At 44.7% G+C, this 72,089-nt stretch overlaps 1 protein-coding gene and 1 pseudogene across 1 annotated transcript; both read left to right on the top strand.

The window, feature by feature from the left end:
* Positions 1–35,151: 35,151 nt before the first annotated feature.
* LOC146854124 (interferon-induced protein with tetratricopeptide repeats 5-like) lies at positions 35,152–66,556 on the top strand. Its single transcript, XM_085650515.1, has 2 exons — positions 35,152–35,182; positions 64,195–66,556. The coding sequence occupies exon 2, from the start codon at positions 64,199–64,201 to the stop codon at positions 65,495–65,497; it is 1,299 nt and encodes a 432-aa protein (XP_085506641.1). The 5' UTR covers positions 35,152–35,182; positions 64,195–64,198; the 3' UTR covers positions 65,498–66,556.
* Positions 66,557–70,149: 3,593 nt separating this feature from the next.
* LOC146854123 (antiviral innate immune response effector IFIT1-like) lies at positions 70,150–71,057 on the top strand (annotated as a pseudogene).
* The last annotated feature ends 1,032 nt before the right edge of the window (positions 71,058–72,089 follow it).

Genomic DNA, 72,089 nt, shown 5'->3' with positions numbered 1-72,089 from the left:
TAACATACTAATGAAAGTGTTATTGCGCAGCGCAAGTCTATAAGACAATTCATGCGGAGGTAAGTCACTAAAAGAATGCTCAGCAGTAACATTATAAACGTGTCTAGAAATAGGGTAATATATGTGCAACAACATACTTGTAATAATTATTAAAAGACTCAATAAAAACAGAATTAATAATGTCACTATACAGTGGCTACGCAGTGATTTACAATACGCCTGTCGTTTCAACATTTTCCGGGTATTTTCTCTACTCAGGTCCAAGGGATACATGTCAGAGACAATTCGACCGCTTCACCTTGGAGAGGACTTAAACAATCAAATTGCTCGACTTGTTGGGCCTAAGCTTTAGTTTGTAGTTTTCAGAGTCATTTGGTTCAACAAAAGGAAGTTTTGAATCAGTCTGTGAGGGAGTGCAGGGCACAATGTCTATATCCGAGGATAGTCCATGAAATTTCTTGATATGACTTGAATGGATCCAGCCCTTGCGGCCCTCGATCTTCACGGCTGTCCTTGTGGTCAGCAGGACCAACTTGGGTGATTTCCACCTGGGCTCCAGCTGAGTCTTTCGGTCGAAATTCCTCACAAAGACAAGATCACCCGGAACAACGTCATGGGGTTTCACTTCAGTGTTGTCGGGAAAGGCTGCAGCTACCTGTGAACGACAAGATTGTAGTGCAGACATCAAGGAAGCCAAGTAATCTGTCAGCATATTACAGTCAATATCAGTTATTTTGCGTGGTATAGGCGTCCCCCACATATTCGGTGGTCTGCCGAAGATCACCTCATACGGGGATAGCCCTGTTCGAGAGTGTGCTACCATTCTCATGTAAAAGAGTGCAACGGGTAACGCTACTACCCAGTCGACACCTTTCTCTCTGCATATTTTGGACATTCTGATTTTCAGTATCTGGTTATGTCTTTCTACGAGACCTGCTGCCTCGGGGTGTCGGACACAGTGGAATTTCCACTGATATCCTAACAGAAGTGAAACGTGTTTCATTAATTCGGATGAGAACGGCTGGCCGTTATCTGAGTGAACAGCACGTGGTAAACCGTATCGTGGGAAGAATTCTCGAACCAACTGTTTGGCAGTAGTCGGGGCAGTGTAATCTGAAACCGGGTATGTCTCTGTCCAACGGGACAGAGCGCAGACAACTACGAGAACATATTTGAATCCTCGACATCGTTCCATCTGGATATAATCCATCTGGAGTACTTCAAAAGGATGATTAGGAGGATAAAATCCACCCTGTTCTACGGGAACGCTTTTTCCTGGGTTGAACTGACAACAGATCATACAGGTACGGACCTTTTGTTTGGCTGCTGCTCGTAAATGTTTATTGAACCAAATGTGTTGAATGCTGCCTAGCATAGCTTTTTCTCCTAGATGTGCTGGACTATGTATAGTGTTAATTATAACTTGGACCATTGAATCAGGAAGGAACCATACAGACTTTTCCTTCATCATCCATCCTTGGTCCGTTTGGATCCCTCCTAATTCAGTCCATTTCTTTATTTCGTCTGGTGTAGCATGTGTCTGTATGTCAATTACGTCAAGAGTAGGATCTTTAACTGTCATACAATGTGTCGGTGTCGGGACTATTGTCTTTGTCATGTCGGGGGTTTGAGTTTGAGCAGTCTGTTTAGCTGTTCTGTCGGCTAGATCATTGCCTTGGGAAATGATATCAGTAACCTTCGTATGAGCCTTACATTTCATAATTGATATTGCAGTGGGTAGATGTATTGCATCTAATAAGGCATGAATGAGGGGTCCGTGCTGAATGTGGGCACCGTGGGAAGTTAAATAACCTCTCTCTCGCCACAGCACGCCGAAGTCGTGTACAACTCCGAATGCATAACGTGAGTCAGTGTATATGTTGACTTTTTTATTCGTGGCTTGAATACAGGCTTGTGTCAGAGCGATAAGCTCTGCGGCTTGAGCTGACAAAGTATTTATACGATTAGTTTCAATGACTTCAGTATCTGTGGTGACTGCGTAAGCAGCCACTAACTCTCCTGTACTTGTTCTCATACATGAACCATCTACATACAATGTCAGGTCTGGATCTGACAATGGGACATCGGTTAAGTCTTGTCTGGGTTTTGTCGTTATTGTAATAACTTCAATACAGTCATGAGCTAGTGGGTCTGTTCCGATTACAGGTAAAAGTGTGGCAGGATTCAATGTGTTACAGCGTCTGATTTCTATATGTGGCTGAAACAATGTAAGTTCGTATCCTGTAAGTCGCGCTATAGTCAAGTGTTGTGTTTGCGTTCTATTCACAAGAACCTCTACTGCATGTGGTACTTGAACTGTCAATGGATGTCCTAACACTATGGCATCGCTTTGTCTGATTGCTAAAGCTGTCGCTGCTACTGATTTCAGGCACGCAGGCAAAGCCTGAGCTACGGGATCTAATGTACTAGAAAAATAAGCGCATGGTTTGTGTGCTCCTGCTTGTTCCTGTGTGAGTACTGACAAGGCAGTACCTTTGCGTTCTGTAACAAAAAGTGTAAACTGTTTTCTGTAACATGGCGTTGCTAAAACGGGTGCTTGACATAAAGCTTTCTTTAGGCTTTCAAAAGCTTGTGTGTGTTCCTGAGTCCAAGGGAGAACAGTCGATGTGGCTGCCTCCTGTGTGGTTAACTGAATGAGTGGTTTTGCTAGAAATGCGTATTGAGGGATCCACTGCCTGCAATATGACGTGAGGCTAGAAATTGTAAAACTGTCAGTGATGCTTTTTCACATTCCGGTTCGCTTCTCGCGGTGATCAGCAGATCATCGACGTATTGAAGCAAGGCAGTGTTAACTGGCATGTGGATACTGTCAAGTTCTCGTTTCAGTGCTTGGCTATAGATGCTGGGGCTTTCTGTAAATCCTTGAGGTGCGCGTGAGAATTTAAAGCTGCGCCCATTTAAACTAAATCCGAACAAATATTGGCTTTCCGGATCTATTGGGACGCTGAAAAAGGCATTCTTGAGATCAATTACAGTAAAGAATGTTGCTTCGGAATCAATAGCTGTCAATAATGACGAGATATCTGGGACCACAGGAAATTGTGGCACAATGCATTTGTTTAACTCGCGCAGATCAATAACCAATCGATATACTGGCGGGGCTGTAGGATCTGTTCGTTTAAGAACCGGAATTATCGGTGAATTACATACATTGGAGTCTGTTTCTACAACTACTCCTTGGGCAATTAGCTCGTCAATGATTTGTAGTATAGCCACTACAGCATCTGGTGGTAACTTGTATTGTCGCATTCGTGGTAGCACCACTCCTGCCTTTAATGTGACTCGATATGGTGTAATATTCATGCAACCAACATCAGTAGGGCCTTGTGCCCATAGATGTGTAGGTAAAGTCTGCAGTCGGGGATCCATGTCTCTAGATACATAGTGACCTTTAAAATCATGTAAAAACAACCTTACTCCTTCCGGAGAACAACATATTATGGCTCCTAGGGCTTTCAACGTTTTTATTCCTAACAAGTTTTCTGGACATGATTTAGTAAGCAATAAATCTGTAGTTCGGGTCAGAGGTCCTATCGTAAGTGGAAGAGGCTGTGATACTTCATTAACAATAGGTTTTCCCGAAAAACCAAGGGAAATATTCTGAGAGCCTGAGAGGGGTGCCCCTGGAACTTCACTACGTTTTATAGTTGTTCGACTTGCCCCTGTATCGAGTAAAAATTTTCTATCTTGACCTAATAATTCACTATGTACATAAGGTCCTTCTTGGTCTACAGGAATCTCGATAAGGGGTAAGTCAACTTCCCTCTCTAGGCTAGTTCATGCGTAACGCTGATACTCAGGATATTCATACTGTGCGGTCTGATACATTTGTCGTGTTGTTGTCTGTGTGGCAGCAACAGGCAACGGTGGTGCAGCTGGCACAAACTGTATTGGCTGTTGTGCGGCTGGCATGGCCTGGGCATGCTGCATAGCTCCTTGTTCATTCTGATCTTGTCTTAGTGGCCGTGATCTTTCTTGTGTTTTACCTATGGCGATATTATGTTTTAAAACTAGACAATCGTGTACGTAATGACCTGGCTTTTTACAATAATTGCATGTCCCTTTTACAGGCCCTGCTGAATCGGAATGTGTCATACCCTTTTTATGTCCTTCAGCTGGAACTGTCTGGGAAACTAGCATTTTCATTTTTGTGTCTTTCATGCGTCTGTGTTCATGTTCTTGTTCCTCTCTAATTCTATTGTGATGGTACTGTAACATTTGTAACATTTGTGATGGAGTGTTACCTTGCCAGGTACTCTCGAATTTTAATACTCTATTCTTTACTGGGGGCAGGGCATTTTCTACTAATTTTGTTACAAACAGATGCGGGTATGATTCGCTACTTGCTTTTATGCCACTATTTATACCAAAACATTTCTCGAATCGGGCATAGTAATCACTAGTGTCTTCATCTTGCTTCTGTTTACAGGCTGAAATTGTACCCCAATCTTCCTTTTTCGTAGTTAATAAACGTGGCAGTACCTGTACTAGTAGACCTGGTAGTGCTTTAGTTTTGTCCCCAAGCCCCGAACCTGGACCTCGGGCCCTTTCTTCTGCTTCTAATGCTGACCATTCTATCCTTTGGTCTCCTACCTCCCACTCTTTTTCCTTGAGTTTCTCATAAATGCCAGCAGGCATCAACACCTTTAATATTGTCATAATGTCGGGATAGGTATACTCTCCCATGAGTAACATGTCTTTAATTTCTCGGTGAAAACCCGCTGGATCTTTGTCATGACTGGGTACCACTTTCTTCATTTGTAACAGTTCTATTTTTGATATGGGCGTATATACAAAAACGCGCCTAAACTCGTTGTCCTCGCCTTTTATTGGGTGCACTTCTCGTAAGGGATTCTGTCTATCTATGTGATACGTGGTTCTTTCCTTGCCGGGCAATGAGACATGCTCTGAGCATACAAAAAGAATATACTGCTTTCTTGATACTAGAATTTCTTTAATTAATTCAGTACCTGGACCTCTCCATTTATTCATAAGCAATTCAGTCAATATGTCAGGTAAGGGACCAGGGTCCGAATGCTGACTCCGATATAGTATAATGAGTTGTTGAATCATATAAATCCCAGCTAACCTCTGTTCATCTGGGGTAAGATTAAAAAATGTGCGTACTACTGTATCATCACTGTATTTTCCGGGACTATCCACCCAATGGACAGCTGCCCTGGCTAAATCTTGTTCATCCATAGAATCGAGAAAATGATAACCCCTTCGTTCTCGGAGTAGTTTGTCGGCGGTTTGGAACGAATGCTCGTTAGACCTTATATTAATTATAGGTATTTGGAAATTCCTGTCGTTATCTGGACAGATCGGACGTATTGAGTCAGTATGACATCTAGTCTGATTCCTATTACAAGATCTTCCTCTACCTACATAGGCTATGGTGTCCGACTGTCCTGCGGGCAATCCTGACCCTTCTTCCTCGCTTTGTTCGAACTCGTCTGTCTCTAATCTCTCTTCGTGTAGACGTTCTATTTCTTTACGGATCTTTCGGCACATGGCTATTATACAATTTTGCTTATCGTGTCTCCCTTCTGATATATTCTGGCTCCACCTTGTAAGAATTTGCATTGCATCCGGATCTACCCCCGGTCGGTCTTGATTTCTGATCACACAGTTTATGAGGAAACGTAACAGTTCCCCCTGTATCTCTACTTTCTGGTATTCCATAGCTCTTTAAATACATTCTGGATCTCGCCCTGTTTGGACAAAATGGTATATATTATCTAGATGCGCAGTCATTCCTGGTAACTTCGCTAAATACACTGCGGCTCGTCTGATACGCAATGATGCCAGGATCATTTCGTCCTCTTTACCGAGCACCGGGTCATATCTACAATCTATAAGAAGTTCCTTAAGCGTACGATCACTTACGAATTTGGGTGTACGTGAATGCGCTGACTCTTGAAAAATAAGTTTATTTATTCTAGGTGGCGTAGAAAAAATATTGGTAGCACCTCCCGTGGCCCCATCTGGGGCGTCGGGTGTGAAAGGATTCGTCGAACGTGACACAGCAACTATAGGTGTGGACACAGCTATAGAAGTAGCTGTAGGAACGGATGCAGAAACAGATGTGCTTGCCGGAACTTGTGACTCGATTTGTTGCTGTAGGGATACGGGTGCTGGATCTTGGCGTTGGACCTCCCTGGTATGCGGTCTATGTGGGGCGGAATTAGCATACTCGGGAGCTGCGTCATCTAAATATGAGGAAAGAAAAACATCTTCTGCGGTTCTAGGATGCCCCTTAGGATGTACCTTAATTGGGAATAATGGGGGTGGCAAGTCTTTCGGTATCTCTGGGGTAGCCTTAGGTAATCCTTCGGCTAGAAGGGGATACATACCATTCATGAGGGCATTTCTTTGTCTATCTACTTGTTCTGATTTCACTCGGATACCTTCCTCAATTAATAGATTGTCTCGAACTTTATTTCAACTCTCTTTACTCTTCTCTTCCTGTCTACGTGCTTTTTCTGTACGTCTATGAGATTCTTTACGCCATAACTCAACGGCGTCTTTCTGTGACTGTCTGACTTTCCTTTTCCATAACTCTTCCTCGACTTTCATGATGCACTCTGCATCCCAGGTCCCCGCTGCGGGCCACCTCTGACTTTCTGGTAATCCCTTGGTGTAGTCTACCCATAAATCAAGAAATAATATAGCGTCTAAGCCATGTTTGTGATACATGAAGTGCCCTGGAGTATCCCTAGGAGGAATAGGGACGGCTTCTTCAAGTACCCCTTTTCTAGTAGTGATCTGTCTTAATTTCGAAAAGAGCGGCATATTGACAACTGATCCGATACTTAATCTTGAACACACTTAATACAAAAGCACACTAATGAACAACCATTCATACCACAATATGCAGAACGTTTAACACATTAAACATTGAACATTAAGCATTTTTTAACCTTTAAAATAAACAACAATGATGATCGTCTGCATAACTGATCACCAAGCATAATTCTTGACAATAACTAGATACTTCGGAATACTTGATATACTGCTAAACAGTACAGATACACTGCTAAAACAGTGCAGACCGGATTTGTGTACCCAAACCCGTCTTGACCGGCACAACCTATGTGCACGTCAGAAATGCCTCCCCAGTAATGGTACTCACCGGGTAGCTTCGGAAACGGAAGGCCTCGGTAACTTGAACTTGAACCGGACTGGACTCGACTCGACTCGTCGGAAACTGGGCTTGACTTCGAACTGGTGGGTCTCTGTATACCTCGGATCTTGCTCTCTCAGCTAGGCTCTGGTCGGGATACTTCGCACTTCTCACCGCCTCGTCTGGGTGTTGATCGCAGTCTCAGTCGCCCCCGCTTGACCGGAGGGAGATACAGGAAATCCTGCTGGTACGCGTAATTGTCCGTCCAGCTGTGGCAGGAGACCGGGCCTGCAACTCACCGCCGGCGCGTGAGATGAGAAAGTGTCCCTATTCGGGCGCCATCATGTGGTAAATAAAATTCCTTTACCGGGACTGAATTTGATACGGAATCATAATAAAATAGCTCAGTAAAATGAGAGGCAGAATCCGTGATATTAGAGTTTCGGAATGGGCTTTATTCCAATGATCGATTATAATCGGATGCTCCAAGTTCCATCACCACGGGGGTTCAGGAAGTGAAGTACATACTTTATTGACAAGAAGTAACTTTTATAATACATACATTACAATGAAGCGAATGCAGTAGGCGTACCAATTGATAAGGAAATTGACGTTTTTCCTGCGTAACCGAAAATGGGTGTAATAAGGAATAAAAAGGAACATGATTGGTTATGATGTCATACATAGGTGGATCTATAAGATAATACTTGGCATAAATGCGCGCGCAGCAGCATGACGTGTAATTGACGTGTAACTAGGGGGTGAAGGGGGCTTGACATTAGCTCTACATGTGGAGACGAAAAGTCTGAGGGGTCAAGTCAACCTAATCCCAAATCATATCTAACATCCTATGTTTAAAGAACTATGTTATCCACAAAAGGAAGACTCTCGGACAGAATCTATTCTATACTGACTGTGCGTGCGTGTACAAGCGTCTAAGTGTCTACACTGAATGCGAGGGGGTAGGAATATTCCATGGTAACAGGGCTATGAATTACTTGCATGAGGACAGAGAAGCCGGGCCTTTTGCTTGGTATCTGGAAGAATGTTTACTTAAACTACTAGGCAGGAATGCATCGGCTGAGGGGGAAGCAGATAATTCGAAGGTGAAATACAGTTCTTGGCAGAGAATAGGCTGATGTCAGGCTTCGTGAGCCGCGCAGAGAATGAGACAAAGTTCATGGTCACAGATGCAGGCTCAGACTGGAGCTTTCAGAGACAGAAGGCAAGAGGAGTTTTGATGACAGAATCAGGGCCTACTTGCCTGGACTGTAAAATGGCATAAGTGAACCATATAAAGGCGGTGGCCTTTCATATTTAGGAATGGAATATCCGGCCTATTCATGGCGGATCTGACAGAGGACATGTTGACGGTGGACGCACATGTATTTGCGTCTTCATAACTGGAACTGGAGGGAACATACATGTACTTGTAACATGCACATAGAACCGTTGGGGTCCAAGATAGGGGACATAACTGACCAGGAAAATCCACATTTCCACAATATAACAATGAAGAAAAACATTCCGTCAATAAGGAAGAAGGAAATCAAGAGCCAGTGTCCATGCCATGTGCGGAAAAATTTTGAAGAAAAAGTTTGAGCTTTTCCGGATCCTCGATGGAGCGTGTGCGACCTTCATGTGTAATTTTGCACAGGCAGGGATGAAGAATTCCGTATTGAATGTTGAGCTGACGCAACTGAGGTCGAAGAGCAAGAAATTCTTTACGTCTGGCATTGGTAGCGTTGGAAATGTCTTGAGATATAAAAATATTATGGCCAGACCAGGTGAGACAGCGCTTGAGTCTGACAGCTTTCAAGACTTGCATAAGATCGGTGAACTCCAGGAAGAGCATTATAATTCCACGCGGTCTGTTAGCAGAAGGTAGAAGTCGACCCAATCGGTGTGCTCTTTGTATGTTAAGAGGATTTGATGGGGATGGAAGGCCTAGAAGCTCTGGAAGGAATTTCTTTAGGAATGATACTAGGTCAGCCCCTTCAACATTTTCCGGCAAACCAAAAAGGCGAAGGTTGTTTCTGCGATTGCGATTTTCAAGATCCTCCTTGTGAAGCTTTAGTTTAAGGACTTCCTGTTCAAGAAAAGGGATCTTTGTGGAGATATCCTGCAAATCACTGACCCGCTGTTCGAGATCTAGTACCTTACTCTCCACAATGATCCATCTTTCCTCAATTTGTTTAAGTTTGTCATTGGTAGCGGACATGAATGGCTGGAGGCCACGAACCTCATCGAGATGGAGTCCAGGACAGGGTTCTGTGAAGATAAAATCGGTGAAGGTGGGTCGTTTTTGTGCCTTTCCGGTTTTGTACCTGAGCTCGAAGCTCTGGGACATGAGGCTCGTTTGACATCCTGGAGCATTAGAGAGTCCGGGATACAGTAATCCACAAGTAGCAAAAGCTTAGCGCCACTTAAACGCGGGATAGTAGTAAATTCAGCAGAAGCAGGAACACGTCTTAAAAGACTGTTATGCAATAAATAATCCTGCAGCAGCTAGTCCATTTGGACACTAGAGCACAGTTCAACAAGACCCCACCATGACTGGATTTGGCACAGCGATGTCAAAAGGAAAAATGCCTCACAAAATCAGCAAGTAATTGAGGATACCGCAGCTGAGGGGAGAAAATCACGTTATAGAAAACGTAAGCAGGAAAAGCTCATTGACTGGGAATCCATGAATAACAAACGCAGTAGCAGGAGGTGAAAAGCGGCAACAGAAAATATAGCCAAATAATACCCTTGAGGAGCTTCAAACCTTGTGTAGGAACATTGTAGACAAAAGAGTCACATTTCCATAGTCATTTGGGTGAGAGCATAGTTAGAAGATGAAAAAAGAACCCAGCACCGCAAAAGAGTCATACAAAATGGCGGTCGCTCGCATCTCAGAGGTAAATAATAGCATCAATTGTGAAGAACCACATTAAACTGGTGAAATGGCGGTAAAAATAACTCATTGTACTGTCCTCATCATAAAAATGCAGAAAGAGCAAACTTAAAGTCATTAAGCACCAGGCAACGAATATTAGAAGATGAAGAAGTCAGAAAAATCGGAACGCGAGCGCCGCGATTCAAAATGGCGGACGCTCGCGTTTTTATGAGGGAATATTCACCGCCGCGGCTCCTAGGGTGAAGAACAGAGCAGGAGACTCCGTTTGCTGCATGCCGACTCACCGACCCATCGTGTACATGGAGAAGCCTTCCGAGCGGGAAGAAGTGGTGTCCGAGGGTGGAAAATTGATACAAAAGGTCCGCGTCCGCACGGAGCTCACGGAGAAGCCGCCATGTCGCTGCGGCGTCCAAGCCACGCCCCTCGTGCTCCAAATTTATAACATAATCTCATTGTTGTTAGTAACTCTTAGCAGAAACAATTAACAGAAAGTGGCATCATGCTCTTCAAATTATTTTTGTTCCACGAAACTCTGTTCTTCTGAACAACAACAATACACAAGACACGTAGTTGTCTACCTTCTAGAAACTTAGAAATCAATAACAAGCTAATGTAAAAAAATAATCAGTCAGTGTGTAGAAAAAATACTGTGCATACATTTACATAAATCTGACTATCACATAACAAAACATAACTATATAAACTAAGGTTTGTTGCCCTGCAAGGGGTGATTTGCCCCACCTTGCTTAGCTTTAAACAAATAAAGTAATGCAATGCAGAGTATAGCACTGCCTTTTGTTACCTTGCGCCAGGGAGGAGTTCCAGGGGTGGAGTATGGGTGTTTCCATACCTCCACCCCATGTATTTTGGTGCATTCCCAGATTACCCAACACTTTACAACCTGGGGATGTGTCAAAATGGTGTTCCTCCCTGAACCAGGCATAACGTGTCAAAATGGTGAGCCTCCCTGAACCATGCTTAACAAGGAGAAATCTCTTTATTTCTCCTCCATACTTCCTTTTCTGTGTGTGCGCACTGCTTACTGCACAAAAATAATCCTGTTCATGGCGCAATCTCCCTTGGAGCATGGTACAAAGGTGCCTGCATTGGCAGTAGGTTGAAACAATGTGCCAGCGCAAGAAGGGAGCAGAAGTGCACCATATCTTAGTATCTCAGTACGCCGGACCTGTGTATGGAAGAAGAGTCTCTACGCTGAATAGGGGTAGCAATTGAGCGCCGCCATTACTGTCTATTACTCAAGGTCCTTGGACTTACCATGGGTGTGGACTCAAACACATAGAAGGACAACTTTTTGATTTTGAACGATTGGGCGATTGAGCGCATTCACTTATTGATGTGGTAGTAGGACCCGCTGAATTGGAAAGAGGAACGTTGACCAGAATATGTACCTATAGTAACTTTGATACTAAATTATAAAAGTGTATATCCTAAAATTCGAAAATGTCTAGAATGAGTATCGGGAAACTCCGAGCCGAAGACTCTGCGAAACATTATAGTTGCCCTGAAGAAGCCTGAAAGGGTGAAACGCGTTGGCTGTTTTGCTGCTGTACATACAAAACTGAAATAAAAAAAGACAAAGAACATTTCCGGCTACAGAAATCATTTATTCTGTCATCGTCTGTGATGAATGAAAGAGATTAACTCTTTGGTCATTATAGCATTGCCTCTCCCTTCTTTCTGTATATCTAGATATGGTGAATTTCTGCTCCCTCCCTTTGAAGCAACGCAGTGCAGCGTGTTCCCTTACTGCGTTGCGTGAACATTTTGTAAATCTGGCATTAAATGTCTGTCATACTAATCACTAGTATTTTACTAATAATCAATTTTGAATTGATTTACCGGCACTTGTAACTCAAAAAGGGGAATAAACAGAACAGATAAGACACAATATTCAAAACAATTGTATGGCTGAACACTGTCTCCTAGTTGGGAAGGCCCTGGAGAAGCATTCCAGTGGTTTAATTTGTTAAAAACCACAAGAATCTCTACCTTTGTTGGGTTGAATTCGATTTTGGCCCACCCAGGTATATATTACATTCATGGTTGGAGGCAACCCTGAAGAGAAATTAGTAGGATGTGTTCTTCAAGGTGATAATATTTTAAGTATTAACACATAGATAAGTGGTCACATAGAATTGACTGAGCATAGTGGCTGATGGCTGAACGTAAGAAGTGATGAAAAAGATCCCAATTGAGCTTTCATTGTCCTTTTGGACAAGAAAGAGTTTAGCCCCTGCAGGGCTTTCTCTATTATATGAAAATAATAAAGATGTTCAAGAAGAATTTTGTGGTCAATGGTATCAAATACAGCAAATCAGTCCAGGAGTATTGCTACTCCTGAACCCCAGTTATCCACAATGATTCTCAATACATCAATGGCTTAGGAGATTACAAGTTCAGTTCCCAAACCAGGTATGAGTTTTTTTTATGTATGTGAGCGAGAACATAGATCTAAAGCAAGCCGGGTCTTCCAGCTTAAGGTTTGGTTTTTTAAGATATGTCTTATGATAAGCTTTTTGAGCATTCAATCAATCACTCAATCAACCAATCAATCAATCATGGTTGGTAAAGCACAGCTACTCCCTTGTGAAGATCTCAAGGCGCTGGGGGGGGGGGGGGATCCTTTGAGTGCTGGGGTCATTCAAGAGCCAGGTCTTGAGGTCCTTCCTGAACTGGAGCAGTGTAGGGACTTGCCAGAGATGGAGAGGGAGGTCGTTCCAGGCCTTGGCTGCGAGGTAGGATAAGGACTTTCCTCCCGTTTTGGTCTTGTAGATGCATGGAAATGTGGAAATATGGATTTTTCTGATCAGTTATGTCCCCTATCTTGGACCCCAACGGCTTCATGTATGAATCACAAGTACATGTATGTTCCCTCCAGTTCCAGTTATGAAGACGCAAACACATGTGCGTCCACCGTCAACATGTCCTCTGTCAGATCCGCCATGAATAGGCCGGATATTCCATTCCTAAGTATGAAAGGCCATCGGCTTTATATGGTTCACTTATGCCATTTTACAGTCCAGGCAAGTAGGCCCTGATTCTGTCATCGAACTCTTCTTGCCTTCTGCCTCTGAAAGCTCCAGTCTGAGCCTGCATCTGTGACCATGAACTTTGTCTCATTCTCTGCGCGGCTCACGAAGCCTGACATCAGCCTGCTGCCTGCCAAAAACTGTATTTCACCTTCGAAATTATCTGCTCCGTTCCCTGCCCAATGCATTCCTGTCTAGTAATTTAAGTAAACATTCTTCCAGCTACCGAGCAAAGGCTCGGCTTCTCTGTCTTTATGCAAGTAATTCATAGCCCTATTGCTATGGAAGATTTCCGCCCTCGCATCTAGTGCAGACACTTAGACGCTTGTACACGCACTAACAGTCAGTATAGTCAGTATAGAATAAGATTCTACTCGAAGAGACCTCTCTTTTGGATAACTTAGTTCTTTAAACATAGGATGTTAGATATGATTTGGGATTAGGTTGACTTGACCCTCCAGACTTCTGTCGCCACATGTAGAGCTAAATGTCAAGTCCCCTTCACCCCCTAGTTGCACGTCAATCACACGTCATGCTGCTGCGCGCGCATTTCTGCCAAGTATTTCTGCTGACATTGCGAAATTCTTTCATGTAACCACCCTCTTATGACATCACATCTGATAACGTTCTTTAAATCACACCTAGTTACGCCTATTTTTGCTACGCACGAATATATTATCCATACTATCAATTGTTACGCCTCTTGTATTTGCTTCACTGTAATCCTCCTGAGGCGGAAGCCGGGAGTAAGCTAGTCGTTTTATAAATTTGAGTGTCACTGATTTCTGTATTTTTAAAATTGTTCTTACCTCACTCCTGGGCACTATTAGGGCTCGAACTCGCCTCTGACAGGGATTTTGGGCAGTTTTTGGCGCCGCAGCAGGTCCTGCTTCACACACCTCGCACGCCATCACCGTCGATCCCTCAGGCCACGCCCCCTTAGTGCGGACACGCCCCCTACCGAGACTATTTAAAGGTCTCCGGCTTTCAAACCAATCTGAGAATCGTATCCTCCTGAGGCGGAAGCCGGGAGTAAGCTAGTCGTTTTATAAATTTGAGTGTCACTGATTTCTGTATTTTAAAATTGTTCTTACCTCACTCCTGGGCACTATTAGGGCTCGAACTCGCCTCTGACAGGGATTTTGGGCAGTTTTTGGCGCCGCAGCAGGTCCTGCTTCACACACCTCGCACGCCATCACCGTCGATCCCTCAGGCCACGCCCCCTTAGTGCGGACACGCCCCCTACCGAGACTATTTAAAGGTCTCCGGCTTTCAAACCAATCTGAGAATCGTATCCTCCTGAGGCGGAAGCCGGGAGTAAGCTAGTCGTTTTATAAATTTGAGTGTCACTGATTTCTGTATTTTAAAATTGTTCTTACCTCACTCCTGGGCACTATTAGGGCTCGAACTCGCCTCTGACAGGGATTTTGGGCAGTTTTTGGCGCCGCAGCAGGTCCTGCTTCACACACCTCGCACGCCATCACCGTCGATCCCTCAGGCCACGCCCCCTTAGTGCGGACACGCCCCCTACCGAGACTATTTAAAGGTCTCCGGCTTTCAAACCAATCTGAGAATTGTATCCTCCTGAGGCGGAAGCCGGGAGTAAGCTAGTCGTTTTATAAATTTGAGTGTCACTGATTTCTGTATTTTAAAATTGTTCTTACCTCACTCCTGGGCACTATTAGGGCTCGAACTCGCCTCTGACAGGGATTTTGGGCAGTTTTTGGCGCCGCAGCAGGTCCTGCTTCACACACCTCGCACGCCATCACCGTCGATCCCTCAGGCCACGCCCCCTTAGTGCGGACACGCCCCCTACCGAGACTATTTAGAGGTCTCCGGCTTTCAAACCAATCTGAGAATTGTATCCTCCTGAGGCGGAAGCCGGGAGTAAGCTAGTCGTTTTATAAATTTGAGTGTCACTGATTTCTGTATTTTAAAATTGTTCTTACCTCACTCCTGGGCACTATTAGGGCTCGAACTCGCCTCTGACAGGGATTTTGGGCAGTTTTTGGCGCCGCAGCAGGTCCTGCTTCACACACCTCGCACGCCATCACCGTCGATCCCTCAGGCCACGCCCCCTTAGTGCGGACACACCCCCATTTACCCTCCCACCTCTCTCAATAATCATGTGCATTTTCCGGCCGCGCAGCGGACGCGCGCAGCGGGCGCGCCGCCAGCGCGCCGAAGGCGCGCCAAAGGCAAGCCCGTCTGCGCCCGTCCGCGACCAGACCGCGACCGGGGCCGGGCACTCTGCCGGTAAGACTGCACACATAGATAAGATTGTTTGGACGCGTGAAAACCTATGGTCCCTAAACACTCTGGCCGACACATGTTCTCACAACATTGACCTTGGGTCCCACAATCCCCCATATGTCTGCAAGACCTGTGGGTTTCAACTGGATAGTCCAGTCGACAGAAGGGCTGCTCGTTTCATCAACCCACCGATTAGTAAAGACATCAGAGCGGGACTACTGAATTGCAGATCCCTCGCAAAACATGCCGTTGACATCTGGCTGCTTTTGGAAGAGCACCAGTGGGATTTGCTGTTTCTAACAGAAACTTGGCTCAATGATGATAACATGACCGCCATTGCACTGGCCATCCCCCCTGGGTACAAAATGTGTTCCTCTAACAGGCTAGGTGGAAAAAGAGGTGGGGGAGTGGCTGTCATATTTAAGGAACAGCTCACACTCTCCTCTTCTGCCCCCATGGCCATCCAGGGTCTGGAGGGACTACACTTTTGCTTTCAGATTGGAGCTCAGCTATCTCTAGCGGGGTTAGTCATCTACCGCCCCCCGGGGGGGGAAGAGCCCACCCTGACCACTCTGATGGATATTATCATCCAGAGCTCACTCTCTCACCCTCAGTTTCTGGTCGTCGGTGATTTTAATATTCACATGGACAGGACAGACTGTTCTTCAGCGGATTTACTGAGGTCCACTCTGAACTCAGCCAACCTTAAACTTGTTAACGAGGGCCCTACACACAGAGCGGGCCACATGCTCGATTTAATATTCTCCAACATCACTAATATGATGGCTAACACCCCATTACCCCTGATTTGGTCAGATCACTCCCTGATACCATTTCAATTTGTAGTAACGGCGGATAAACCTTTGACCAGTAAGTGCTCGTTCTTGAAGAGAAAATGGAGCAAGCTGGTCCCAGCCACTATGGGTCCACACCTAGCGGAGACCATGCCGACCTTCTCCTCCAATGCGGACACCGATGCTCAGCTTTTTAATGACTGGATCGGGAATATGCTAACTTCTATAGCTCCGGCAACAGCCACAATATCCAAACGAGACTCCCCATCTGCCCCCTGGTTTTCTGAGGAGCTCAGAGTGCAAAAATCGCACTGTAAAAAGTTGGAGCGACTTTGGAGGCTAAATTATGATCTTGCAGAGAAGGCCTACTATAAGGAAGCCTCAAAAAAACTGCATAAAGCCATCAGAAAAGCAAAAAAACAGTACTATGCGAACTCGATTCAGCTAGCTGAACATTCAAGCAAAGAAACCTTTAAAATAGTTCAGTCATTTTTCAAACCCATATGTATTGAGAGGGAAGTTTCCCCATCAATCTCGTTCTGCAACAGCATTTCGGACTTTTTTGACTCTAAAATCAAGAAAGTATATGAGTCTTTTGGGCCAGTGAAGACCACAGTTAAATCCGATTTAGCGGGCTTAACACCGAACTATGCTACCCTGACACAATTTGATTCAATAGACCTAAATACGGTCAAGCAGGAACTAAGTCGTTGCAAATCGGGCTCGCCAGACGACCCTTGCCCTCCTAAACTCTGGAGCCGCATAGCTGATTTTGTGGCCCCCGCTATTCAACGCATTTGGAATTTGTCCATCTCTTCGGGGGTGTTCCCGGATATTTGGAAACATGCCACTCTTCTCCCCCTAAAGAAAAAATCTAATGGGGACCCTAAGGATCTCAATAATCTCCGTCCAATCTCCCTCCTTGCAGCACCAGGCAAAATGCTTGAAAAAGTTATCCAGCGGCAATTAAATCAATTCATTGAATACAACAAAACTCTACATGAGACGCAATCAGGCTTCCGACCTGGTTTTAGCACCGAAACAGCTTTAATTGAGGTGGCAGAGTCAGTAAGGTGGTCGATGGACTCGGGAGACTCAGCGATGCTGGTGCTCCTGGATCTGTCGGCCGCCTTTGACACGGTCGACCACGCTATACTACTGTCTCGACTAGCGGAGATAGGCATCCAGGGTCAGGCACTGAAGTGGTTACAGTCCTATCTGTCTCAAAGAACTCAGAAGGTGGCATTAAGGGACGTCCTTTCTACACCTAAAGCGCTGAACTGTGGCGTCCCACAGGGCTCGGCTTTGAGCCCACTTTTATTTAATGTCTACCTAGCTCCACTCTTTACGCTGATCGCCAATTGGGGGATCAAGGCAATCTCATACGCCGACGATACCTAATTGGTGTTCCCATACTCAGAAGTGTCAGAGGCATCCTTTTCAAATTTTAAGGGGTGCCTACAAGACGTAGCCTGCTGGATGAACACCAATAAATTAAAACTCAACACTAGTAAAACTGAGGTGATCTTCTTTGGCAGAGACCCCCCCCACCATCTGATTTATGGTGGCCGGCAGAGATGGGTATAGCTCCCTCGCCTAGCCATTCTGCAAGAAATCTAGGTGTGCGGTGGGATGATAAGTTGTCCTTTGCTTCACACATACAGCAAGTTGCTGGCTGCTGTATGAGCAAGTTGAGGAATCTACGTAAGATTCTTCGACTTCTACCAGTCAGCTGCCGAAAAACCGTAGTCCACGCCACAGTCACATCCAGGCTGGATTACGCCAACGGTCTGTATTTGGGCCTACCAAAGTACCTTATACAGCAACTACAACTGGTTCAAAATGCGGCTGCGAGACTTTTAATGAGGATTCCGTTCAAGCACTCAGTCTCTCCGTACCTCCTCTCCCTTCACTGGTTACCAGTTGCTAGTAGAATAAAATTCAAAGCACTCACTCTGGCCTTCAGATCCTTATATGGAAACTGCCCAAATTACCTGAAAGTTCGACTTCCCAATCTCGTTCGCTCAGATCCAACAACCATGTGCGTCTGACAGCCCCTAGAGTAAAAAGAGCCCGGCTGGGAGGACGAACCTTCTCGGCCAATGTGGCCAATCTATGGAACTCACTACCCATCACCCTCCAACAGGCCCCATCTGAAGCCTGTTTTAAACACCTGCTGAAAACCTGGCTGTTTACCCAGTCTCGCTAAATGCTACCCTCTCCAGCCTCCATGGTCTGATACACTTGTTCTCTCAGCGCCGGGACACCTCCTCGCGAGGTAGCTGTTCGCGCTATACAAAACTCTGTATTATTATTATTATTATGCCTATTGTATAAAAGTAATTGATTGTCAATAACGTATGTACTTCACTTCCTGAACCTTCGTGGTGATGGAACTTGGAGCAACCGATTATAATCGACCATTGGAATAAAGCCCATTCCGAACCTCTAATACCACGGATTCTGCCTCTTATTTTACTGAGCTATTTTATTATGTTTCTGTATCAAATTAAGTCCCGGTAATTAAATTATTTACCACATGAATGGCGCCCGAATAGGGACACTTTCTCATCTCACGCGCCGGTGGTGCGTTGCAGGCCCGGTCTCCTGCCACAGCTGGACGGACAATAACGCGTACCAGCAGGATTTCCTGTATCTCCCTCCGGTCAAGCGGGGGCGACTGAGGCTGCGATCAACACCCAGACGAGGCGGTGAGAAGTGCGAAGTATCCCGGCCAGAGCCTAGCTGAGAGAGCAAGATCCGAGGTATACAGAGGCCCACCAGTTTCCGAAGTCCCGAGTCGAGTCCAGTCCGGTTCAAGTTCAGTTCAGTTTCCGAGGCCTTCCGTTTCCGAGCTACCCGGTGAGTACCATTACTGGGGAGGCGTTCTGACGTGCACATAGGTTGTGCCGGTCAAGACGGGTTTGGGTACACAAATCCGGTCTGCACTGTTCCAGCAGTGTATCTGTACTGTTTAGCAGTATATCTAGTATATCAAGTATAATAAATTCAGAATAATTCAGTTAAGGTCGAGTATTATGTTTAGTGATTAAGTTTTCCTTAGATCGTCATTATCATCGTTGCTCAGTTAAATGTTAAATGTTAAATGTTTTCTGCATATTGTGGTATGAATGACTGTTCATTATTGTGTTTACTGTATTAAGTTTGTTCAAAATCAAGTATCAGATCAGTTTTCAATATGCCGCTCTTTTCGAAATTAAGACAGATCACAACAAGAAAAGGGGTACTCGAAGAAGCCGTTCCTATTCCTCCTAGGGACACTCCAGGGTACTTCATGTATCATAAACATGGCTTAGACGCTATATTATTTCTTGATTTATGGGTAGACTACACCAAGGAATTACCAGAGAGTCAGAGGTGGCCCGCAGCTGGGACCTGGGATGCAGAGTGCATCATGAAAGTCGAGGAAGAGTTATGGAAAAGGAAAGTCAGACAGTCACAGAAAGACGCCATTGAGTTATGGCGTAAAGAATCTCATAGACGTACAGAAAAAGCACTCCGACAGGAAGAGAAGAATAAAGAGAATTCAAATAAAGTCCGAGAAAGTCTATTAATTGAAGAAGGTACCCGAGTGAAATCAGAACAAGTAGACAGACAAAGAAATGCCCTTATGAATGGTATGTATCCCCTTCTGGCCGAAGGATTGCCTAAGGCTACTCCGGAGATACCAAAAGACTTGCCACCCCCATTATTTCCAATAAAGGCACATCCTAAGGGGCATCCTAGAACCGCAGAAGATGTTTTTCTTTCCTCATATTTAGATGACGCAGCTCCCGAGTATGCTAATCCCGCCCCACATAGACCGCCTGCCAGGGATATTCAACGCCAAGATCCAGTATCCGTATCTCTACAGCAACAAGTCCTGACACAAGTTCCGGCAAGCACATCTGTTTCTACATCTGTTCCTACAGCTACTTCTATAGCTGTGTCCACACCTATAGTTGCTGTATCACGTTCAACGAACCCTTTCACACCCGATACCCCAGACGGGGCTACTGGAGGTGCTACCAATATTTTCTCTACGCCACCCAGAATAAATAAACTTACCTTTCAAGAGTCAGCACATTCACGTACCCCTAAACTCATAAATGCCCGTACGCTTAAGGAACTTCTTGTAGATTGTAGATATGACCCTGTGCCCGGCAAAGAGGATGAAATGATCATGGCATCATTACGTATCAGACGAGCCGCAGTATATTTAGGGAAGTTACCAGGAATGACTGCGCATCTAGATAATATATACCATTTTGTCCAAACAGGGCGAGATTCAGAATGTATTAACAGAGCTATGGAATACCAGAAAGTGGAGATACAGGGGGAACTGTTACGTTTCCTCATAAATTGTGTGATCAGAAATCAAGACCGCCCGGGGGTAGACCCGGAAGCAATGCAAATTCTTACCAGATGGAGCCAGAATATATCAGAAGGGAGACATGATAAGCAAAATTGTATAATAGCCATGTGCCGAAAGATCCGTAAAGAAATAGAACGCCTACACGAAGAAAGATTAGCGGTAGACCAGTTTGAACAAAGCGAGGAAGAAGGATCAGGACTGCCCACAGGACAGTCAGACACCATAGCTTATGTAGGTAGAGGAAGATCTTGTAATAGTAATAGATGTCTTATTGACCCGATACGTCCGATATGTCTAGACAATAACAGGAATTTCCAAACACCAATAATAAATATAAGGTCTAACGAGCATTCATTCCAAGCAGTTGACAAATTACTCCGAGAACGAAGGGGTTATCATTTTCTCGATTCTATGGATGAACAAGAATTAGCCAGGTCAGCCGTCCATTGGGTTGCCAGTCCCGGAAAGTATGGTGATGATACAGTAGCACACACATTTTTGAATCTCACCCCAGATGAACAGCGTTTAGCTGGGATTTATATGATTCAACAACTCCTTATACTATATCAGAGTCAGCATTCGGATCCTGGTCCCTTACCTGATATATTGACTGAATTACTCATGAATAGATGGAGAGGTTCAGGTACTAAATTAATTAAAGAAATACTAGAATCAAGAAAACAGTACATTCTTTTTGTATGCCCAGAACATGTCTCATTGCCCATCAAGGAAAGAACGACGTACTACATGGACAGACAAAATCCCTTACGAGAAGTACACCCAATAAAAGGCGAGGACAATGAGTTTAAACGCGTATTTGTATATACGCCCATATCGAAAATAGAATTGTTAGAAATGAAGAAAGTGGTACCCAGTCATGACAAAGACCCAGCAGGTTTCCACCGAGAAATTAAAGACATGTTACTCATGGGAGAGTATACCTATCCCGACATTATGACAATATTAAAGGTATTGATGCCTGCTGGCATTTATGAAAAACTCAGGGAAAAAGAGTGGGAGGTAGGAGACCAAAAGATAGAATGGTCAGCATTAGAAGCAGAAGAAAAGGCCTGAACTGCAGGAGCAGGACTCGGGGATAAAACTAAAGCACTACCAGGTTTACTAGTACAGGTACTGCCACGTTTATTAACTACGAAAAAGGAAGATTGGGGTACAATTTCAGCCTGTAAACAGAAGCAAGATGAAGACACTAGTGATTTCTATGCCCGATTTGAAAAATGTTTTGGTATAAATAGTGGCATAAAAGCAAGTAGCGAATCATACCCACATCTGTTTGTGACAAAATTAGTAGAAAATGCCTTGCCTCAAGTAAAGAACAGAGTATTAAAATTCGAGAGTACCTGGCAAGGTAACACTCCATCACAAATGTTACAAATGTTACAGTACCATCACAATAGAATTAGAGAGGAACAAGAACATGAACAAAGACGCATGAAAGACACGAAAATGAAAATGCTCGTCTCCCAGACAGTTCCAGCTGAAGGACATAAAAAGGGTACGACACATTCCAGTGATTCAACAGGACCTGTAAAAGGGACATGCAACTATTGTAAAAAGCCAGGTCATTACGTACACGATTGTCCAGTTTTGAAACATAATATCGCCATAGGTAATACAAAAGAAAGACCACGACCACCTAGACAGGATCAGAATGAACAAGGAGCCCCGCAGCATGCGCAGTCCATGCCAGCTCCACCACAGTCTATACAGTTTGTGCCAGCTGCACCAGCGCTGCCTGTTGCTGCCACACAAACGACAACAAGACAACTGTACCAGACCGCACAGTATGACTATCCTGATTATCAACGATACGCATGAACCAGCCTAGAGAGGGAAGTTGACTTACCCCTTATCGAGATCCCTGTAGATCAAGAAGGACCTTATGTACATAGTGAATTATTAGGCCAAGACAGAAAATTTTTACTCGATACAGGGGCAAGTCGAACAACTATAAAACGTAGTGAAGTTCCAGGGGCACCCCTTTCAGGCTCACAGAATATTTCCCTTGGTTTTTCAGGAAAACCTATTGTTAATGAAGTGTCACAGCCTCTTCCACTTACGATAGGACCTTTGACCCGAACTACAGATTTATTGCTTACTAAATCATGTCCAGAAAACTTGTTAGGAATAAAAACACTGAAAGCTCTAGGAGCTATAATATGTTGTTCCCCGGAAGGAGTAAGATTGTTTTTACGTGATTTCAAAGGTCATTATGTGTCTAGAGACATGGATCCCCGATTGCAGACTTTACCTACACATCTATGGGCACAAGGCCCTACTGATGTTGGTTGCATGAATATTACACCATATCGAGTCACACTAAAGGCAGGAGTGGTACTACCACGAATGAGACAATACAAGTTACCACCAGATGCTGTAGTGGCTTTACTGCAAATCATTGACGAACTTATTGCCCAAGGAGTGGTTGTGGAAACAGACTCCAATGTATGTAATTCCCCGATAATTCCGATTCTTAAACGAACAGATCCTACAGCCCCGCCAGTATATCGATTGGTTATTGATCTGCGCGAATTAAACAAATGCATAGTGCCACAATTCCCTGTGGTCCCAGATATCTCATCATTACTGACAGCTATTGATTCCGAAGCAACATTCTTTACTGTAATTGATCTCAAGAATGCCTTTTTCAGCGTCCCAATAGATCCGAAAAGCCAATATTTGTTCGGATTTAGTTTAAATGGACGTAGCTTTAAATTCTCCCGCGCACCTCAAGGATTTACAGAAAGCCCCAGCATCTATAGCCAAGCACTGAAACGAGAACTCGACAGTATCCGCATGCCAGTTAACACTGCTCTGCTTCAATATGTCGATGATCTGCTGATCACCGCTAGAAGCGAACCCGAATGTGAGAAAGCATCACTGACAGTTTTACAATTTCTAGCCGAAAAGGGGCACAAGGTGTCCCCTTCTAAGCTGCAATTCTGTGTCCAGCGAGTTGTTTATCTTGGACACTCGCTGTCCAAGGAGGGAAGGCAGCTTACACCCGACCGCATTCAGTTAATAGCTAACATGCCAATACCCAAGACACAAAAGGAGGTACGGGCTTTCATAGGCCTCACTTCATATTGTAGGCAGTGGATCCCTCAGTATGCATTTCTAGCAAAACCACTCATTCAGTTGACAACACAGGAGGCAGCCACATCGACTGTTCTCCCTTGGACTCAGGAACATACACAAGCTTTTGAAAGCTTAAAGAAAGCTTTATGTCAAGCACCTGTCTTAGCAACGCCATGTTACAATAAACAGTTTACACTCTTTGTTACAGAACGCGAAGGTACTGCCTTGTCAGTACTCACACAGGAACAAGCAGGATCACACAAACCATGTGCTTATTTTTCTAGTACATTAGATCCCGTAGCTCAGGCTTTGCCCGCGTGCCTGAAATCAGTGGCAGCAACAGCTTTAGCAATCAGACAAAGCGATGCCATAGTGTTAGGACATCCATTGACAGTTCAAGTACCACATGCAGTAGAGGTTCTTGTAAATAGAACGCAAACACAACACTTGACTATAGCGCGACTTACAGGGTACGAGTTAACATTGTTTCAGTATGCATTTCTAGCAAAACCACTCATTCAGTTGACAACACAGGAGGCAGCCACATCGACTGTTCTCCCTTGGACTCAGGAACATACACAAGCTTTTGAAAGCTTAAAGAAAGCTTTATGTCAAGCACCTGTCTTAGCAACGCCATGTTACAATAAACAGTTTACACTCTTTGTTACAGAACGCGAAGGTACTGCCTTGTCAGTACTCACACAGGAACAAGCAGGATCACACAAACCATGTGCTTATTTTTCTAGTACATTAGATCCCGTAGCTCAGGCTTTGCCCGCGTGCCTGAAATCAGTGGCAGCAACAGCTTTAGCAATCAGACAAAGCGATGCCATAGTGTTAGGACATCCATTGACAGTTCAAGTACCACATGCAGTAGAGGTTCTTGTAAATAGAACGCAAACACAACACTTGACTATAGCGCGACTTACAGGGTACGAGTTAACATTGTTTCAGCCACATATAGAAATCAGACGTTGTAACACATTGAATCCTGCCACACTTTTGCCAGTAATCGGAACAGACCCACTAGCCCATGACTGTATTGAAGTTATTACAATAACGACGAAACCCAGACAAGACTTAACCGATGTCCCATTATCAGACCCAGACCTGACGTTGTATGTAGATGGTTCATGTATGAGAACAAGTACAGGAGACTTAGTGGCTGCTTACGCAGTCACAACAGATACTGAAGTCATTGAAACAAATCGCATAAATACCTTGTCAGCTCAAGCCGCAGAGCTCATCGCTCTGACCCAAGCCTGTATTCAAGCCACAAATAAAAAAGTCAACATATACACTGATTCACGTTATGCATTCGGAGTTGTACATGACTTCGGCGTGCTGTGGCGAGAGAGAGGTTATTTAACTTCTCACGGTGCCCACATTCAGCACGGACCCCTCATTCATGCCTTATTAGATGCGATACATCTACCCACTGCAATATCAATTATGAAATGTAAAGCTCATACGAAAGTTACTGATATCATTTCTCAAGGCAATGATCTAGCTGACAGAACGGCTAAACAGACTGCTCAAACTCAAACATCCGACATGACAAAGACAATAGCCCCGACGCCAATACATTGTATGACGATTAATGATCCTACTCTTGACGTAATTGACATACAGACACATGCTACACCAGACGAAATAAAGAAATGGACTGAATCAGGAGGGATTCAAACGGATCAAGGATGGATGATGAAGGAAAAGTCTGTGTGGTTCCTTCCTGATTCAATGGTCCAAGTCATAATTAACACTGTACATAGTCCCGCACATCTAGGAGAAAAAGCTATGCTAGATAGCATTCAACACATTTGGTTCAATAAACATTTACGAGCAGCAGCTAAACAAAAAGTTCGTACCTGTATGATCTGTTGCCAGTTCAACCCAGGAAAAAGCGTTCCCGTAGAACAGGGTGGATTTCAGCCTCCTGATCATCCTTTTGAAGTCCTCCAGATGGATTATATCCAGATGGAACGATGTAGAGGATTCAAATATGTTCTCGTAGTTGTTTGTGCTCTTTCCCGTTGGACGGAGGCATACCCGGTTTCAGATTACACTGCCCCGACTACTGCCAAACAGTTGGTTCGAGAATTCTTCCCACGATACGGTTTACCACGTGTTGTTCACTCAGATAACGGCCAGCCGTTCTCATCCGAATTAATGAAACACGTTTCACTTTTGTTAGGTTATCAGTGGAAATTCCACTGTGTCCGACACCCCGAGGCAGCAGGTCTCGTAGAAAGACATAATCAGATCCTGAAAATTAGATTGTCCAAAATATGCAGAGAGAAAGGTGTCGACTGGGTAGTAGCATTACCAGTTGCACTCTTTTACATGAGAATGGTAGCACACTCTCGAACAGGGCTATCCCCGTATGAGGTGATCTTTGGCAGACCACCAAATATGTGGGGGACGCCTATACCACGCAAAATAACTGATATTGACTGTAATATGCTGACAGATTACTTGGCTTCCTTGATGTCTGCACTACAATCTTGTCGTTCACAGGTAGCTGCAGCTTTTCCTGACAACACTGAGGTGAAGCCCCATGACGTAGTCCCGGGGGACCTGGTCCTCGTGAGGCACTTTGATCGAAAAACTCAGCTGGAACCTAGGTGGAAGTCGCCTCAGCTGGTGTTGCTCACCACAAGGACAGCCGTGAAGATCGAGGGCAGAAAAGGCTGGATTCATTCAAGTCATATCAAGAAATTTCATGGACTATAATCAGATGTGAATACCACACCTTGTGTGTCTTCACCCATTGACTCAAAACTTCCTTTTGTTGAAAAGAGTGATTCCGAACATTATAAACTAAAGCTCAGGTCCAATCAGTCAAGCAATTTGATTGTTTAAGTCCTCTCCAAGGTGAAGCGGTTGAATTGTCTCTGACATGTATCCCTTGGACCTGAATAGAGAATGCACCCGAAAAATGTTGAAACGACAGGCGTACTGTAAATCACTGCGTAGTCATTGCATAGTGACGTTATTAATTTTGTTTTTCTTAAGTCTTTTTATAATTACTGCAAGTATATTGTTGCACATATATTATCCTATTTCTAGACATGTTTATAATGTTACTGCTGAACATTCTTTTAGTGAATTACCTCCGCTTGAGTTGTCTTATAGATTTGCGCTGCGCAATAACACGTTTATCAGTATGTTACACCATTCCCATCAGGTTAGCAATGCTACAAATTGTTGGATATGTGGCCGACTCCCTCCCTATCAGAATTATAAAGGAATTCTACCTCTCTTTCCATACCCGTTCACACACAACGGCTCCTGTGGAGCATGGTTTAGTTTAATTAATTCTCTAGATTCGAATTCTGCAGTTTATCAAGATAACTGGGTATGGGGAAATTTGAACTTAGTTTTGCTTAAAGTCTGCTATCCTAACAAGGAGGGACTTCCCCAGAGAACAGGAACTGATCTAGAAAATGAAGTGTATGGATTAGGTAATTTTACGCTTAATCTTATGATCCTAAATGTCGAATCAGAAGCTACTCCAATTTTGCCCGCTATGTCAATATTTCCAGTAAAAGGTGAATTATGTGTAAGAAAGAATGGTTCCATACATATGGGCCATAGTAGATGCACCACTGTAGTAGAATTTAGTGATCAAGGCAAATCTACATTTAGAGCTTCTCGCCATTCCTATTTCATATGTGGTCAGACGGCATATGTACGTTTACCTCTAGATTGGGATGGTACTTGCTATATTGGATTCCTTTTGCCACCTGTTTTCCTAGCTCCTCCTGATTATCACAGAAATACTCATTTAGTATATAATAGAGTAAGGAGAGATCTCCCAATAGTCGATTACACTGAAACAGCATGGGAAAAATACACAGATTTCAATAAAGGTCTCTTTCCCTATATAGGTACCGTTACTAATAGTAAGCTGATACGTAGATTAACTAGAACCCTTGAAGCAGTAGTGAACGAAACTATTTCCGCCTTAGGCAATTTAACAGAAGAGCAGTCTGCTATGCGGATTGTTGTGCTTCAAAATCGTCTTGTCCTTGACGTCATCCTGGCCGATAGGGGCGGAGCTTGTAGGGTCATCGGATCAAGCTGTTGCATTTTCATACCAGAAAATTCGCCATCTGTATATAAAGCCATAACTCGCCTTCATAAGATTGTAAGCCAGATACACCAGAACCCAGGCTCCTGGACTTGGTCCGGTTGGTTTTGGAGTGTATTATCTACCTTTGGATGGAAGGTCCTATCTTTCCTAGGTATTGGCCTTCTCATACTATTCAGTTGCTGTCTATGTCTACAATGTGGACCAGCGATCTGTGGTCTGTGTGCCACATCGTGTATTCCACCACCAAGATTTCATTTGTCACAGAAGAAGAAAGAAGAACAAATGATGTTATATGAACAGATCAATGGGTTGATGAAGATTGATATCTCTTAACGGGCAAGTAGGGGACAAGGAGGGAATGTGGAAATATGGATTTTTCTGATCAGTTATGTCCCCTATCTTGGACCCCAACGGCTTCATGTATGAATCACAAGTACATGTATGTTCCCTCCAGTTCCAGTTATGAAGACGCAAACACATGTGCGTCCACCGTCAACATGTCCTCTGTCAGATCCGCCATGAATAGGCCGGATATTCCATTCCTAAGTATGAAAGGCCATCGGCTTTATATGGTTCACTTATGCCATTTTACAGTCCAGGCAAGTAGGCCCTGATTCTGTCATCGAACTCTTCTTGCCTTCTGCCTCTGAAAGCTCCAGTCTGAGCCTGCATCTGTGACCATGAACTTTGTCTCATTCTCTGCGCGGCTCACGAAGCCTGACATCAGCCTGCTGCCTGCCAAAAACTGTATTTCACCTTCGAAATTATCTGCTCCGTTCCCTGCCCAATGCATTCCTGTCTAGTAATTTAAGTAAACATTCTTCCAGCTACCGAGCAAAGGCTCGGCTTCTCTGTCTTTATGCAAGTAATTCATAGCCCTATTGCTATGGAAGATTTCCGCCCTCGCATCTAGTGCAGACACTTAGACGCTTGTACACGCACTAACAGTCAGTATAGTCAGTATAGAATAAGATTCTACTCGAAGAGACCTCTCTTTTGGATAACTTAGTTCTTTAAACATAGGATGTTAGATATGATTTGGGATTAGGTTGACTTGACCCTCCAGACTTCTGTCGCCACATGTAGAGCTAAATGTCAAGTCCCCTTCACCCCCTAGTTGCACGTCAATCACACGTCATGCTGCTGCGCGCGCATTTCTGCCAAGTATTTCTGCTGACATTGCGAAATTCTTTCATGTAACCACCCTCTTATGACATCACATCTGATAACGTTCTTTAAATCACACCTAGTTACGCCTATTTTTGCTACGCATGAATATATTATCCATACTATCAATTGTTACGCCTCTTGTATTTGCTTCACTGTAATGCCTATTGTATAAAAGTAATTGATTGTCAATAACGTATGTACTTCACTTCCTGAACCTTCGTGGTGATGGAACTTGGAGCAACCGATTATAATCGACCATTGGAATAAAGCCCATTCCGAACCTCTAATACCACGGATTCTGCCTCTTATTTTACTGAGCTATTTTATTATGTTTCTGTATCAAATTAAGTCCCGGTAATTAAATTATTTACCACAGAATGGTGGCCAGAGAGAGGTCAGCTGATTAGAGGTGTCTCTTGGGTGCGTGGAAGGAGAGGTGGTTGTTCAGTTATGCTGCGCCGATGTTGTGGAGGGCCTTGTATGCATGAGTGAGGAGCTTGAAGGTTATTCTTCTTTCGATGGGGAGCCAGTGGAGGATCACAGAGGTGTTGGGTGATGTGGTGGTGACAGGGAATGTCTAGTATCAGTCTGGCTGTGGAATTCTGGACGGTCTGGAGATTGCAAAGTACATTCTTGATTCTCTCCCGGCTTGATTATGCCAACGCCCTTTACTTGGGAACTCCCTGCTCGGCTATCAAAAAATTGCAGACTGTACAAAATTGTGCAGCACGTTTGCTCATGAATGTTTCCAGTCGTAAATCTGCAAAGCCTTCTATTGCTACTCTTCACTGGCTCCCAATTGCGAAGAGAGTCCAGTGTAAAGCTCTGTGTATTGCACATAAGGCAATGTTAGCTAAGGGGCTGCTCAATATTCGGTCTATCGTCTCTCCCTGTTGTCCCAATAGGTCCCTGCACTCAGGTAATAAGCACTTGGCGTTAGTTCCCATGATAAAAAGGTCCCGGAGTGGAGACCGTCTGTTCTCCTATAATGCCACGAAATTGTGGAACCAGCTTCCCACTCACATTCGCCTGGAGTCTAATTACTTGACCTTTTGAAAACTTATAAAAACTTTTCTGTTTCCTTGAAGACCCTCTCGGAGTTCTATGAATGGACCGCTTCATTGGTCTGGGATGCCTTCGGGTAGCCATGCGCTCTAGAAATGCCAATTCAATTCAATAAAATTCTTGTTAATTCTGGGATGGAGAGCGTTGCCGTTGTCCAGTTTGCTACGGATGAGGACATGCATGACCGTTGTTCTGGACTCGGTTGGGATCCATTTGAACGTTTTTCAAAGTATGTGGAGGGTGTTAAAACAGGCCAAGGGTACGGCATTGATCTGGCAGTTTATTGTGATCGATGAGTCTAGTATGATACTGAGGTTTCGTGCATGGCCCGTTGGGGTGGAGGGGTTTCTGAGGGCGGGGTGCCACCAGGTGTAGTCCCATGCAGAGGGGGTGGGGCCAAGGATTAGGACTTCGGTTTTCTCGGAGTTGAGTTTCAGGCAGCTCTTTATCATCCAGGTGTCATCCCTTCTGGAAGTTGTGACTGGGGATATTGGGTTCTTTGGTGAGGGAGAGGATGAGCGGGGTGTCATCGGTATAGGAGACAATGTTGTGCCCGTGGTTTCTGATGATGTTTGCGATGGGGGCCATGTAGATGTTGAAGAGGGTGGGGCTAAGAGAGGATCCCTAGCGCACTCCACATCATGTATCTGTTGGTTCCGAGAGGTAGGGAGAGTCTGACTCGCTGCATTCTGCCTGCCAGTCAAGCACTGATGGCACCTTACCAGCACTATCATATAGGAGCGGGTTGCACACCATTTCTTCCTCGAGTTCTTCCTGTTTACACGTACAACTTCTTCATAATACGTGCTCACTGGTGACGTGCCAAGCCCAAACAGCACGTAATGAACCAAACACCATCTTATTGGGGCTCCTTCTTGCCCCAAATCCAGTGGCGACAGCCATTTATAATTCTGCATTTGCATCTATCACTTAATACTTAATTTTCTTTTCATCCTTTTTAATCCATTATGCTCAATATTTTATCCTCTCACTTTCTTTTTAAGCATACATATCGTCATGCAAGGAACTGCGAATTTCCCAAGTTTCTCATGTTGTGGTGGGCCATCCGAACCTTTCTCCACAAAACACGTACAAAGGCAAGATTGAGGAATGGTTTTTAAAGTATGTCTTATTGTTATTTACAGTTTCCCCTGATGAATGACCCGTGTGGTCCGAAATGCATTGGGTTACAATAAATAGCTTTTGATGAATCTTGCCTTTGTACATGTTTTGTGGAGAAAGGTTCGGATGGCCCACCACAACATGAGAAATGCAAGAGCAACGCAAAGGGTTCATAAATCTGCCCCTTAGTTTTTGATAAGCCTTGTTTCAGCAGGAGAAATGTGGGCAAGGGTGTAGGGTAGAATTATATTGAATACTTGCAAGATGCTCTCAGAATCTTTTTTGGGCTAAGGCTACTGGGGTAATAAGTTTCCAGTTTTAACCTAATGCACATCTGCATTTTTTTTGTTGGCCTTATTTATATGAAAGATTACCAGAGAGTCATCAATCCAAAGCAGGTCCAGGGTTAGTCGAAATTCAATGGATTTTGAAGGGTAGAATTTAAGGTCAACCACATGTCCTGCCTCGTGTTTAGGGAGATTAAGGGCCTGATTACGATCTTGGTGGATGTGATACTGCATCACACATGTGATAAATATCCCATCCACCGTATTACAAATTCTATAAGATATAATGGAACTTGCAATACATCAGATGGGATATCTATCATATTTGTGACGGAGTATCCCATCCACAAAGATTGTAATCACACTCTGAGTAATTGTGCAAGGCCAAGAGAGGTAAGGTAACTGAGGATTTTTTAGTTGATTTAATTATTCTTTAATTCGGGCCAAATGTGAAAGATTTGTTCTTCAATCCAATGTGGAGTAGTCCAGAGGGATGTGGGTGGGGGGCGATGCAACTTGGCGAAGAGGTATGTTCTGATAAATAATATGCTTTCAGTTCCTTGATATTGGGAGGAGAATTTGGAAGTAACATTCAGAGACCTATGGAAAATAAGATCAATTTAGCTACCCTGCCTTTCTCTATGAGTTTATAATCAAGTACAAGGTCAGTAAAGATGGGGCTACAATATTTTTTAAGCCAATTCTCTGTAAAAAAAATTTAGGGTCACATTTATTGTAGGTAACCAGTGGATGGGAGTGCAATTTTTCACAGCAGAGCAGAAATTACAGAGCTCTGCATTCAGTTTGCTCTATGATAGATTTTTAATGCAGACTGAGATCTCTGGAGTGTTCGTGTGGGCCAGGAGAGCTTAAGAAAAAGCACCCTTCCTATGGATAGTCTTTTTGTTGACATTATAATGTAAAGGAAAATTCTTCTAAAATAATCTTACTGTAACTATCCAAATTGTTTTTTAGTCAAAAATTGCAGTTTGGCTAATGATCCTCTAGGCTTTGGGGGTAATAGTAGCAGGCCGCTAGTCATGCTCCAGTGAAAAAAGGCGCAGATGGGTGAATACAATGACAACGTATACTATGATATATGCAGGCCGAACAATGGCAATACCAATAATTGCAATGTCAATGTATGCCATAATCTATGCATGCATAACCATGTTGGTACCGGTAGTAACAATGTCACTGTACACCATGATCTATGCAGAGAGCCAACTAGCCCAGATGCAGTCAATGTTGGCTCAGTCAATTTCCAGCCTCTCTCGGGGTTTGATCCCCTCAGCCAAAGGTCACAGCCGATCGGGCCCGAGACAAACAGGAAGCACATGCTCATAACAGCCCCACAGGGCGTTCCACGATCAGAGTGAAGTTTGTGGCCCTCCTGGAAGGTGATTCCACCAGTGGAGGGGAAGGCAGGGACCCCAGTCCTCCAAAATCTGACTCCGAAGGGGGAGTCACAGGCCTTACTCCCCCAAGTTATGCCTATGGTGCGGAGGACTCATCAGGGAGTGAGTTTGAGGCCAAGACATTGCTAGAAGAACAGCACATGGCACTGAGGGAAGGAGGCAGCCAAGGTAGGAAGTAGAGGAGAGGCGTGAGTTAAGGATAGAATGAGTACAAGGAAAAATTTATCATGTACTATTCCTTAGTTAGTGAGTGTTTTGAATAACACAAAAGACTCCCATTTGGATTCTGTTGATTTTTGAAAAAGGACAGTTGTCTTGTCTTGTCTTGAGAAAGATTTTTATTAGTTACATCCTTGTTTATCCAGAATGTTATTTTATACTGTAAATGATGCAACAGCTGTTGCTGCTAAACGTTGTAGGATGGAAGATAGGGGTATAATTCCGTATTAAGTACGAAATGAGTCCATGTCCTGGGGATGTGCCATAATTCAAGTCCCCAATTATCACTATTTTAAATTCATGAACCACCAAAGCAGTTATCGGCTTTCACCCCCACCTCCGGTTGCAGCTCGTGTACCACCAGGGGTACCGACGGTGGGGTGAGTGGTGAGCCGCTAAGCGTAAAAACTGTACTGCCCGTTTGCTGATTGTCTGCTAACATCACTGGATTTTTTGTAATGACTTTGTATTCACTTTGCTCATTTTTGGCTCAATGGTGGTGCATTTCTACTTCCTGAGGATACATGGCACCTTTGTTGAGCTTTTTATATTAGCCGTGTAGTATAGTCACTAGGCATGGGCGACCTCCGGCACTGGATCGTTTACATTGGGTGTTTTGCGGCTGCCCACAGTGCTCAGTGTACTTCCGCTAAGCATTGAATATTAGTCGTAACCTCAAGTCCGCTGACACGGGTTTTTCCTTTGGCCTTAAATCGCCAGAACCCGGTTTTACGTTTGGGTCCCCTTAGTACTCTGCGAACAAGCACCATGGTTTTAGAACATGTAGGAGGTAGAGCCTTGGCAACACATGCATTGGCGTTTATATTCATTAATAGGATGTGTGTTTGGGCGTTGATTCGTAAGACTTGGGTTGTAGTCAAATATGCCCCCCCTAGTTACCAATCTCGGCACTACCGGCCTCCGAATTTAACATAGTGATAATTGAGGACTTGAATTATGGCACAGCTCCAGGACATGGGCTAATGTTGTACTTAATAAGGAATAGTGGGGCATATCAACAAGGGCTTTATCTCTGCTTTTTTGGCTTTAAAAGCCAAAAAAGCAGAGATAAAACTAGCACCCTATCAACAACAGGGTGCTAACATGCAAATTTGCATGTTAGCACCCTTTTACTCTACGCTTCCCCTTGCATCTCTAATGAGATGCAAAGGGGGCGTTCCAGAGTACAATAATAGGAGAAATGTCGCTAAGCAAAATTTCTCCTATTATCAAGAATGTCGCTAACCCTGTTAGAGACAAAAAAAGCAGCGCTAACCGCGGTTAACGCTGCTTTTTTAAGTCTGGTATTTTTCTGACTTAGCCATGATATCCTATGGAAGGAGGATATCATGGCTAAGTTTGCCTGTCCCTATCAACAAGGTAACGTGAGATTATCGCTGGGTGTCCAGCGATAATCTCACGTTATTCTGTTAGCATGAGTATTTTTATCGCTATTGAGATAAGCGTTGCTAATAGCACGCTATCTCAGCGATAAAAAATCACGCTAGCCGGCGATAATTATCCTAGCGCTAAGTGCGCTTAGAGATAATTATCGTCGGTTGTTGTTGATATGCCCCTATGTTCCTATCTTCCATCCAATGACGTTTAGCTGCAACAATGCTCTTCTGGGCATACGATCCCACTTCTGGTTACATAAAAGTGATGATGCTACCTTTTGAGACTGTGTCTGTGGCATTCTCATACAGAGTGGATCTACACCAGTTTTGATGGGGCACTTTGACCACAAGGCATAGCACTTTTTGTGTTGTGAACACGCTTCTGCTTTCGGTGGGCAGCCTTGCACCAACGTTCGTATGTGTCACCTATAATTCCGGTTTACACAATGCTAGCAAGAATAACCATATTAGTTCATCTATTTGAACCATTCACCAGGGTCTAGACAGCACTAGCGACTCACTGAGTAGAACACATACGCCCCAGATCCTATGCCAACGGATCTGGGTCATTAATTGACTCTACCAGACTCTAAGCTTCTGACTAACAAGCACTTTTGTGTACTTGGTATCTCTGTGATCTGTTTCTTCTCAAAAACACTGTATGCAAGGAGTAGTGTCAATTCAATTGTTTGTATGCTTGACACTCCCACATCCTTTTTTTCAGAGCGGTGCCCCCTTCCCTGAGCTTTCGTCCGGTTGAGGTGAGGCCTCTTATCTGTACACTGCGGGTAAGCAAATTTTACAGTAACTACATATGCCAGACACATTGTATATGTGGTGATAAGAGTATCCCACCTCATTTTCACCATGTACTCACAAACATGTTCAGAGTCACTTATCTATTGGTTTTCCCTTGTTGTTTGTGTCTTTCTCTAAAAAGTATGACCAGTAAATCTTAACTGAAAATTGCAGGCTTACTGGTTTTGTATTTCATTAATAATAATATATTTTCATCACTATTCATTAACTATTTTCGCAGTAACATTTTCCTAGGTCCTGACGAAAGCCGTGACACCTTCTGGGTCTTCTAGGCTGAAACATGTAGACCTGTTTTCATCTGACACGTGCAGTTCTAAAACCACACTGCAGATGCACTGTTTTCAATCCTGGCAATGGGAACGAGCTAATAAAGGCAACTTCTTTGCTCCCGGTAGCTAGTTTTAACATCACTACCCACACAGTTTTAGTATATCCTAAATAGAGTAGGAATAAAACATCCCTGAGCTCTTTCCTCTCAGAGAGGGAGTTGTAGCCCTTGGCGGGACTAGGCGTTCCCGCCAAGAGGAGAATCCAGATGATGCAGCATGCCACCTTCGGTGTTTGAGGGATTTCATCCTGAAAGGGATTCCCCCACAGGCTCTTAAAGTTAACTTTTAGTGCCTCTGTCTATTTGCTCAGGTACCCCAGACCCAAGGATTTCTTTGTTGTTTTTTGAGTAGCAGAGCTAAACAACAAACTATGGCCGGAAATGCAGGTCAACATATTACACTATTACTGGAAAAGACCGTAGAAGGACAGGAAAAAGCAGGACCAGGCCCAGAGAGACACCGCCAAGCTGGTCAAACAGAAGTTGAAGAAGGCTGCCTTTGAGGGGAACCCGTTGGCCGCAAATGTCCTGATGGTAACAGTCTCAAGGGGAGCTCCGTCTGCGGACCCCAGAGGGTATCCACCCAGTTCTAGCGACCGAGGTCAGGAAGGCTGGGTCCACACCGGCCTCAAAGAGTGCCACTATTATCATAGAGTAGGCCACATGCCTAACCGGTGCAACTTAAAAATGTACCACGATCAGAACGGAATAGTACCGGGACGGCTCCCAGAGAGAATTCAACCCCAAAACCTAGCCCACAACAACGCAAATGCATGGTATATTCAGCTTTAAGGAAATCAGGCAACAGTCATCCCACCGTAACAGGGACTGGTTGGCTAGACGATCACACGGCAACCGCCACAATTGACAGGGAGCTCAGTTCAGCAGGGACAGAGCCTACACCCACAGCAATGAAGGGTTACTGTCTGGGGTGGCAATCTCTAGCACAATCACAGTGTACAAACATGCAGCAGGTGGAAAACCATTCCCCAAAATGACCTATCCCCTTCATACCGCTTCCAGTCACATTTCTTTAACTGCATTCACAGCTAGCTTTTAGGTCCCAACCACTAAGTTGATCATCCAGGTCCCCGCAGGAGCTTTAGCCCCTCCAATGTTGATCCCCCAGGCAGCGTTGACTGACCACGCCCCCAGGGTAAGACAATCTGATGAGGGGGTAGGGCGGCCCTTGACTGGTGCATAAAACCCGCACCCAGGTCCAGCAGCTATTAAAGTTTCAACAAACCCCGGGTTCTCCACCAAATGGGGCCCTCCTATTGTTCCCAAATGAGGCAATTACTCCAGTGACGGGAGCCAGGTTTCTCACATGTTTAGGATAGGACCATCTTCAAAACTTTGGAAAGGAGCAATCGCACTACTCCACTCCATAAGGAAAAATCCATAGAGTTCATTAGAGTTACCCACATCTCATCGAAAAACACAGCAAACAAGCACAATTCCAGCCATACGGGGGCACAAATGTTCCCTGACTGCCTCCAGCATGCTTCGTTACAAACAGCAGTGCCCAAACCACAGGTAAACGCTGAACAGAACACGGACAAATTATCCCAAACACCCCAACCTTCCAGAAGAAGGGTGTAACCCAGTAATTCAACCCAATCAGAAAACCTCATTCCACGCCTATAGAAAGCTAGCTTAATATATGGTGCACACTTATTCAAGTAATGCACCTTGCACTTATACAGACAACCATTATGGTGATTTTAGTGGTATTTGATAACCTTAGGCTCTCAAAGTGGTAGCTGTGTAGAGCAGCATTCAGGCTTATCTTAAAGGAGTGTAAAACAGCTTGTTGTACCGGCTTTAATCAAAAGTGTAAGTTAGATGAAAAGGAACCACACAGTGTTTAGCAAAAATAAGTCTATTTATTACACAACACAATCACACATTTGCGATATCAACTGTAGGAGGCTGGGTTAGTATATGGTGCACACGTATTTAAGTGAAGCACCTTCCACTAATCCAGACAAGCCTTATGGTGCTTTAGTGGTCTTAGACAACCATAGAAAGCTCTCTAAGTGGTAGCTGTAGAGAGCAGCCCTCAGGCTTGGTCCAGAAGGAGAGGAAAGCAGCTTGTTTTACCAGATCTAATCATATATTGTAGATATAACATGAAAAAGAAGCACACAGTGTATTTATAAAAAAAGTGTATTTATTATACACCACTAACTAACACATTGGTATATCTCGGAGATATCAACACAAATATACACAATACTTCAATTGTAAACAAATAAGTACGCACAATACACAGTCGTCTCTAGGGAGAGACCAAACCATATACTAAGAAAGTGAATTGCGAACTGTGACCCAAGTCTGAATTTGGACCACGAGACTCAGAAAGTTAGAGACACAAGTAACGACCCAAGGTAAGTGCCCAGAAACCCCACAGAGGCTGGGTGCATAGTGGGAGCACAGCCTCGTACTCAATGGAAGTCAACTGGAAAGTCACGGTTGCAGTTTTGAAGTAGAAGGATTTCCCATGGACCCTGAAGAAACTCAGTGGAAGACAGAAGGTTGGAGCGTCACCCCACCCATGGATACCCCAGGAACCAGGATACCTATACCAGGGAAGCTGGGCGCATAGGTGCGAAGTGACGTCCGAAACCGCCGTTGACCACAATGGAGGTCTGCAGAAAAGATTTCGCTGGGGTAGAGTGTGCTAGAGTCTGGTGGAATCCAAGGGTGGATTCTTGAAGAGAAGAACCTGCAAGCAGAGGGGACAGAGCCTATGCCACTCGGAGGTGACCAGGAGGCACGGAAGAGCAATGACCACCGATGACGTAATATGCAGGAGTGACAACGGTGACCTTGTCATTGCAGCTGTGAGGACCAGGTCGATGCTGAGGAAGACCAGGAGCCGGATAAACATGACAACTTTGTTTCCCTTAGAGTTGGAACAATCTCAGAACCGTGGAAACAATAGATAACAGTTTCACTCAGTCAATAGTGCATGCTTCGTTTCTACAGAGTTGCACAGAAATAGAGAGATGGGCGTTTCAATAAAAAGGGTTTATTGAACAGTCATATTTTTCATGCAAGCGATATGAACTGCTACAATCGTAAGACAGGATGTATAGAGTTAGCAGTAAGATAAAATAATACTGCAATAGCATGGTTTGTAGCTATGACATTTATTCATAAAATAAATACATAAAAACACAGGCTAAAATGTGGATACTCATCTGATGCTTCTAAATAGTTTTACCCCAGTGTACCTAACCTAAGTGTAGTACGAGGTAAGAAGTAGGTGCTGTTTCCTAAAGTATAGCTGGCTATAGTTTTAGTTTTGCCAACAGTTGCCAAAACTTTCTTTAAGTTCTAGTCTGCTCCATACCTTAGATTGTGTGAGGTTGGAATCTCTTTCTGGGACTCGATATCTAACACCCTGCAAGGGGAGTCAGAAACACTGGAGCTGGATTCTCTGCGAGGAGGATGAAAGTGTCTGGTCAGTGCATCAGGCGGGAACTCGATCTCCTTCCGAACTTGCTGTGGCGAACCGCTAGTAGGCAGTCGAACTGGACCGTACCGGAACCGTTAGACGCCAGGGCAAGATAAGGTATATTTATACCATGAAGGTGTTTAGGAATGCCTGTATTGACATAAAAGTCGGGCATCGGAACGTCATGAATGAACCCCTAAGGAATAGATGTTCATGCATACTAAATGAGTTCTTGGAGAAATCAATATCCAAGCAAGGGAAATTCCTAAAGGCTTAAGAGTCTGGTTTTCCAAGAACTCGTTGTGACGTGGATTGACAGATGTAGGAGACCATGCCTGTATTTGGTTAGCAGGGACAATGCCTAAATAAGGGCTGGATTTTCTATGCCTAAATAAGGGCAATATGAATTGTACCTATATAAGGGCATAAATCGGGAAACCTATATACGGAATCTAAATCTACACATAACAGACTCACCAAGTGCAGGAGAGTCAGAGCAGGGCCAGAGCAAGAATGGGGGCCCATTGAAGCACAAGAAGACCCTTGAGAGGACCCACAGGTCAAAGGCCCAGTAGTCGCAAGAGGACCTCAAGCAGCTCAACAAAGATGAAGGTCCCCGGTACAGAGGATGTGGTGAGGATGAAGACCTTGGCAGGAAGAGATGCTGGAGGCTGGCGCTTCTTGTAGCCTGAAGTTCTCTGGAGAGCAGAGTCACCAAACGCAGTGCTAAGGGGTTTGGTCCCAGTGGTTCTGACAAGGGATACTGACCTCAAAATTGCAGAGGACAGGTCAAGCCTGGAGGGAGTTGCAGAACTACCACCTGTGTTACTGAGTCTTTCGAAGACCTTGGACGTCAGGAACAACAGACCGGTCATCTTTGTTGCGGTGCCTGCAGATGCAGAAAAGTGACTCATTCACTCCAAGGGATATTACTTTGGGTGTCCTTGATGCCCACAGGTCTGCTGAAGATACTCGATGAAGCATAGACACAGAAGACCGAGAAAACTTGCAGAACAGCGAGACCAGGAGCAACAGGAGTCTTCCGTGATGCAGTCTCAGCTCCCAGCAAGGTACAGCAAAGTCCAAGTGTCTAGATGGTCACAGAGTGATGTGGTTTCAGTCTTGAGTCTTGTCCCATGATTAATCTGAGGACCTACCCAGAGATAAGCCCTTTCATACCCTAAGAAAGGGGTTAGGATGACTCAGCGGTCCCTCCCAGAGAAGGGGCTGGACAGAGGGGAGGATACTGCCATGTTCTTTGTCCAGTTTAGGGCCAGAGCGGAAGCCAAGGACTCTCAGAACTGGTTCTAACTAGAGTATGCAAGGAGGGCACCAAATGTGCCCTTCAAAGGGCTCTGGTGGTGTTGGCATGCACCACCCCCCAGCCTAAGTCCTGTCTGGGAGGTGGTCAGACCTCCCTATGACAGTAAATTATTGTTCTACCTTCCCCTGCTCGGGATCAGCTCAGCTGCAGGAGCGCAGAATTGTGTGTGGGGTTGGCAGCAGCACTAGCTTGGTGGCAGACCTTGGAGGGCTGTTACAGAGAGTACTGTGGGCTTCCCAGAGGAGCCCCGCAGTACATTGAATCATACCTCCAACACCAGTAATGGTGTTGGGGTATGAGTCCAACATGTTTGAAATCAAACATGCCCAGGATCGGCACAGCCAATATATAGTTAGCTATCGCGTAATGACGCATGGTCACTACATGTATGAAAATGGCTGACCTCGCTTACAAAGCCTGGACAATCGAATCTGGAGTTTGTAGGGGGTGCCCTGCTCAAGCAAAGCATCCTTACACTTAAACCCTAGCACCCAGCCTTCAGGATTGAAATGCCTCCCTTAGGGCTGACTTATAGGTTTTAAATGCAGTGACCTCACATACAAGGGAACTTATATCTGCCCCAGGAACCAGCTTACCTGCACCAAGGAAGCTAGGTGCATAGGGGTGAAGTTAAGTCGGAACCTGCCGTAGACGACAATGGAAGACTTTGAAGAAATGCCTCTGGAGGAGTCCTGGAAGAAGTCCGAAGGAATCCATGGGTAGATTCTAGACGTGAAGGACCTGCAGACAGAGGGGACCGAGTCTTTACCACTTGGAGGTGACCAGGAGGCATGAAGGCACAATGTCCATCAATGCTGGGAGGTTCAAAAGAGTTGAAGAGGACCTTGTCACCACAGCTGTGAGGACCAGGCTACACTAAGGAAGACCAGGAGTTGTGCACAAGATGTCCCACATCAGATGTCAGTGTCTAGGTGGTTGGTGCCCGGTGTGAGCACCATCAAGTCTTTTTAGCCGCAACTGGTGTGGAAAGAAAACAGATGCAAACTTTGGGACCACGTTCAGGAGAGTCAGAGCAGGCCTCAAGCAAGCAGGAGAGCCCACTGAAGCAAAGGAAGACCCTCAAGAGGACCCATAGGCCAAAGGCACAGGAGTCGGAATAGGACTTAGGCAGCTCCCCAGAGATGGTGGCCCAAGATGTAGAGGATGCAGTGAGGATGCTGATCTTCGGTGGATAAGGTGCTGGAAGCTGGAGCTTCCTGTAGCCTGAAGAGCTCTAACCCGCAGAGTCCACAAGCCTTGGCAACAGCAAGTCAACGTGGTGCACAGGGGTTGATGTCCAGCAGCTCCGATAAAGGATACTGTCCTCCAAATGGCTGGGAAGAAAGGTTAGGCCTCTAGTGAGATGCAGACCCCTACCTATGTTACTGGGCCTCGGGAAGTCTGTGGGATGACAGGAGCAGCCAGGCACGACCCGTGCAGGTAAGAGCAGTGGAGCGGGGGCGAGGTGGGGAGATTTTAAAGACAACAACGAGGTACACTTAAATAAAAAAAAACTGAAACCACTTACCTCGTGCTCGCCACATTGCCAAGCACAGGATAAGTGAATTAGATTATTTTAAATTAAGTTTACGTTGTCGTCATCTGTTGACTCCCCTCCCACCCCGCTCTTACCTACACTGGCCGCACTTGGGAGCAGCAGCCTGGTGAACTTCGTAGCTGTGCCTGCAGATGCAGGGGAGTGACCCCTTCACTCCAAGGGAGATTATTTTGGATGTTCTTGATGCCCACAGGTCATTTGGAGATCCTGTATGAAGCAAAGACACAGACGATGCAGAAGACTTGATGAACAGCTAGACCAGGAGCAGCAGGAGTCTCTCGCAATGCAGTCTCGGTTCCAGTCGGAGTCTAATAATGTCCAAGTGTACAGACTGTTGAAGTGTACCTTTGTTTAAAAGGTGAATCTAGTCCCACGACAAATCTAAGGACCTACTCACAGGGGAGCCCTTAACTACCCAGAAAAGGGGTTGGAACAAGTCAGTGGTCCCTCCCAGGGGAGGGACTGGACAGAGGGAGGATACTCCAATGTCCTTTGTCCAGTTATGTGCCAGGGCAGGAACCAAGGGTTCCTCAACTGGTTCAAACTGGAGCATGCAAGGAGGGCACCACTTATGCACTTTTGGTGGTGCTGGAAAGTACCCCACTGCACCCCAATACACTAAGTCCTGTCTGGGAGGTGGTCACACCTCCTTGTGACAAAAAACCTATTGTTCTACCATGCCCTGTTTGAGCTCAGCTCAGTAGCAGTGTCATGTCCTTTAGGCTAACCCTGTCATTTAAAACCCTTTTTACATGCATTGTCCTATCCACACGACAAAACCGATTCCAAACAGGTGACCTTTTATCTAGTAGGTTGCTCCTGTCTCTTTCACACCAGGCTGTTAGCATTCTATCATAATCCCTGTACCTGACGTACATAAACATGTCCCCAGGCACGGCAGAATTATTCTGTACAAGGATCACCAATTATTTTCATCCTTGGCAAACAGCCTGCTGTGCATGATCACCTTTGTTTGAAAAACGTTGGTGATTGTTTTAAAAACATTTCTGATTGTTTTCAAAGCTTTTATGATTGTTTTAAAAACATATTGCTTCTAGATGAAAACCCTGGAGTGATCACTCTAGTATATATAAGACCCTTATTTCCCCCCGTAAATTAGAGGAGAATTCCTTCCAAGATGACACAGGGTCCTGCATGCAGAATCTTCAACACGCAGCGGTATGACATCCCTTGCGGGGTGCCATCCTCGAGACAGAGACGGGGTCCTTAGTTCTCAACCATCAAATGAGGGGCTGGTTCATCCCTGCATATATACACATGTGCATGCTACATATACAGATCTAGGCTATGTACATTTATGCAAATTACATTGGGCGCACATTATAGGACTATGCAAGTGCTACTGGTCTTATCTGAACTACTTATGTTCATCTTATTAGCATTATGGTAGAAATGTATCTACCATTTACTATATTGGTACTTGCAATCTCTTTTATGTGCTTCTGTCTCCTGATTGTCGCAGCACATATGTATACTTATTGAAAAAAGTCCTAATAGCCATCTTGTGTATTTCCTGAGAATAAGCAAGCAGGAGTGACTGAGTGAAAAGTACTGTACTGTTTTACAGCATCCCTGAGGAATCAGGGTTGTCATGTTCAGTGGTTTCCACAAACTACTTACACAACTGTAGGATACAGGGGGGTGGTAGTAGCACTGTAGAGCTAGCTGGTCTAATGACTGACATATCCTGTGGGGGTGTCCAGAGTCGGTTTGGACACCAAGCTCTCAGTTTAGGTATCCAAAATGTGCATATCCTGGGGATTCCTAGGAACTACATGACAGCAGGAGGGCATAATCGTGTCTATAGTCGGCAGCAGCACTAGCTTGCTGGCAGACCCTGGAAGCTGTTACCGGGAGAACTGGGGGCTCCTCTAAGGAGCCCACCAGTACATGGCATCATACCTCCAACACCTGAATCAGTGTTGGGGTATGATTCCAACATGTTTGATACCAGTAATTATATAGTTAGAAATCTAATAATGACCGATGCCCAGTATATGTCTTTAAATGGCTCACTGCACTTACAAAGCCTGGAGAATCGACTCTGGGGTTTGTTGGGGTATCCAGCTCATGCAGAGGCATCCTCATACTTATAACCAAGCACCCTGCCTTCAGGAGTGAAGGACCAACCATAGGGGTGGGGGTGTCCTTTTGAACTGCATGTGCTGCATGCAATTAGTGAGGGGAAGTGGATTATTGAATTTTAGGCTGTTTCTGTTGAGACGTGCGCATCCCGTGGGTCTCTGCATGTGGCGTGGAATGAGGTTTTTCCTTAACTAGGTTGAGTTACGGGGTTATGCACTTGATCTGGAAGGGTTGAACATTTTTGTGCTGTTTTTACGATGGTTTGTGTGGGTCCGTGTGGGCAGTTACTTGTGTTTTTGGGCATTGCTCATTTTAACAAGGGATACTAGTAGTGGTTGGAAGGTCGTGTGTGGACCCCCATAGGAGCCTGCAAGGAAATGGCTGGAACTGTGTCTGTTTGCAGTGATTTTATGGCAAGAGTCAGGGCTCTCGTTGGGCTTATATTCTTGGCTTGATGGAAGTGACGCGAATGCTAATGAATTTGAAGGGTTTTCCTATGGACTGGGGTCATGTGAATTATATTTCTTTGCAGTGTTGAGGATATTGCTGCCATCAGGGCCATCACTTCCCTCTGCATTTTGATCAACCTGAATCGTGACGCTGATACCGAAGCATTCATCTAATTTTGGAGCAAAAGGAGGGCCTCCATTTTGGTGGTAAACCCTGAGGCTGGTGAGACGTACGTAGCCTGCCCAAAGTTGGACTTGGGTGAGTGGTCCTGGCTGCCTTTTCCCATGTACCAGCTGGAGGCCTGCGCTGCTCCCTTGTCAGACTGTCCTCCCCCTGGGGGCGTGGTCATCCAACCCCTCCCCGGAGGATCCACAGCAGTGGGGGCCCGGATCTCTGCGGGCACCCTGATGGCAACCTCTAGAGGGGACTGCTAGTCAACATAGCATAGCCGTCCTGAAGGCTAGCAGTTAATGCAGGTTAACAAATGTTACTAGAAGTGGTATGAAGGGGATCGGTCGGTGCAGGCGATGGTTTTGAACTTATGGCATGTTTTCACCCTGTAATTGTGCTAGGGCATTGCCACCCCAGACAGCCATCCCACCTTGCCATTGCTGTGGGTCTGGTCCCTGCTGGACTGTAATCCCTGTCCGTTGCAGCAATTGCCTTGTGTTGGACAAGTCACCCGCAGGGGTGGCGGCAGCCTAATTTCTTTGAAGCTGGTTGTGTGAATCATGTGCGTTGTTCTGAGGTTGGTTTTGGGAGTTGATGCTTTGTGGGGGCTGTCCCGGTACTATCCCATTCTGATGGTGGTACATTTTTAGATGGCACCGGTTAGCCATGTGGTCCATTTTGTGACAGCAGTGGCACTATACAAGGACGGTTTGGACCCAGCCACCCAGACCTCAGCCACTAGCACTGGGCAAATTACATCTGGGGTCCATATGCGGAGCTCCCCTTTGAGACAGGTGCTATCTAGATGTTCGCGGATAATGCAGCCCCCTAAAGGGCGATCTTTTTCAACTTATGTTGGACCAGTTTGACTGTGTCTCTCTGAGCCTGCTCCTGCTTTCTCTGTCCTCCTCCTGCCTCTTCCGGTAATAGTGTGATATGTGGGCCTGTATTTCACGCCAAGGTTTGGTGTCTAGCCCTACTACACTATCTAATACAGTCTGGATCTCAGTGGTTAGTACCCTCTAAAGGGTGTTGTAGAGTCTTGTCCTGTCTCCTGCCCCCATCGTTTTTTCATTCTGTCTAGGAATTCAGAAAAAGGTCTCCCCTGGTGCTCTCTGCCACCAGTCTTCCTATGGCTGGGGCGCTCAGGGAATATCTCCCTTACGGCTGTTCACATCTGGTGTCTGAATGAATTAAATGCAGCCTGCCATGCTCAGTGTTAATAAGCTTGACAGCAGGGATGCGGACTCGAGAAAGCACAGTGTCAGTCTGCTCCCCAATGAGGCTGCTGAACAGACTTTTGATGTCACCTAAAGCTAGGTTTATACCTGTGGTGTTCTTTTCAAAGCATGAGATCCATTTTCCTGCCCATCCATCAATGGGAGCAGTTTATTCCTGAGCCCTTCTTTGTCCATCTGTGCCCAGGACACGTAGTTGGTTCCTGCTGCACCTTTCTGCAGTAGCGGACAAATCCTGGCTCAGATCAGCACTGTTTCTCCCCGACATAGCGCTCCCATCGTCTCAGGCACTTCTGCATGTAGGGGTAGTTCCATTTCAGATCTCTCCCTCCATGCAATGGCCATGTCTTTGGGTTTGAAGGATCCCTCCCCTAGTCAAGGACAATCATACTGGTGGCCCTTTCTTTTGGTCCAGGCCAGTGGGTGGGAAAAAGGTGACACTATCTTCTCTAGATACTATCTCTCTAGGGGTTGGTCTGCCTAACGATCACGTTCGTGGGGAGCGGCAGACATCCTCATTGTCTCTCACCTTGTGCACATGTAAAGGAGCCATGCTGCTCCTTCTGTATCTCAGTTGTGTCCCTGTCAGGCTTTCCTGGCCTGCCCCTCTTCTACACAGACGGCCAGGTGATGTGTGTGACTCAGTTAGGAGCTTTCCTCCCGACTCATCCCTGGCCTCATCTCTATGTGGAGCCCAGGGCCTAGATCATGCTACCTCTGGGGGAGTAGTTGTTCCCCCTCCTTGCTGGGCTTCCCAGGCAAGAGCTCTCTCCTTCTCTCCATCCTTAACTCTCACTTTTCCTCTAACTCCTACCTGGGTTGCCTCCTTCTCTCAGTGCTACATGCTGTTCTTCTAGGAAATGTATTGCCCTCAACCTAACTCCCTGATATGTCCTTCGTGCCATAGGCCAGTCTGGGTGGAGTGTAGCCCGCCGATCCCGCTTTGAAGTTGAACTTTCCTGAACTGGCCATCCTTTCTTCTCCTCCACTGGTGTAATCACCATCCAGGAGGGCCACAAACCTCCCTCTGACCATATGTTGCCCGGTGGTGTGTTCAGGAGTATGTGCTCCCTGTCTGACTCAGACCTGATGGGTTGCAACCAAAGGGTGAGGAGTCAAACCCCGAGGGGGCTTGCCACTGGGGTGAGCCAGGGCTAACTGCAGCATGGTTGGTGGGATCTGTGATCCTCTTCTCCAACTAGTGGCTTGCTGCCCCAGGGGAGGTCCAGCAGCCTCCTTAACCGTTGGATTTGTGTAACCCAGTGGGGTTGCTACTGGAATGGCCAGCATAAGAGAGAGCACATTTCTCCCAAGGCATGTGGAGAAGGTGCGTATGCCTTACTTATGTGCTCGGCGATAGTGTCATAGGTTGGGGCCACCTCAAAGACGGCCCACAGTTCTAGTAGGGCCTCTCGCTTAGCCTTCTTATGTCCTGTATACCTGGTTTGTACTTGCAACAGTGTTTCTCTAGTTTCCTAGCCTGGGTGGGGAACCTCGCTTGCATGTGGTTCAGTGCAGTCTCCATAATGGATCAGGATTTCGCAAATTTGGATTGTCTCCAGATTCTTTAAATAATTACAAATTCTACTCTACTTTTGGGGAACAGTATACACAGGGTGGTACAGAAAACGAGCTCCATAAACATTGATGCATTAGAAAAAGGGCATTTAACAGTAAACAAGAGACAAATGCAATGAAATAATAAAAACCTGTAACAAAATGCAATTGTTAGTTCAGAACAGTACAACTTGATTTGCATTAGAAAACTAGCAAACGTTAAATTCTGATCTGGAAAAAATAGTTATTCATTCATAAACATAGACTTACTAACATGACATAACATTTAAACATTCAGCATATTGCAAAATGTAACAGCACCCCAACATCAATAAAAGCATAAAATGGAAAACTGTAGAAGAAACTAAGAGAGAGAGTTTGACACAAAAAATGATTGGAGAAGGAATGCTCTGTTAATATGCCGAGCTAAGTGAGCCTGATAGTCTGTCACTATCGACTCTGCGGACAATGGTAGCTTGGTTTTGTGGGGAAAAAGGAAAAGCCTGACAACTATTGCTCTTCTGTGGCCAAACACAAGCTCAGCCGTATTTCACCAAAGTCTGACTTTCCCTAACGCTTTAAATTACACACTATGCACACCCATGGGTGGTGCGTAACGACTGCCTTATGCCCAGAAGTCCAAGCGCAAACATCCACCGTTTCAATTCTTTTAGATCTTCCCAATGTTGCGAAATCTCAGTAGTCTCTAAGAAAAGCAATCTGACTAAAAAATAGGATCAAGGTGGTGACTCTTTAACCCACCAAGGATCAGGGGTGAAGTGTTCTGTCACGCCTAACTGTTCAAGCTAAAAAGTAACCCTATATAGCACACCTAGGGTCAGGGGTATATTGCTGTGTCAAGCCCAAATGTTCAAGCTAAAATAAAGCTGTAGCTGCATTCATCTTTCTTTAGTGTGCTGACTATGGCAAAAAGTATCTATGCACTTGTCCTAGTTTGCCATACACCACATGCTTGGCCTAATTATCAGATGCACACAATACTGAGGATGTCAGTAGAAATTATATCAATGACCGCCACATTATTTGCAATAGCTCTAATGAACTTGTATCATTGCTGTCAGTTTCACCCAAGGTGACCTCCGTATCAACACCAAGTCAGAGATATGTGGTCAGAACAGTCCTGCGACCGCAACCCACAACCATTGATTGACAGGTCCCAGGTGGGGTTTTATTTAGCGCAAAGACAAATTCACACCTAGGGAAAACCCTGATCAATCCCAATCAATCACTCAATCAATCAGAACATTTGTAAAGCGCACTACTTACCCATGAAGGTCTCAAGGCGCTGGGTGGGGGGGAGTGATGCTACTGCTCGAATAGCCAGGTCTTGAGGAGTCTTCAGAAGGTTTGCAGGTCCTTGGTCTGCCGTAGGGGGATGGAGAGGGTGTTCCTGGTCTTGGGGGCGAGCTGGGAGAACAATCTGCCACCGGAGGTTGCTCTTCGGATGCGGGGGAATGTGGCGAGGGTGAGGTCGGCGGTGCGGAGCTGGCGGTTGAGGGTGTAGAAGCTGAGTCATCTGTTAAGGTATGCTGGTCCGGTGTTGTGGAGTGCCTTGTGTGCATGGATGAGGAGCTTGAAGGTGATCCTCTTGTTGACGGGGAGCCAGTGCCGGTCTCTCAGGTGGGGTGTGATGTGGCTGCGGCGAGGGATGTGGACAGTTACACCACAAGCAGGTCCGAGGACATTGGCCCCAATAAAACACCTTCAACCAGAGGCGCACGTTCCCCAACAATACCTCAAGCTAGATGACACATGTAGTTAAGAACGCTCAGCCAGTTAGGACACAACATGCACACCACACGTAGTGATCACGTGTTCCCCACACCGAATAGCTGGACAAATACACACTGGCCCACACTAGCTCTCCCCGAGGTCGAGGACGACCTGGGTCCCCTTATCTTTTGACTATGTTTGTTATTTGTGACTAAAAGTATTTTTCAAGAATGCAGAATTGGTTTATTGTACCTCACGAGATGTTAATATTGTCTGCCAAAACTTCTGTTGAGTGAGAGACTTTCCGCAGATGCAACTCTATCAATACTCTACCGCACGCTGTGTTCAGCTAAACCGACTTGTTCCTGTTTTGCCAAACGTCTCTTGCCTTTTCATTTCTTTAATGTAAATCCATATCCGAGGAACATGGGCTTACCTGCCTGTCAGCAGCATACGTGCCGCATGCATCCATGTTGCATCCTCCCTGCAACAGGCAGTTTAGGGCATCAAATAAGACGGAGACTTGAAGTGAAACAGGAAGAAGTTAGGCAACGAAGCAGGCAAATATAATCAAAAGGCAAAGTAAATCATTAATATAATAAACAAAATAAAATGTACTAGAGGCAAGACAACCTGAACATAGATACAAGAAAAGAAAAGAAGACAAAAAAAGGATATAAAAATAAATGGGGTCTATAAGGGCCAGGAAGAAAGAAAAGAAGACAAAAAAAGGATATCAAAATAAATGGGGTCTATAAGAGCCAGGAACTTATTGGTCACAGGGCTGAGTTACAAGGAAAAAATGGCTTTGGTCACATTGGATGGTAAAATAGCAGTCCTCCATATTCAAATGGTGCTTTATGGTGAACCAGGAAGTGATACCTGACTTCGACCTCAACTAGGTGAATTATGGAAAAAGGGGTCAAATCAAATCAACTGGCAAAGTAAATAGTCATCAAGCAAAATTATGTATAGTGAGAATCTAAATGGGACAAAGTTTGATCCTTGTGGGACACCCACTGTTGAAGGAGTGAGTGTAGGTAGATATCTTTGTCTACCAGATAACTGAAAAGTAGCAACCAGAGAGCTAGAGGGTGAACCAGGTATGAGTAAATTAGTATGAGGCAGGTGATGCCTAAAGAATGAAGAGAGGAAAGTAGCATTTGATGATCAAAAGTGTAAAAGGCAGTGAAAAGGTGTATTAGTATGAGAAGGTATGAGAAATGGAAATAAACGTATTTTGCTTGATTTTCCCCAAGATTATTACCCTATCTGTTTTACTTGGTTTAGAACTCTGCACTTTACTCCTGCTAGCCAGGAGTAGAGTACCCGTGCACCCTCTTTAAACATGGTTGAATTATTCTTACTGTATGGTGTAGAAAGTGCTCTCTGGGCCTGTAGGTTAAATGCCACCAGTAGACTGCAGCACCTATTGTGCTATGCACAACATTGGTAGTGCAAACATGCTTTCAGGCCTATCCTATGTAGCCTGACTGCTGCAGTGTAAAAACGTCAGTGCGGCCAATCAAAATAACTCCTTTTGACAGGTCAAAACCTTCCTTTAAAATATTAATAAGTCATTGTTATGTAGGGCTGTTATGTACCCCAATGTATCCCAATCTAGGTAGCTACACGACCTTTTACCTATATTTGGCTTACCTTGCGGTTCTAGTGCTGACCTTTTACCCAGTTATGTGCTGAATAAATGTCGATCGGTTTCCTTGAAACTAGCCTCATTTATTATGCATGAGGATTCTTAGAAAAGTTCCTGCACATGACTTACATAACAGGATTAACATACTCTGTATAAAAGTTATGGTCATCTTCATCCTAGGGCGAATGAACTACTTTTGCATAATTGCAGCTATTGATTTAGACTCATTTACATAATTGTACTAACAACATATCGATTGTGTAAGGAACTCTGAGACTAGCTTTATGGTATAAAAAAACCATACTACCAGCATAGATAGGCAGAGGAAAAGCTTTCATGCTGACACAAGACGCTGAGGTCCCTACACACAGAAGCTCCAGCACGCAGTGGTTGGACATCCCGTGCGGGGTGTCTAACTAGAGACCAAGATGGGGTCCTTCGTTCTCTCCCATCAGGTAATGGGGTTGGCTCTTTCCAAGGGATTCTTGTCTTCACAACCATATACATGCTAGGTGCACTTAGGTACACTTAGGTAGGCTTTGCATCATAGGAATACGCTTGATTACCATCATATATATATATATATATATATATATATATATGCCTGCATATATTCACTGTATTAGCACCTTGGTAGAATTTTACCTTTTATTTAATCTGTTGGTGCTTGTAATCTTATAAATTTGTTTCTGTCTAATGATTGTCGCAGCAAGCATGTTTTATACTAGAATGACGCTGGTTCAATAAATGTTTATTGAAAATGTCCTCATCGATTATTCAGTGTATCTCTCTGAAACTAAATGAGCATGATTGACTGAGCGAAAAGTCATGCACTGTTCCCATGATCCCTGAAGGATCAAGGGTTGTCATCTTTGATAGCTGCCAGAAACTATTCGCTCCTTGGTAAGGTTAGGGGGCTTATGGTTGCACTATGATCTAGCTGGTCTAAAGACTAACATATCCTTTGGGGGTGTCCGGAATCAGTCAAGACACCAATCCATTAGTTTATGTTGACCAAACGTGCAGACCCTATGTACTTTAAGAAACTACTCAACAAGGCTTGTAGCACACATTGCAAGGTGCATGCTATTCAGAAGCAGGACATGTAGAAATTTAGAGTTAACCTGCCCTTACAGTGAATACAACCCAAAACATATTTTCAGTGTGGGAATGCTGTCTAACGCATAGAGTAACATTGGGAAGAGATAGTAAATATTAATTTTGCTTTCTCTAGTTAGGAGAGAAAGGTTTATTAAAATGGTGAACTCAGATGTTTAATACATATGGAAGAAAAGATACACTTTCCCTATCCGAAGTGGGTACATTTTATTAGTTCTCCAGCAGTAACCCACTGAGTGATAAGCCCTGATGTGGCGTGGAAACTGCTCCCATAGCACAGACAACAGCTTTGGCGTGGGGAGGTGTTTTTTTTACACTGGCAGGAAGTCTAGTTGGAGTGGGCCCAGCAATTTAATTTACTTCAAATGGGACTGCTCTGTCACAGACAAATGTTAGGTGACATCTGAAAAGTCTCGGTCTCTGTCCTCCCAGTCATACAGGTTCCAAACCCAGTGGGGCTAGAGCAGCCCTCTTCCCCCACTGGGTTTCTTGAACAGGCTTTGAGTGGCTACAGAATGATGGGCTACTCATTGCCCTGGCCACACCTTTGTGTGGGCACACATGCTCTTCATAATGGGTGATGTTTCCCCAGCTTGGATTTTTTAGAGTGATGGGTACTGTGGGAGTGTTTAAAGTAGGGCAACTAGGAACACCTGCAATAGGTAGTAGGGCTACTCCTGGGAATCTTTACCCCCATTAATTAGGGAGGGGCCAGGAGTCAACTCCACCCACCAGCTAGTGCCAAGCATAAATTTCACTCCTAGGTACCGACTTCAGAACACTTTCTGAACCTGTGGAAGAACAGAAGTAACCAGGAGCTGCTCTCTTTGACCTGCGAGGAGCCCTGCAAGACTAGACCTGTCACGCCCATTACCGAGGACAAAGAAGTGAACTTCAAGGGTCACTTAGCTTACCTCCTGCGTATCTACAGGGCCACAACAAGCTGCAAGATTAACAAGATTGCTAGGAAGATGAACAACAGGATGGCCAGGACCGGGAGGACCAGGTAAAGGAGGAATGATAAGTTTGTGTAGAAGCAAGAGGGCAAGGAGCAGGAAGAGCAGGGCCAGGAGGATCAGGACCAGACCCAGGAAAAACAGATCCAGGCCAATAGGACCAGGGGGCCAGTTTAAGCAAGGAAGATGGGAGTCAGTACCAGGAATACTAGGAAGCCCAGATCTATTAGGACCAGGGCCAGAGCAAGGAGGATTAGAAGGATCGGCACTAAGAGGACCAGAAACGGGCCTAGAAGTACCAAGTGGACTGTGACGATAGGACCAGGGCCCAAAGTGCCAAGTTGAGCAGAAAGTGCAAGGCCTGAGATTAGCAAGACCAAGATGAGGATCAGGAAGACCAGAAGAGCCAGAGCCAGGGAGACTATAGGGACTGGGCTTGGATGTCCAGGACGAGCAGTACCTAAATGATGAGGCTCAGAAGAACCTACACAAATGGAACTAGAACCAACCAAGAGAGCCCAGACCAAGGACGCTGCACCAGAAGGACATGAGGACAAGGCACAGGGCCAAGAGGAAAATGATGAACTATATCAGGAAGACAAGGGCTAAGAGGGCAATGTCTAAAAGGGTAGTGACAGAAAAGGCTAGCTCGACCAAGGGTACCTGCAGGACCAGGAACTGATCTGCTAGGAATTAGATGAGCAGGGTGAGAAGATTGCAAAGGATCAGAAGGACCAGGTCAAATGGACAAAGGTCAAGTGGAACAGGAAAGAAAAGGAAGAGCTAGGACAAGAGGGGGATGAAAGCACTACGAAGGCCAGGAAGACGAGGGCCAAGTGAATTAGGCATACAAATGCCCAAACAAGGAGGACTAGAAACAAAAGGATCAAGTCTGAAAAACTAGATCATGCAAGGTGAATAAAAAGCTGTGGCTGTTACACTCTGTCCTCTGAGTGATAGACTTTGTCTGATGCTGGCACAGTAGTCTGAGAGTAGACTGAGGGCATAGTGACTGCAACTTGGCAGGGCAGTTTAAAGGTGCGTGGGTGAAAATGTGTGTGTTCTGTGAAGGATGGCATAAACAGTTTGAGAAACTCAGATGGCTGAAGCCATTAAACATCTGGAACTCAGATGGTTAATGGCTAACAAAGGGGTCAAAAGGCTCTGGCAATAAGCAAAGGGGAGTTCAAGATGAATGACTGAATGAATGAGGTCATTTGTATAGTGCAGCTATCACTCCGAGGAGCATCTTGGAGCTGAGAGCCGGGTGTGAGAGAGTCTAAAGGAGAGTGGTCTCCCAGAGTACTGCTATCAGATGAGGGATAGGACCAGACTGTCTGGAGCTATGAAAATCCAAGTTTTCAACAGCTTCTTAAACATGGATTCTGATTGCGTGAGTCTCAGTTGGGTGGGCAGGTAGTTCCAGGCTTTAGTTCCCAGGACGGCCATAGACTTTCACCCCTTAGATTTTAGATGGAAGAGGGGAGGTACAAGTAAGTTTTCAGTGGAAGATCTCAGAGGACGTGGAGTAACATAGGGTTTAATTCTCATCCTGAGATATTTGGGTCCAGTTTGCCTGACTGTTCTGAAGGTTATTACTAGGATCTTAAAGAGGATCCTTTTGTGTATTGGCAGCCAGTGGAGGGTATGAAGTGCCTCCGATGCTGAGGACCACCTTGGCAGTTTCAGTACCAGCTGGGCCGCTGCATTTTGGACGGTCTGAAGCTTTATCGGAGTTATTTTTTTACTCCTGCATAGAGACTGTTACAGTAATCCAGGCGCGATAGGATTAAGGCCACTGCCACTGCCTTACGAGCAGTGGTTGGAAGGAGATCAAAACACTTTTAAAGAGTTTTTCTCCAATGGAAGCAGGTGCCTGCCACCGAAAGCGCTTGCTGGTGAAAGGACAGAGAAGTGTCAAATCTAATACTCAGGTTCCTCATAGTGTCCACTGTGTTTGGGGGAGGTGCTGTGTCGGTCGGCCACCACTGTTTGGGTGAGAAAAAGTTGTATTTTCCCAGCAGCATGATCTCCATTTTGTGGCTGTTACACTGGAAGAGATTGGATTTTATCCATTCAAAAACAGCAGAGAGGCCTTCTTGGAAGTTTTCTTCTGCTGCTGTTGAGTCTTTATCTAGAGTTAGAATAGGTTGAGTGTCGTCAGCATAAGATACAGACTTTTTTTTTATTTTATTGAAAACAAATAAGGGCAAGTTACAAAGTCACAACAGTGATAATCAATTAGTCATACACGATATACACTGAAAACATCCTCTCGGTGTACACACTACAATTCCTGGAAGACAGTGATCATTACATGACATCAAGGCTCCCCACAATATCTTCTTGAGCACTTGGCGGCTCACAGATCTCACCCCTGTACATGTTCCAATGTCCCCAGACATGCGTCCATTTCTTCGGGCACCCCCTACCTTCATAGATGGATCTTACTGTCGCCATGCACCAATCCATATCGTTGGACCAGTCCGCAATTCTCGGCGGGTGAGAAGCCCTCCAAAGCCGCGTAATGTTTCGTTTGGCAATCATGAGCTCAAGTGTGACCCACAGTCATTCCCCGGAGTTTAGATCTGTAGGATCCCAAATATTTAACAGCACTAGCTTTATATTGCAGTGGATCTGTTGCCCTAGTGCATCCTCCATTCGGCCCGCCACCTGTTCCCAGTACCCCGGGATAACAACACAATCCCAGAGAATGTGAATAAAAGTGCCCTCCCGCCCGCATTGTCGTACATAGCCTCCCTCCGGAACATAACCCATACAAATCAGTAAAGGCCCTGACATATAGGATCTATGAAGTAACTTTAATTGGACCAGTCGGAGCCGGGAGGAAATAGCCACCTCACGAGGAGAAGCCACCGCTGCCCGCCACTCTTCGTCCTCTAGACCAGCGACGTTGTGATCCCATCGGGCACGCAGACGGGTCAGAGGATCCGCCATATTATTGATGAGCTTCCTGCATATGAGGGATATGGCTTTTTCCGGCAGGTCCCCGTCGAGAACCCTTTCTTCAAGTGGAGAGGAATCAGGGAAATCGCTACCCCTCTGAATAACAGTGAGCAGGCCGTGTCTGATTTGAAGATGTCTAAAGTATTCAGACTGGGCGAGATCGTACTCCTGCTGCAGTCGGGAAAAGGACACCACATCACCCAATTTCCATAAGTCACCAACTCTAGAGATACCTATGAGGTCCTATTTGTCGAAACCCTTCGAACAAATCAGCCTACCCTGTTGTTCACAATACCAGAGGGGCGTGGTCTGAGTGATTCTACCCTCTCAGCCCAGACTCCTGTTGGCCACCTTCCATACGGTAACCGCATGCCCAGTTGGGCCAGACAGGGCAGGCCGCAAAGGCCGGGCGTACAATGCACCTCCAAAGCAACCCCCCGGGAGGAGCCATCTGTCGATTTAAAAGGCCGGATCATCATGGGACCTGTAGGTGTAGTGGTTAATGGCTGCGAGCTGCGCAGCCCAGTAATACTTCCTAATATCTGGGAGCCCTATACCCCCGTTGAACCAACCCAGTGTGAGTTTGTGTGTGGCGATACGTGGTGGCTTGCCCTCCCACAGGAGATCCCAAACAACGCCGTCGAGGTCCCTAAAATATGCGGCAGAAACAGGAAGCGGAGCGTTCTGTAACGAGTATAACAGTCTGGGAAGTGACATCATCTTGTACAGGGCTGCGCCCCCCAAGAAAGTCATGGGGAGCGATTTCCAGTGTTGAACATCGGATTTAAGACGCACCAAAGGCGGCAGGAGATTAGTTTCATAGAATCTGGAAAGATCTTTAGAGACCCAAATACCCAAGTACTTGAAGCCGTCAGTCGCTTCCACTAGCCGACAGCTCCGGGGAAGTGAGGGCCGGTTGCCACAAAGGATGTGAATACTGACTTAGATCAGTTGATCGTGTAGCTCATAAACCTGCCAAACACACAGAATATGTCCATGACTACATTAAGGGATGCCGCCGGGGAGGTCAAGTAAATCAGGATTTCATCTACGTACAATGAACTGCGGTCTTCCCAACCGTGCATCCATCGAAGGACCCTGATTGCGGGATCCTGACGGACCCACGCCGCCAAGGGCTCCAGGGCCAGAGCAAAAAGGAGCGGTGGCAGAGGACAGCGTTGTCGGGTGCCTCTTCGGAGAGTAAACACGGGGATTTCCTGTTGTTAACAACCACCTATGCGAGCGGTTCATAAGATACAGACTTGATGTTAAAGGATGACACCATGTCTGTTAGACGCACCATATATCTTAACCCTGGGCGTAGTTCGCGAAGCTACGCAAAGTGCAGTTCGCACTACGCGAGCTACGCGTAGCACTTTGCGAACTGCATAGTACCTTGTTCGCACTGTGCCAGATGTCGTTTTCAATGATTGCACAGTGCGGACAAGCAACCGGCACTGTGCAATCATTGAAAATGGCACCTTGCACAGTGCGAGCTGTAGTTTTCTGCTTCTCGAGTAGATTTTTACTTGAGCGGCAGCTTTCTCAACGCGAACTGGTAGTTTCTCATCGCGAGCGGTCGCGAGCATACGCGACCACTCGCAATGAGAAACCTGACCTCCTCGCGTTGGGAATCTCGCCGGGAGGTTTATTTTCCATGCTCGCGATTGCCAACTTGATGTTGCTGATCGCGAACAAGGAAAAAGTCTCGCCGGGATGTCATTTTGCTTGCTCGCGGTCGCCAACTTGACGTTGAGGACCGCGAGCAAGCAAAAAATGACCGCAGCACTACGCAACACTACGCTACGCGTGTTCGCACTGTGCTACGTGCAATTCGCGTAGTGCGAAGTAGCGTGAACTTCGCAAACTACGCGAGCGTAGCGTAGTGCTTTGCCCAGGCTTAATATATATACTAAAAAGTGTTGGACTCAGGGTTGAGCCCTGGGGGACACTGCAGAGCAACTGTTTCTCTGTGGATAGGTAGTTGCTGAGGGTAATTATTTGTCTCCTGTTCTCCAGGAATGAGGTTAGCCAGTCTAGCGCTTTGTGCGAGATAATAGGAATGCTTTTATCTGGAAAATAGTGTGTTATGGAGGCTCCAGCTAGATTATCTCAGATAGCCCAAAAAGGGATTCTGTGTGACCCCCAGATATTTGCGATAACTTAAATGTGTGTGTATGTACGGTGGATTCGTAGGAGGCGCATAGTAATAAGACTCCTTGTGTGGTGAAAATCTAAGTGCATGGACTAGTGGGATGCATTTTGCATGTAATAAAAGAGAGTAAATACAGCATCCCTACACAGTGGCCGTGTATTGACTGCATCCTTGTGGATGGAGGGTGGAGACCCTGAATTGAAGAAAGGGAGAATGGAGAATGGAGAAAAGATTACCAAAAGAAATTATGTAAGGTCCTTTTTAGAAAAGGGCTGCAGACTATTTCTTCCTGTGTGGTGATGTAGGGTAGATGTTAGGAGTGAGGAGTAAGTCAGAGGTTTATCTTGTTAAGGCTGACAAGATTTTCAAGATTCAAGATTTTTTAATGGTGACAAAGTTTCCAAGGAGGGTGCCTGTGGCGGGTTGAATGATAGCGCGTGACCACAGAGTGTAATGCAAGGGATTTTATTATTTACAGTCTTCACACCAGTCAGATAAGGGAGAGCAGTCTGGTACAAACAACTGTCCTTGAAGCGAGGTTCCAACACCTTCTTGGATAGCTCTTTGGATCCTCGGTGCGGTCTGGTCGTTCACAGGCTCTCCAAGCAGGCGTGTGGGGGAAGACAAGAAAAAAAAGAAAATACAGCCTTTACTATCAGGCTACTTGTGAGGCAAGTAGGGAGGGGGAAGTGAGGGAGCACCACAGGGGCCAGACGGTGAGGACAGAGGGGAACCAGCACCGGGAGCACGACTGCCCCGTAAGCAGTGGTACGTCACCCGCCCGCTTCACTGTCTGCACGGGGGGCTGTCAACCACCCGCCGACCCGACCCCCGGAGCCGCTCAAGCACCTGCTGAAGCAACGAACCTCCTGGTCCGTGGCTGGGCGCAGTGCAGAAAAAGCCTCCTGGCTCCTCAACCTTTGTTCCTCCGTCAGGGCTCTGCTGCACTGGAGTTTTCCTTCTCTCTCTGCGTCCGGTTGCTCCTCGCTCTTTTTCCTCCTGTCTTCCGTCGTCATTCACCTTCTCTTCCTGGTTGGGACTCCACCCCCTCAGAGCGGGTGAATCCTCTCTTGTAGCGTGTGAGGGGGTGGAGTCTGGTGACGTGCTGGCGGCATCTACGTTAAAGGGCCAGGTCCCCGGGGAGATCAGCCGATCCAGGATCGCTACCCTCGATCCCCATGTCCGGGGGCTGAAAAGGAGAAGAGGAGGGTTGAAGAGGTGAGTCTGTAGCGTGCTCGTGGGGGAAAAGGGGTGAACGCTGACAGTGCCCTTTGTCTGTGCCTGATGACTTCTCAGGAAGGCTGAAGACAGCCAGGTGCTCAGATCATAGGCTTTATTGTGTCCTTGTTTTGGATACTCCTGCTTGGAGCCAGCACTATTGCTACTGCTGTAAGATCCATCAGCTAGCACAAAGGCTGTGTCTGAGCTACAGCCACAAAATGATATTTGAAAGAGAATCACCTCATATCAGTTCTAATTACATAAATAGTGGACCATAGCCCCCTGACTGAAAAATTAATATTAAAGTGGAACTGTGAAAAGATTGATCGGTAGGTCACAGGATTGGAGGTAACAAGATGTCTTTGTATATTCAGAGTTTTTTTTAAATTCAATATTTGTAATAAACTCAATTAATACATTTGTCTGTGAGTTTCCTTTCTTCTGTGATTTTGATGCTTAAATGTCTTTCTATAACTAACTAGGAAAATTCATTCATATTCCAATGACATTCAGTTCAATTAATTATAGTCCAATTCCTTTGCTTGACGGTCCTCGGCTGAATTCTTGCTCTGATGGCCCAACAGAGCAGGAGCCATTGATGAAAGGAGTTTATACCATCTACCCTATTTAAAGTAATACTTGGGTGTAGTGAATAGGGAAATAAATAATGACCCAGTCACCCTGGGAGGAAACGCCCAGCATGAGGGACCATCCTACTTTGAAATTTGGTTTGTAAAAGACATAATATTTTTGAAAGGTGTGCTGGCCAGCCATCATGTCTGACAGTACTGTCTTTCAAACGTTTCATGCCTAGACAGGAACCACAATGCCAAGAGTTCCTATTAAGGCAGAGACTGAAGTCCGCCCGCCATCCTTGCGGTGCTTGGACCGGGTGCCATATGTGTGGTGGTCCCGCACCACTGATTAGGATGCGACCGCCACCCTGGCAGTCGCAGTCCACATATTTGACATTGCGGCAGGTGCTGCTTACAGCAGCACCCGCCGCAATGCCAAATTGACATGTTGTACATTTGCATGCACTACGTGGCAGGCACTGCGCGGTGCCTGCCACCTTGTGCATGGAAATGCAGGGGGGACCATGGGTACCCCCCACATGCACACCCTACCCCCACCCCTCCTGGGAACCCGCAACAGGCCCTCAGAGTCCATCCCCGCCAGCCTTTTGCCGCCATGGAAAGGCCTTTTACACCAGGCATCATAATATAGAAGACACCGCCACCATATTATGCCCCCAGCTCCGCCCGGCCGGCAATCGGAACGTCTTCCGACTGGCGGAAAAGCAACATACGCACTTTGCATCCACCGCAATAACCCCGCTATGATAATATGGAGGGGGGTAAATCAAGTTGGGACGGCGGAGGATCGCCACCGCCAAGCCGACGGTGGTGATCCGCCAGCCATCCTAATGACCCCCTTAGTTATTTGCAAGGCCACCTGCAATACAGTACATCATTTCTGCATTTTAGCCAGCTGCCTGGTCAATATTGAAGTTTCTTTGGTACTTGCCAGGCTAATGGTCAATTAATATATCATTTCTGCTATTTGACCAGCAACCACATAATTACGTGTATTTGCTATTTGCATGGCTGCTAGCCTAATTGTACATGCCTGCTACTTTTCCAGCAGCTGAGTAATGACTTAGGGCCTCATTTATGAAAAGTGACGCATCACTGCGTGAAAACAGTGATGCGTCACTTTTCACTGCGCCCTCCCTGCGACTCCAATGATGCGTCATATTTACAGTATGACGCATCATGTCGCAAGGAGTCACAGATACGTCAGTATTTCTGACGTATCTGTAGGTGCAAAAGTGATGCATTGCTGGAGTGTGTCACAAAAGTGACGCAACTCCAGCAATGTGTCCTTCCACATGGGGCAAGCCCCATGTGAAATGTGCCTGTGTCAGTCTTACGCCTGCTGTGAGGCAGGCGTAAGATATTGACGCTTTTTCACCCTAGAAGTGGCGCAGTGAAATCTCGTAGATTTCACTGCGTCACTTCTACGATGCTTACTTCCGTGGGAACGCCCACCCTGCATACATTATACCTGACACAGGTATAATGTAGCGCAGGGGTTTACAAAGTGACGCATCTAGGTAGATGCATCACTTTGTAAATATGACGCATCATGGCGCATGTTTTACGCCACTGGTGCGTCACAAAAAGTGACGCACCGGTGGCGCAAAAGTGACGCAGGGGCTCATAAATGAGCCCCTTAGGTTTTTGCCCAAATATTCAAAAACCTCAGCTATTCAGCCAGTCGCCAGGTAAACAAGGACATTTCCTTGTTATTTGCATGGCTCCCAGCCATACAGTGCAGATTCTCGTCCCAGACTTCCTCTCGCCATTAATCTTTACAAAACATCAGAATCAACCCTCTTCAGCACCTTTTACTTATTCTTCAACTATCCAACCCCTGTCCTGTCTCAATTTCTCTTTTCCCCTACTCCACCAAACCAGTTAGATTACCTGTACCCTAATTCACGCTTCATCTCACAGGTTACCCTCCACAGCATTCATGACTCCCCTTCCTCCTATCCCTACCATCTTCTAGCTTGCTGATCTAGTGCATATTTGTGTTGATTGAACTGTCGTAACCTAAGGGAAACAGTCACAAATTTGTAACAGTGGAGGAAGAGACACATGACCGGCTCCCAGACAGTGGAAGATGGAGGTTTGATATGTCTCAGTGGCAGAGGAGAGTGCAGGGCTGTTGTGACTGCATTGTACCATGAACAAGCCAAACAACTTTTGCTATGTTCTGCTCAGGGTTAAACACTTTCTGCTGCATTTTGCACTGGATGAAAACCTTTTTACTGTGTCCTGACCCAATGAAAATACCGCCTTCTATCTATTTACTATGGCGCTTTGCTTACCTTTATGGTAGACTGCTGATGTCTGCTCAATTTCTGCGCTCGATTGACCCAGTGGCAATGCCACAGAAGCTGCCCAGGCTGCCAAGAGACAGAAAGTTGCTATTGTTCTCTGATTCACCACTTTGATTGCAATATCAGCAGAAGCACCCTGGCTGAGATGGAGGTGCAGAGGGGAAGGACATTTGCAAATGAGCTAAACATCTCTGATGACCCAATTTTAGGACATTTTTATGGCTTGCCTGGGTTTTCTAAATCAGGCCCGAGTGTGAACTGATTACGATGCTACTAAATGGTCACTTGTAATTCCTTAGTTCTGAAGCTTGAGTTAATTCCAATTTCGGTAGAAACTCTTCCGGAATGGAACTAGATGTATGCAAATTAGCATTAATAATTGCTCCAATAGGAACAGTCTAGTCCAAAATGCCAGCCTCAGTCCCTTCTGAACAATAGCACAAGCAACTTTACACCAGTTTTGACCTAGTTGCACCTGGTCTAAGAGGTATAGTTTGAGTCCAGTGGCACAAGGAGCACAGGGCCCATGTCCTGACTTAGCTGTAGCACTTAGTATATCACAATGAAGAAAACACAAAGGTGATGGTGGAATATCCGTTGCCAGTTACTCGGGCTGCATCTCAGTCCATCAGTTTTCACCCACTATGCCACAGCAGACTGTAGGAAGATGGCCAAGTCTATTGATGGTGGTGAGGGGCCTCACATCTTTATTCGCCTTCATGAGAGGTATCTTTCAAAGGCAATGTTTTAAAAACGAATCAGTGTCCATGTAGGGACCAACATCAGACACCAAAATACAAATAGGTGTTCAGAGGGGCGAGAATGTGCCAGTGTTTCCGCCTTTTTCACTGAGCAGTAACCATCTTCATTAAATAATGAGCTATTTGGAATACATGTAGCTTGTCAGGAATCAAACTTTCTCAAAAAGTAAAATTTGAGATTACAATTTCTGGCACATCATGTGTACAAATAAATCTATAGACATCTGTTGTCTGTTTGCTACTAGATTGTCATTCATATAAGCACCCACTGGGAAGTCCTAATCAAATTAGATGTTTTGTATTAACTGCTGTTGTTTTTCAGGTATCTGCATAAAGTTAAAGCCTTAAATATAGGCATGAAGCATGTATGCTTGCAGTGGGCGAAACTGGGGTTCACTTGAACTAATTGCCCCCTACTGCCAGATGTCACCACAGCAGGAATGTTATTTCCCCTCATTTCCACACCCTTGACTCTATCCCATAATTGTTTCAAAAACAACTACCACCTTATAACTTAATTTGAACACTTTCAATAGACAGCACTAGTGCTTAACTATATGACTGTTGCTGTTCTAAGCAAAAAAGGATGTATGAGGTTGCAAGATCCTTCAAGATGCTTAGTGCGAAGACCCTTCCAGAAGTAACTGTTTTTTGTATGGGATGATATGTAAATGCCATTTCGTTAATTCATTCTTCATATATTTTAAGATTTGGCAAACACAGATTAGATCAACAAATTGTGTTTTAGTCCCTGTCCTTGGGATATCATGCAGTGTAAGGCACTTGCTGGGCCCAATGTTTTTCTATCCTACAGTATGAATCCTCCAAACACCCCTAGATAGGATTGAGTTTGCTTGATGTTTTGAAATATTCCATTAACATTCTATTATTAATGCCTGAATAACGAATTGATTGTTAATCTATTTAATTGTGTAGGTGTAAATTAAAATGTACAATTTGCCTCATATTTTTTTTTCTTTTAACAGTTTAGTGCCCCTAACACCCACCTAACCCCCTTGATTTCCTTTAACTCATATCCCTCACTGGCTCCATACAATTGTGTCAGGTGTTTGCCCCCCCCCCCCATCTGTTTCAATATTCAGCACCTGCTACTGCCCCAAGCAAATGAATCCAGCCTTCTTCTTAACACCAACTCTCTTACACACAGTACCAAACACGTACTTGAAGGCAAAAAGAATGCCGCACACAGGTTGTGGAAAAGAAATTAAGAAAAGCTGACAAGTCCAGCTGACTGATCCCAAGAAGTGAGAGATGTATAACATATTCTTCGTGACTCTCTTTTCATTGCAGAATCATGTCTTTAAAGGAGAGACTAGAGAAGATTCAGTGTCACTTCACCTGGAGTCTTGAGGAGCAAGACAAAACTGATCTAGAACACGTGAAACAAGCTCTCAACCTCAGAATTCAACACACACCTTACAACAACCGTTCCACCTTTTACGCACTGCAGGCCTATATACACCAGCGGGAAGAAAGATACCAGGAGGCCCTTGAAAGTCTTAGGACAGCTGAAGAGTGTATGGGAGAAGGTCAACAAGCTAGCTTGAAATGGTCTAAGTTGGTCATCTCTGGTAACTACGCCTGGATCTACTATCATTTGTGCAACTATGAGATGGTAGTGCAATACCTTGACAAATATGACACAATTAGTCAGTTTCTTTCTTATCCCTCTCAATCTGCAGCAACTATTCCTGAGATTAGTGGAATGATTGGTTGGTCCCTAATGGTAATTGGTTTTCGATACGGAGAGCGGGCAGCAAGCTGTTTCCAGGCAGCATTGGCAGAAAACCCCCAAAACATGGAATTCAGTGCTGGGCTGGCTATAGCACATTATGCAGTGTTCACACGCTACGGTGCAGGCAGTGAAAAAAGAGAAGAAGCTATTTCCAAACTTAAGGAAGTCATCCATCAAGAACCAATCAATTATGAGTGTAAGGCCTACCTGGCTCAGCTGCTTAAGTATTCAGACTTCGGTCAAGCAACAGAACTTGCAGAAGATGTGTTGCACAACAGTCGTGATCCAGAGGTCCTGAGGAAAGTAGCACAAGTCTTTCTACCAAAAAACTTTAAAAGATTCCATGACATTCTAGAGCAAGCCATTTCCATGGATGGAGATTATTCTCTTCTTCATAAAGACCTGGGCAGCTTCTACCAGAGACAACTCACAAAGAATGTAACTGAAAAGATTGTGTCATCAGAAAAAGCTATAGCAGCAGGGATCCAGGCTTACAAATGTGCCATTCAATTGACTCCACTTTGTGTCTTTGTTAAAATTGGCTTAGCAGAAATGTATGGAGAGAATAACCAACAGACCTACCAACAAGAGATATATGATAATCTAGAGAGGGAGCTCCCTAATGCCAGTGAGATATGTCAACAAGCTTTTTATCTCAGCGTCGGTCGATTTCTACTCTATAAGAAACATTTGCTAAATGATGCAGTCAACTTATTTGTAAAGGGGGTCAAAATGTCTAGTGAAACAAAGAGCAGAAATGGATGCAAATATGAGCTGTCAAAGATAGTTCATTTTTTTAAGCGAGATGGCAGAAACGAAGAGGCCAGGGATCTATCACAATTCCTCCAAGAGATCTAGATAGGAAGAGTTAGCTATGGCCACAGTAGATCTGAGTGCATAGAATCGAATCCTAAATGGGAACTTCCTAGGAAAAGAAAAACAAAACCTTGGATAAATAGAGCAGAACAAATGTTTTCTGAAATACTAGAACAATGAGAAGATTGAGGACATGATCTAGTGTGAGCTAATAGCACAGGGCCCAATACACAATGTATTCGTTCCCTTCAGTTGTACATTGGTGGGTAACAGATTAATATAATAGTGTAAATCCTCATTGCAGGTTCACAGTATGCGATTTCGCACTAGTAAATCGATTTCCTAATGCAGAAAATTCTGCAAGCAAGCCAGTGTCCTGAAATTTCTCTGTGAGCAAACCCGCTTACAGGCGCGCTAGTCTGCAAGGATACACCTGCATTAGATGGCAAACATCCATAAAGATATGGGTTTCTGCTATTCATAACCCTTTTATAAGTGCTCTACTGGTGTTTCCCCCCCCCTGAATATTGAGGACAGGAGTCAATAGGTTTTCATGTTGGAAAGGGAAAGCAACATCCCAAAACTGGAGGGAGTACAAGAAATCATATATCATCTCCACAGGAAAATTGCTTTTCCTGTGGAGAAACATAAATGAATATATAACACTGGATTTTTTAAATTTGCCATGTCTGTATGTGAAAAGGTTTACCCTTGTGAAAGCTTATGTGAATATGCGACAGTCACAGGTTACCAGAAGTACTCTTAGAATTCCTTGGAAATTGAGAAAAAAGTCAGAAATGCAATCACTACATCAGCCTAATCGAATGAGAGTAAATTTCCAGGTTCTTTTATGAATGGGACCCACAGATATTACATAAAACATTCAGAAATTATATCATGTTTAAAACATTAATAGGTTGTAGGAGGGGGATAACAATGCTTGCATATTATTACAAAAGGGGATGGTTACATCCATGACAGTCGTGGAAACTCAAATTAACTCACATTGAATTTCTGACGGCAAAAAAGTTGTACTGAGACAATGGAAGTGTTGAAACTCTACAGCTAAGGGAGGATGTATTGTATGTAGTGTATTTTCCTAAGGTGTTGGTTGTAATTCTATATATACTCAATGTTTTAGTATAATGCTCTGTAAAGCTTAGCATGAAGGATGTAAAATAGTATAAACAAAATTATTTTAAACGTTTAAGCTAATGTGTCTGGTACATTCAATTCAACAGATACTACATAAAAAAGTTGATTCATAACGTAAGTACGTTAGATTAATAAACTACACACCACTTTCCTAGTAAAGTTATTTATGGAAAAGATTAAAAATAAATTGAAACATGTAGACATCTCTATATTTACTAATGAACTACAGTAGGAAATGTCATGATTCCAGTCCAATTATTTCCCAGCATCATAAAACAGCAAATATTTTCTGTTACTTTCTTGTTTGACTGTTTCATTTATCCCCACTAGAGAGTGCTGTAATGCTGCGGGGTTCCGGTTGCCCTCTTAGTAGTACCTCAGAGGGGGTGAGGGTTTGGGGGGGGGACACTAACACAAGTCACAAAAGGCAAGAAGTTTTTAGACACAGCCGAGAGGATGTTTGGAAATCTTACTTATGTTAGAAAGAAACAGCTCACTAAAGTAATGGAAAAGCCACAGGTTAGAGTCAGTTCAAGCAGTGCAGTGAGGTTGCAGAATCAACAAGCATTGGGAATGCAATCGGTCTCGCATTTGTTTGTGTTGAAGCTATTGGCATTGTAAATGGCAATGTAATTTACATATGTGTTATGGAGTGTATGTATGTGGTGTGTAGTGGAACTATGTGGGTTGGATTAGAGTAGTTAGTGTGTAATTGTGTGGAGTATAGTTGTGTGATGTGGAGTGGATTTGTGTAGTGGCATTATGTGGCATGGTATGCTGTGGAAATATATGGTTAGAAATTTTGTGGCATTCAGTGTAATGGCATTATGTGTAGTGGGATTGTGTGGAGTGGTAACTTGTACAGTTTAATTGTACAGTTTAATTATGTGGTGTGCAGATGAATTTTGTGGTATGATGTGGAATTTGTTTGGTGTGGTGTGGATTGGATAGTTGTGGTGTTGTGTCATTTGTTGTTGAGTTGTATTATGTGGTTTGGTGTTAAACTATGTGGTGTGGGTTGGAAATGTGTGGAGCTGAATTGTGTGGCATGGAACTTTGTGTATAGCTTTGCGTTTTTGGTGATGGAAAAGAAAAAATAGGTAGGAGCCAAACATCAGATCCATGAGTTTAAAAAATGGAAAGAGTTGGAGCTATTGGCATTGTAAATGTAAATTTCTCTTATCTATGTGTTATGGATTGGAGTGGATGTATGTGGTGTGTACCAATTATGTGGGTTGGATTGGACTTGTTAGTTGTGGGATTGCGTGGTATGAACCTGTGTGGTGTGGATTTGTGTAGTGGAATTATGTGGTAGTGTGTGCAGTTGTATTATGTGGATCGTAATTACGTATTTTTGAATGCATTGGAATTATGTGGTGTGAGACTGTGTAATGGAGTGTAAGTATGTGGAGTGGTATTTTGTGTTGTAGAGTGTAATTTAGTGAAGTTTAAAGAAGACATTGTGTACAATTGAATGACTTTTTTAAAAAAGAGTTATCAAAAGTCTTCTAGTTTTTTTTGTCCTTGCAATGCTGGCAATCTCCTCCTGCCTGTTGTAATGCATGTTTGTTGTAGCTTTTTTGGTTATGCAGGGACATAAACAATAGGAGGGTGGAGATTGAGAAATACTACCTGAATTACAACATGAGCAGTGGACGGACATTAGGAGAGAATCAACAGATGCCAGATTCTGAGGGCACACTGAGATGGTGCTGAGTAATGCTGAAGTGGTGCAGAGGTGGTGGTGTGCTGGTACAGATGTGATGCTCAGGTGATGCTGAATGAAACTCTGGTACTGCTAAGTGATGCTGAAGTAGTTGTGTGCTGGTGTGGTGGTGATACTGAATGTTACTGAGGTGGTGCTGAGTGATGCTGAGGTGGTGCTGAGTGACGCTGTGAGACTGAGTCATGCTGAGGTGGTGGTGCAGCGCTGGTGCTGAGGTGGTGCTGCATGGGTGCTGAGTTGCTGCTGAGGTTGTGCACTGATGCAGAAATGGTGCTTTACTGATGTTTATGTTGTGCTGTGCTGGTGCTGCACTGGTGCTCAGGTGATGTTGAGGTAAGACTGAGTGATGTGGATTCCCTCACCACCACTCTTTAACTGTGTCCCTTAAGACTCCATAACCACTAATGTTCAGATGCATTTAATTAGTTATCAAGCGCCACACATACCAGTGTAAGGAATCAGAGCACTTTGCATCTCACACAAATTACACAGAGACAATCATAAGTGTACAAACTAGTGTAAACAAAATGTTACATAACACAGAGGACTACAGGGCGTTGGAGTCACAAGCCATGCATATTGGTAGGCAGCATTGCTAAAGAGTGCGTGGGCCCCAGAAGCACAAACTCAGAATTAAAAACAGAGCACCATAGTTCAAGGTTCTCTTAAATAAAAATAATAAATTTCCATCCAGATGAACCCTTTTTGCAACTTTAATATCTCCTACAATCTTTACTTTGCAGTGCATGCAGTTCTTTGATGGCAGTAATACATTCACTGTTCTGTTAGGATTTTAACTAATAAGCTGCAAGTAACAGAAGAGCAGTAACCCATTGACCTATTTACATTTTATGCACTTTGCAATCCGCATGGTACACTTTCTTCGCAGCTGGCAAATTAACCCTCTGGCTACCTTTCAACTAGTTACAACTTCTCCTTCTAGACAACTCTGATCTCTCCAACAAGAACATCAATCACCGGAGTTATCTTGACATTTTTATTGTCTGGAAATTGTAGGACGCAGGAATGTGTGGAAGGCTTTTAAAAGTAAAATAAACTCATAAACATTGCCCCTCTGAAGCCCGTATCCAGTGCAATCGCACAGCCCTTGTGCTGGCGCTGTGGCCTCAGCGCAAAACTGATGAGGAGAAACTTCCAACTCTTCAGCCAGCAGCCAAGAATGCTGCAATAAAATGTAATCAGTTATGTCTGAGCACCCACAGTGTAACAAGAGGTTGAAAACTTAATAAAATAGTCCCCTCACAAGCAGATCAACAGAACAAAGTATAATTATATTGTACTAAGTCCCTGCTCCTTGGAGGAAAAAGGAGGGACAAAGAAGCAGGACTGACCACTAGTAAGCAAGGACTTTTAAAGGACATTTTAAAGAAACAAATGAGAAGCAAGGAATGGCATTTGGCTCACAGAGATATATGTATACTAAAGTATACAAGAGGTCATACGCTTACGCTCGACCTTCAAAGGAGATCCTGTAATAGAAAGAATGATATAAGCGTGAGGTGCGCCTGGGGTGAAGGAATGCAGTCGGTGGGGAAGATTAGATGGGGAGGAAAAGGAGGAAGAGATGTACAGCACAAAGATTAGGTGTATGTTGCAGGCAGGAAGGATTATGAGAAAGGAAATGGTTACATTTTCAGTACTAACAACAGAAGCAGTATTTTGGAAGGGAGGAGGAGAAGCACAGGTCAGCAAGGCAAGAACACAGGGGGGGTTAGAAGGCATAGAACAGGAGATTAATAAAATGCAGTTCAAATAGGTAGAGTATGGGGAGAGGGCATTGGGCAGAATAAGGATGCCACCAACTATTCCTGGGATTAGTGGAATGATTGGTTGGTCCCTAATGGCAGTTGGTTTTCGAAACAGAGAGCGGGCAGCAAGCTGTTTCCAGGAAGCATTGTCAGAAACCCCCAAAAATGTGGAATGTAGTGATGGGCTGGCTATAGCGCTTTATGCAGTGGCAACACGCTATGGTGCAGGCAGAGAACTAAAAGAAGAAACTATTTCGAAACTTAAGGAAGTCATCCATCAAGAGCCAATCAGTTATGAGTGTAAGGTCTACCTGGCTCAGCTGCTTAAGTATGCAGACTTCGGTCAAGCACAGCAACTTGCAGAAGATGTGTTGCAGAACAATCGCGATCCAAATGTCCTGAAGAAAGTGGCACAAGTCTTTCTACCACAATATTTTAAAGGATTCTATGACAATCTAGAGAAAGCCATTTCCATGGATGGAGATTATTCTCTTCTTCCTAAAGACCTGGGCAGCTTCTACCAGAGACAACTCACAAAGGATGTAAATGCAAAGAATGTGTCATCAGAAAAATCTATAGCAGCAGGGATCCAGGCTTACAAATGTGCCATTCAATTGGCTCCATTTTGTGTCTTTGTTAAAATTGGCTTAGCCGAAATGTATGGAGAGAATAACCAACAACCTACCAGAAAGAGATGTATGATAATCTAGAGAGGGAGCTCCCTAATGCCAGTGAGAAATGTCAACAAGCTTTTTATGTCAGATTCGGGCGCTTTCTACTCTATAAGAAACATTTGCTAAATGATGCAGTCAACGTATTTGTAAAGGGGGTCAAAATGTCTAGTGAAACAAAGAGCAGAGATCAATGAAAATCTGAGTTGTTAAATATAGTTCATTGGTTTGAGCGAGATGGCAGAAAAGAAGAGGCCGGGGATCTCTCACAATTTCTCTAAGAGATATAGAAAGGAAGAGTTAGCTATGGCCACAGTAGATCTGAGTGCATAGAATCGAATCCTAAATGTAAACTTCCTAGGAAAAGAAAACCAAAACCTTGGATAAATAGAGCAGAACAAATGTTTCTGAAATACTAGAACAATGAGAAGATTGAGGACATGATCTAGTGTGAGCTAATAGCACAGGGCCCAATACACAATGTATTTGTTCCCTTCAGTTGTACATTGGTGGGGGTAACAGATTAACATAAGAGTGTAAATCCTCATTGCAGGTTCACAGTATGCGATTTCGCACTAGTAAATAGATTTGCTAATGCAGAAAATTGTACTAGCAAGCCCGTGTCCTGAAATTTCTCTGTGAGCAAACCCTCTTACAAGCACTCTAGTCTGTAAGGACACACCTGCATTAGATGGTGAACATCCACAAAGATATGGGTTTCTGCTATTCATAACCTTTTTATAAGGGCTCTACTGGTGTTTTCCCTCCCTGAATATTGAGGGTAGAAGTCAATAGGTTTTCATGTTGGAAAGGGAAAGCAACATCCCAAAACTGGGGGGATTACAAGAAATTATATATCATCTCCACAGGAAAATTACTTTTCCTGTGGAGAAACATAAATGAATTAATAACACTGGATTTTTTTAATTTGACATGTCTGTATGTGAAAAGGTTCACCCTTGTGAAAACTTACGTGAATATGCGACAGTCACAGGTTACCAGACGTACTCTTAGAATTCTTTGGAAATTGTCAAAAAAGTCAGAAATGCAATCACTACATCAGCCTAATCCAATTAGAGTAAATTTCCAGGTTCTTTTATGAATGGGACCCACAGATATTACATAAAACATACAGAAATGATATCATGTTTAAAACATTAAGGGGTTGTAGCAGGGGGTAATAATGTTTGCATATTATTACAGAAGGGGATGCTTACATACATTACAGTCGTGGAAACTCAAATTAACTCACACTGAATTTCTGACGGCAAAAAAGTTGTACTGAGACAATGGAAGTGTTGAAACTCTACAGC

Source organism: Triturus cristatus, chromosome 4_1 (genome assembly GCF_964204655.1).
Source record: "Triturus cristatus chromosome 4_1, aTriCri1.1, whole genome shotgun sequence".
In the NCBI taxonomy this organism is placed as follows: Eukaryota; Metazoa; Chordata; class Amphibia; order Caudata; family Salamandridae; genus Triturus; species Triturus cristatus.
This window is presented reverse-complemented; position numbering and strand designations above follow the sequence as displayed.

Coding starts and splice junctions, on each gene's coding strand:
- LOC146854124 (XM_085650515.1), top strand. CDS start 64,199: ATGTCTTTAAAGGAGAGACTAGAGAAGATTCAGTGTCACTTCACCTGG.